Here is a 71,348-nt window from a genome sequence, read left to right on the forward strand (position 1 = left end):
AAACACAACAAATTTAAGAAAGTCAGGACATTGTCCATGATTTTTTTCTGCTTTTTAAAAACCCCTAGTTTTCGATCCAAAAAAAGTTTTGATGGAAAATATTTGTCCAACCCTTTTAATGAGCTTTAATGCCTTTTAGCACTAGCTGGTGCTGAGAACCAATGATACCTTGTGAAGAAGTTTTCTCAAAACTGGTTTTGTGCCGAGATGCGGAAGGTTTATTTTTCCCAGGGCCACCCATGGCAGCGGGGAGCAAGTGGGGGCAATTTGCTCGGGGCCCCACAGGGGCCCCCATGAGACTATAGTATTGTGTAGTATTGCAATTTTTTTATGGAAGGGGCCCCCGAAATTGCTTTGCCCCAGGCCCCTTGAATCCTCTGGGCGGCCCTGCCTTAAACCTCCACTATAAACCCTTCTCTGTTTGCTAGACTCCCAAGCTTTGAGGTCACACCCACAAAAATAGACTTGCAATATGTTTCTTCCAAATTTACAGCTTTATTGAGTCCTCACTCTATGTGGAACCATGGCCCTGCCCACAGACACACAGTGGATTGCACTATGTACATTTCTAATTCAAATTACCCCTTCTTATCATTTCCATGTAACATAATCTAACACTTCTGGGATAACACGACCTTACCTCCCCAGCCTTTCCCTCACACCCAGTATGAACTATAAACATCTATCAAGGAGAAAAAGAGCGTGATAAAAGGAATAGCAGTTTATAGTCCATGTCTTGCGGAGGGATTAAACAGGGATTCCCAGTTCTGTGGATTTACTGTGCTTTCACATCTTCGTCTTCTGGTCAGTAAAGCTGCAGAGTAAAGAAACAGAAGGATTCAATTGACTTGTGAGAGCTGCCTAATCCTTAATGGGATGTGTCTCTGTCTTTGGCATGGTGAGTTGAGAACCCTGGGAGGGAGTGTGGCAAGGGCAGCACCAATTGGAGCACAGCTTCCCATTATGTGTGTGTGGCGAGATCAAGTTCTTTGATCTTCAGCAAGTATCTAGATCCCTCTTCAGATTCCCACGGCATGAAAAGATGCATAAATTGTACCCAGCATAATTTTGTTTTTGTTGTGTCCTTTTCCAGAACTGGTCTGGAATGAGGTGCCAATTCAAGCTGCTGCGCATGGCTCTTGCGTTGATCTGTAGTAAGTATTGTAATACATTTGTCGCACACATAATCCAGTTTTGTTTTACTTTTGCCATTAGTGGTTATGCTAACCCCAGGCGGTAATTTGGCTCTATCGCTGGGAACCAGTAGCTTGAATTCACGGCAGCAGAAACCTGGTCACTCTGGAATGCAGAATCTGGATCCAAATATTAAACGGGAGCATTTGAAAATGTACAGGTCATTGTTTAGCAGTGTCTGGAGTATGGACATCCATGAAGATCTGGGGGCTCGCTGCTTTTCTGTGAACACTCCAATAGGCAATGCTTTAATAATACCAATGCATTGCACTTTGACGGCACTCTCAGTCTAAGGATCTCCGAAGTATTTGGCAGGCACCAGTGAAGTAAGCTGCTCCAGACCCCTGTGGCAAGGAAGTATTATCCCTGCTTTCCAGAAGGGGAAGGTGATGCACACAGAGATAGAGACCAAGGACAAAATTGTCAAAAACCCTGATGTTGCATTTTCAAAAGTAATGTGAGTACTTCGGAGCCCAAGTCCTGTTGACTAGTGATGAAACTCATTTAGGGTTCAAAGGGCCAGATTTTCAAAGGTATTTAGGTCCCTAAAGATGCAGACAGGCGCCTAGTGGGATTTTTAAAAACACTTGAGCAGGCAGGAATTAGGTGCCCTCACCTGATTAGATGCTTTTGAAAATCCCACTAGGTGTCTTTCTGCATTGTTGGGCCCCCAGTTATTTGCCAAGGTCACACTGCAAGTCGGTGCCAGAGGTGGAAATAGAACACTGACCTACTGACTCTGAGGCTGCGGCTTTAAGCACTAGACAGCCTTTCTCATGCTAATTTGAGTGCTTGAATGGGTAAATTATCTAGCTGCTTGGTTAGCTAATTAGTGGGGACTAGCGATTATGAATAGCCTACTACAGACAATCTGTCAAACTAGTGATTATTATAATGTATGTATTATTATAAAGGTTTATTCAAAGCCTATCACCTGAGTGCCCATATAAAAGGCTATAGATTAATTCTGCCCTCAGTTACTCCTACTGATCAAAAGACACTCAGCTTCATAAAAAAAGTAAAAGGAGCTGGGAGGGGCGCCAAGAAAAGCTAAAACTGCTGGCAGCATCGGACACCGAGCTCTATGGGTAGCCAGGGCCAGGCTCTGGTAGAGCAACAAAGGAAACAAATTCTTCAGCTCCACCATGAACCACCTGCACCAGCCCCCTCAGGATCAGCCATGGGACCAACTCAGGAGTGCTTGAATGGGTAAGTTATCCAGCTGCTTAGTTAGCTAATCTGCTGGTCACAGCTGCCACAAAGGACACGGCAAGAGGTAATGTCAACTGAGAATGAAAGGCTGCATCTCTCTTCTTTTGTCATGCTACACAAAAACGAACTCCCAATGCTGGTGTGCAAGGGATGGGCTCATCTGGAGAAGACAAGAGGATAAAACGGATTTCCAACATGCTGTCCATGGCAAAATATTTTTCCATTGATGTGGGGCTTTTGTAATGTCCAAGTCATACCCTGTTTCTCTAGGTCATTGGTTCTCAACCAAGGTTACATGTACTCCTTGAGGTTCACAGAGGTCTTCTAGGGGGTACAGCAACACATCTAGAGATTTGCCTAGTTTTGTAACAGGCTAGAGAAGTCAGTACAAACTAAAGTTTCATACAGACAATGACTTGTTTATACTGCTCTATATATGATACACTGACATATATGTACAATATTTATATTCCAGTCTATTTATTTTATAATTATATGGTAATAATGAGAAAAAGGTAGCAATTTCAGTACTAGTGTGCTGTGACACATTTGTATTTTTGTGTCTGATTTTGTAAGCAAGTAATTTTTAAGAGACCTGAAACCTGGGGTATACAAGACAAATCAGAGTCCTTCAGGCAGTACAGCAGTCTGGAAAGTTTGAGAACCACTGATCTAGGTCTGTAGTGACTAAAACCAGCGATCAGTAATCTATGCGAGGTGAACTGATGGACCTTGTGTAGTTGCCAGAGGACAACGCTACTACAGTCAGTTTCCTTGCTGGTAATTTCATCAGAGAAGCCAGGAACTGAGGCAAGATAGAACAAATCTCTCACCGCTAGAAGTAGGGTGACCAGACAGCAAATGTGAAAAATCAGGACCAGAGGCAGGGGGTAATAGGAGCCTATATTAAAAAAAAAACAAAAAAAATCGGGACTGTATCTATAAAATTGGAATATCTGGTCACTCTACCTAAAAATGACCCTTCCAATGCTGTGTTCAGGCACATGGGTAGGGAGATGCAGAGAAGCTTGTGTTGCTACTGCCGACTATGCTGTGCTTATTCTGGGCATTCAGTTTTCAGAGCCAATTATCTCTGTAGTGCTACATTCACTTTTTTAAATTACAAAAATGGAAATGTAAAAATCTCAACCAGAATTCTAGAAATAAATTTGGAAGTCTAAGAATTCCTCTCGCACAACCCCCAGTTAAGATTTTTCTCTGCCACTTAGTCCTAATTCAAGGAGAAATTCAGACTTAACATGTATAATTTATTTGTGATTCCAGCCATCTGCACTGCCTTAGACACTGAGTGCAAATTGAAGGTCCTTGGGCCTATACAGGATGAAGCCCTTACATTGTAGGTTACTTTACCTGCAGTTCTACTGGTTATTTATAGAAGGCACAATAGCAATGATGTATAGCCTTAGTGATACAGGACTATTCTGTGTTAAGTTTAATAAAATTTCAGCCGGCCACTTAATCCATTCCAGTGCTTGTTCTCATTCACCACTGTGTCTACATCAAGTGAAACAGGAGTTGTAACCGTGCCTCTGTGGGTCACAATTGAGGATGCTAACTTCAGGACAAACTGCTGAGAAACAGGGCAAACACAACCCAAAACTGGTGGTTATTCTTCCATAAGATATACCAAACCAGCAACAAAAGTAAACTTCTGTTTCACCACACTGGCTAACAAGAAGACATAAAAGCAGTTTCCTTGGGCATTCCAGTTCTTATGTCACCACCAAAAACATGGGATTTAAAGGTGAGTGGTTCTTTACAACCAGTCTCATCAAATAAAAGGTTCATCTGATCCCAAAGAACCAATCACACACCCAGGTTAGCATATAACTTAGATCTTACCCATTAATCACACTGATGTCAATCCTTTATTATCTAAAATCTAAAGGTTTATTTATAGAAAGAAAGAAAGAAAATTGGTTAAAGGACTCAAATACATATAATAAATGCAAAGTTCTTGGTTCAGGCTTGTAGCAGTGATGGAATAAACTGCCGGCTTGATAAGTCTCTGGTTGCTTCCAAATTACTGGAAGGTCCTCAATTCCTTGGTTAGAATAAATTCATAGTTCAGAGGCTTGGTCAAGAAAGAGGCTGGAGCAGGATAGAGGCAAAAAGGTGGTGTTTCCAGGGCCTTGTATAGCTTCTGCCATGTGGAGGGAATCCCATTGTTCTTACTGTGGAAAATTACAGCAGCAAAATGGAGTTTGGAATCACATGGGCAAGTCACATGTCCATGTACTTAGCCTAGTCAAAGCAGGAAATTCCATTAAGTGTAGATGGGTGTCTCCCATGGTCCATTGTCAGTTAAATGTTCTTTTGATGGGCCACTCAATTTGAATAGTTGCTCCAAGATGTGCTGGCTGGCTATCTTGTGGATGTTACCCGAGGAGCAAACATTTGAAATCCAGGTATTGATCCAATACTTATGACTTCAAATACAAAAATGATACATGCAGATAGCATAATCATAACCTTTTCATAGATACCTTACTTGAGAACCTTTGTACCAGATTTCCTGCAAATATATAACAGTGGTTGCAACAGTGATCTATATGGTCACATTTTAATCAGATAATGTCACAGGAGTACAGAGGTGATCTGATGTGCCTAACTAGGGAGAGAAAAGATATGTGATGTGCTGGCTGGACCAAATGAAGAGGAGGAAACAGCCACCAAGAGGGAAATTTAAAGGAAGAAAAAATTCTATCGAAAGAATGTCTTTCTGTTTTTACAAAAAGCAACCAGAAGAATCTAGAGCTGAGAATTTCTGACCTAGATCATGTCTGATGTACAGTGAGCTGATTGGCCAAAACTGGCTTATAACTTCCCCTTTGCTTGTAGCAGAGTGCACTTTCTCTCTGTTCAGTAAAGCAACGAACTCTGCACTATCCATGAGATAGCAAGAGATGGTTCTGTCATCAAGTCGTTGACTTGAAGGAGCCCCAGGTAGAGGCAGAGAAGGATTGAGATGGACAAAGGCTTATCTTTTTTTTCTCTCTCTCTCTTTATTCCAGTGAGCTTTGAATTTGGAAGGGCTGTGTGGCTGCGGTTCCATCCATCTGCTTACCCCCCATGTCCACACCCAAGCTTCGTTGCCCACCTGGGTGGGGTATTGGTTGGAATCACACTGGGGGTGATTATCCTAAGGAACTATGAGCAGAGACTCCAAGACCAGTCCTTATGGTGGATCTTTATTTTTATTTATGTCGTCTTTGTATTGTTCGCCATCTTTTGGAATGTTTTTGCCTACAATCTGTTGGATCTGAAGCTACCTCCACCTCCTTGAGAGCCTGAGACAGAGAACTCTGGAGGGCAAAAGACTTTCCATCTGCCAGCTATGTTAAATGAATCGAAACCAAGGATTTATTTTTATATGACGATTAGGGGATAAGTAAATGATCTTCTGAAAATGCACAAGTTAAGGAATCGTGTGGCATCATTTCTGGTTAACTGTACTGTATGCTGATGAAGATGGTTTAAGCTAAAATCTAACAGTAGAACTGGTCTGACAGAAGTTTGGGCATGAGTTATACAGGTACTGTTAACACTCAGTCGGGATCCAATCCTGCAGCCTCTCCATTGTGGCTACTCCCCTGAGGAAGGGCTGCAGGATCAACCCTATGTTTGTAACTGGGAATTTTACCACTCGGTTTATTAGTTCACACATTGATGTTTAGTTTGGATCACTTAAATTTTCCAAGTTATGCTGGATCCGTGACTAGTTGGTTTATGAAAATCCTGTGTTTAACTGAACAGTAAAAGAAAACAAGCTTCACTTTTACTAATTAGAGCGTAAGTGCTGGAACTAGGGGTTCTGCCACACACCCTGGCTTGACGTAGTAATGACAACCCAAATACATGGTTTCTGCCTTCAGCATCCCCACTGTAAAAACTGTTCCAGCACCACTGAACTAGTGACTCAAAGGACGCTGACAAGGCAACTTGAATTTGGTTTTAACGGTTGAGTTTGACTGGTCAGCCATGCCTAGGGTGACCAGATGTTCCTTTTTTAAACGGACAGTCCTGGTTTGGGGGACTTTTTCTTATCTAGGCACCTGTTACCCTCCCCCCCATCCCATTTTTTCACAGTTGCTATCTGGTCATCCTAGCCATGCCACTGCCATTGTCTTATTAATTGAATGATTACTTAAATATTTAGTCTATAGTTTAGATCGTCTTAAGCAACTTCCAAAGGGGCAAGCAAAACCCATCATGGTAGACATTGATCTTCAACTAAATGTCGAACAAGATTGCACTAGAAACCTTGGGGGTACCATAAAGTGGTTGTTTCAGACAGGACACTGTATCAGAGGTAGGTCTTACCATCAGGACATGTTTCACTTGATTTTTACAACCCATTGTGGTAAATAATGTGGCTGAGTTTTCTTTTCTGGGTGAGGGCAGTTTAGGATTTTGCTAATGGTCAGTTGTGTTTTACATTGGCTGACAATCAGGTTGTTTTATTCTGCCCTTTTTTTCTGACTATGTATAGTCTAACACCCTGTCTGCAAAAAGTTTGGAAAGAGTGTCAGAAAGTCTCCAGCAGGGTTTGCTTAAACTCAGCTCTTGCTAGAGGAGTGTGGACATGATTTCCCTCATGTAAAACCATGCTACAAACCATTCAATATGCTAGAGGCCAAGTTTATCCACCAAAGTTAGCTGAGTTACACCAGGGATTTATTTGCCACTAGTTCCCTACCCAAGTCTGTCATCCCTGGCTTGGCTGGTATGACTAATGCTTGTAAAATACTGGGAATAACTGTTGTGTGTGGACACAAAGTCTTGCCTAGGCAATGGACCTTTATGGGTTCCAAGCAACAATTAGTTGTGATGCCTTTTTGCCTAGTGTAGCTAGGCCATAGGTTTTATAGATCCCTAACTGGTTTATAGTACAATTTTTAAAGCAAAAAGGCCTAATAGCTTGACTCACCATGCCTATATAGACCAGGGAAACCATATAAAACCCTTTGTTGTATGGGCCATGCTTTAAGCACAAATCTCTAGTAAAGTGCTTATGTTATTTCACATTTCACTGTTGATAGCTACCTGCACAGCAGAAAAAAAACAGTCCAGGAAGGTGGAGGATTTACCCTCTTATAGGTTTCCCTTAATCCTCTGTCCCTTCTATATTGTCATAGATTTTAAGGCCAGAAAAGACCATCAGATTATCCAGTGTGACCTCCTTTATAACACAGACCATAGAATTTCATCATGATTAATGCATATCTTCTGTCTTAAGTGGATGCCCTTGATAACACAGAAAAGGTGTATGTGCAGAATGTGAAATTCACCCCTGTGCAGAGGGTCAGCAGGAGGCTTATGCATCAGTTAAAGGTCATGGGGTCAGGGTTTCACCCCATCTGTTTTTAGGGTATTAAATGAGCCTTATCTGCAAAGGAAATTTTTATTTCCCCTTCTTCGTGCGCCATATATGAAAGTTTTGAAGGCTATTGCAACAGCAACAAAATTATTCCCTTTAGTCTGAAGCATGGTTCATAGGACGCCACTTCAAGGAAGCCTTGTAATAGGAAAGCATAAGGTCTATCGTTTGAGAGCACTTGTGGGTTTCTTTGGTATGGGTCCATTTCCAAGTTCCATTTTATCCCTGCAATTCGGAGCCAGCTCTAAACAATCACATGTGCAAGAGTTTGGTTCCCTTGTTCCAGGTCAGAGATCATTCTGGGTGTTTCATAGTGAGAGATGCAGTGTAGTTATAGCTGTGTCAGTCGCAGGATATTAGGGAGACAAGGTGAGTGAGGTAAATAAAAGATTGCCTCACTCATCTTGTGTCATAATGATAGAGACAGCATCCTTGAGTGGGTAGGAGAGCAGGGAGAGAGGAATAACTAAAGATTAGATAATTAGTTGCTAAAAACATTGTTCAGATTGAAGGAGGAGGACATCTGTGTTTCAATCCTCTTCTCTGGATATTGCTAAATCATACCTTTTACAAATGCCTTTAAACTAGAGCTGGTCAGAAAAGTTTTCCACATGGAATATTGTGATAAAAATGAAAACAAAATTCATTGATGTTTTCAGCAAAAAAAAATGACTTTTCATCAACAAAACAAAAAACAATTTTTAGTCCAAACTTCCAAAAAAACAGAATTTTTTTGTCCAAAAACTGGAAAATGGTTTTGGTTTTCAAACAAAAAAACAAACATTTTTTAACTTTTTTTTAATTTCGAGGAAAGTAGACACTTAAAAATTTTTTTTTGTCAAAAACTCAATTTTCCATCAAAAAAATTCTATGAAACATTTTCAGTCTGCCCTACCTTAAACCCCATGAAGATTTCTTCTGAATATTTTTGTTTTTCGAATGCACCAAATGGGAAGGAATTTACATGCAAATTCTCAAGGAACCTCCCTTCAAGGGCACTCTCTCCCTCTTAAAAACCTCTGTCCAGCCTCTGTGTAAAGGTGCGTCAACTGCCCCTCTGAGTCACTGTTATGAAAAATGCAGGTTCGTTGTAGTAAAGTGCTGCTAGATGGGTCTTTGGTGATGGAGAGACTATTTTACATACTATTTCTGCCTCACCATGTGTTAATATTTGAATGAGAGAGGGGGAAAGAAATCAACGTATTATCCATACTAGATAATTGAAGGCTGTATCCTGCAGCTTCATGTTAGCAAAACTGTTGACCTCACTGAAAGAGGTATAGGAATAGACCTTGAGGGCCTGTTTCTGTAAATGCCTCTGTCCCTGCTCCAGCTGTTTAGTGGCTTTATAATGGACTTTAGACTCCAAGGCCATCAGTCTCCATGTCATCTGTCATCCTTTTCCTGGCACTGGCCAAGATAGCCGTTCATCAGTCCAGAAGGATGAAGATGGATGGGGGAAGTCTCTTTGACCGTGGGACTGTATTCCAATCCCTCCTCGATTAATTCAACTGGGCAGGGTTCCTTGGAGGATGTCCACCAGCTTCTTGGATCCCTCCTTTTGATCATGTGACCTGCCTCCCTATTGCTCTTCGTGCATTTTTGTTGTCTCAGTGATCGGTTGATTTTTCTGTTCTGATGCTCCCTCCCTTGTCTGAAGGAGCAGGCCTTTCATTGCTTGGGTGGACTCTGCCAACCAGTCCCAGGTCTCAGTTAGGCTGGCACCTGAAACCAGCACTGAATTCACATGTACGGATGAATAAATCAGACGTTTTATATTTCAATATTTTAAGGGTGAATTCATCCACCCACTTCACACAAAGGCAAGGCAATGCACTAAATCTATGCTTGATGTCACCAGCTCAGAGATCAAGGGTAATACAAGGCACTTGGGCTGAGATCTCAACTCCCTTTTTAAAAAACTGTTTGATATTAACCATTTGAAAATATCAAACTGCACAAGCTCTTTAAAATTATGTCAAAATCTATCAGTCTCAATTATGCTGTCTTTTAAATTCACCCCATTGTGCCAGCATGTTGCAGCACCAATGAGTGAACAGAGGATAGATTTTCTCTTTCACCTCCAGATGTCTTTGCTGTTGCTGGTTTGTGCCAGAGTCTTAACATTACTCTTCTCCAGTCATTTGTGGATGAATTGGAACTTACAGTGGCTCGTCTCATCTGGTTATGAAGAAGCAATTTACATAGTGAATTGATTTTTTTTTTTAATTCAGCTGCTAGCAGAATTTCACATTATGTAGTTCAACAAAATGTGACTCTATTGGACCTTACAGATACTTAATGTTAGAGAGCGAGAGAGAGAGGAATTGTTATGATCAACATGAAGACACTAGTGAGTGGTGTATATTTTATAACAAATTTTTCCTTGTGCTAATGTCCTTGGACAAGTTTTTCGTGGTGAAAAGAAGAGATGTGATGAACCTGTAAGAGCTATTCCCCTAGTTGATGTTGAATTGCAGCACAGCTACTATGTAGGATTATCTGGTATTGGGGACACTGGTAATACAACTCCTTGAGGGACACCTGCTGGTCAGTTCAGAGGTTGATGCTGGCAGCTGCTTTTACTTAGAACTCCATGTTGATAGCTCCTTCTCATGGGAACCAAAAAGAAAGAAATTAATAGTGGCCAAAAAAAGCACCACCCAGAATGAAAAGATGAGTGCACAGTCTGTGGGAGCTGCAAATTGCACCTCTTATTTTTAGATCCTTGGATCTAGAAACAATTTTTTTGCACACATCACTATTAAATAAAGGAAGAAGCCAGATAAGGAGAGATGGGATATGAGCTCACAAGAAATAACCTCTAAATGTAGGTTAAGGAAAAAGAAACTTGTAACTTTTGCTAAATCTTTAACTAAGCATTTCATGTCCTTTTTCCAGTCAGCCAATAATAATACTTAGCACTTACATAGCATATCACAAATATTTATGAATCTTCACTACTTGCTTAGGTAGAAATAAGTAAGTATTCTATTTAATTTTATAAATGAGGAAACTGAGGCTAGGGGAGTTACAACTTGTTCAAGGTGACAAAGTGAGCCTTTGTCAGAACTGGGACAAGAACTCAGGGATCCTGTCTCCTGGACTATGCTCTGTCCAATGGATCATACTGCCTCTGGATTTCAGATTGGAGAATTTGGGTTTTAATTTATATACGGCAGATGGAATTCTATGCTTGGTCTCAAAATAGTGTGGCCATCTCACAAAGTCAATAAACCTCCTAAGATGTCCATGATTTTGTGCCAACATTTTATTCTCGCAAGATTTTGGGCTGGATTTTCAAAAGCACTTTAAGTTAAGAGCACAAATCATATTGATTTTCTTGGGACTTGAGCTCCTAACTTACTGAGTTTTTGAATATCCCACTCTTTGGTTTTACCTGAATTGTAGCCAGATCTGACCCCACGTAGGCAGGTTCAGATCTAACAAGCCAAAGGCCAGTAGATTTGGGGTTCTGGTTTTGGTGTCCCTCTTATTATTGTAATTCTTTTTCTTTTAAAAAGTGACAGCCTTAGGGTACTGTGTCCTGCTGCTCAACAACTCCTACAGCTCAACACTTCACAGCACAGACACTGAGAAATGGTTGAAGATGAAGGCAATATATTCAGCTGTTCACTAAAAGAATAAATCACGTGTGAAACAAAAACAAACTGTTTTCAAGGTAAATGTATTATTAATGGCATCATTAATCTTTGGCTTTTAATGGGAAGAAGCTCCCTAATGAGGTTCTTTAAAATGCCAGGACATAGTACAGCAAATTTACATTGCTGAGTACTTTACAACACGTGAAAAATTCCACAGGCCTGATTTATGCAGCAAAAATACATTAATTTCCAATGAGTTTAGTAGACACATTTAGTCACCAAATGTATCCTGACTCCCCCACAGAGTATGTTTAGTTTGCAAATAAAGCTAGATTTATGCAGCTTGATTTTCTTTTGCTTTCATTATCAATCCTAATGCCTCCTCCAAGTGTTAATCACAGAGCACCAAACAATATAATTCTGCCTTAAAAATGCCAAACAATTGATGCTTCACCATCAAGGGCTAGGAGAACAAAACAGTATTTGCAAGGTTACACATGATATGTTTCTAAATATTTTTGTATTGTGTACATTCTGTATATTTTTGTTGTAACAAATATTATTTGAGCACAGCTTCCATTAAAGATTTGGGGGGCTTTTTTTTTTTTTTTTTTAAAGATTGAGCTTCTTAATGTAACATGCCAAAACCAACAACAAACACCAACTTGCAAAGAGGGATTGTGTTTTATAAGTACATCTACAATTAAAGAATTAACAAGAATATTTTGACACGAGTGATTTGATTTCAACTTTTCTATTTCATCAGTGACTATTGAGATCGATTACTTATTTTTGTATTTTGTTTAAAGTGTGTGGTAAAGGAAAAAAATAGGTTTCTGCCCCTTCTTCTTTCTGTGTAAGGTATGAAGAAAGCAGTATCGTCTGATTTATTTATTTATTTATTTTAAAACTTTAAAAATTCAGGTCTTGTCCACTTCCTGATAACTGGAACACTAGTGAAATTATGACATCACAAGAGACAGCAGCCTAAAGGCTGAGAAGGAGAAGGGGATTTTTAACCAGTCTGTTCTAACCAGGCTTTATTTTGATTTTTTTTTAAAAAAAAATATATTTTCCACCAATGTCTAACGAACATTTAGGAGAAAACATGTCTTTGTTATAGATTTGACACCCTTTGACACCCACTTGACTTAAGAAATGGAGTTAACAGTCCTCCAGCAAAACAAGGAAAGACTACAGCTGATATTCCTGAAATTGCTCAGATACAAAACAAAAACAAAATTAAAAAAATCAGCCTGCTTTATACATCATAAGGGAACAAAAAAGGGGCACAATCCCAATTTTAAAAAAATCCTCTGCAGGTTGACATTAAGAATAGTTGGGTTAAAATATCACCAAGAAATTAAACGTAACTCATGGCCACCCCTTTGAGCAGTTTTGACATCTCTTGTAACTAAAACATAACAAGCGACAGTTTACAGCTACTGCATGAGTATTAAACTCGCCTGTTATTTTTAGTGTTTTGCACATAGAGCATCTTTCATCAGAGACTCTTGTAGCTCTTTAAACAATTGATGAAGCCTAGCAACGTTTCTGAGAAGTAGGTAAGTAGTGTTTGTTTTAGATGGTCAGTCCCTTCATGCAGTGACCACGTTGTCTGTTTTTGTAGAACACTATTCATGCCTATGGGGTTCCAAATAATTGCAGATAGGCAAACTAATCCAGAGGTTTCAAGATCTCCCAGCATGCTTGTAGTAGAGGCAGAGATAGAACGCAGGAGTCCTGACTCCCAGTCCACTGTAAAACTGTTGCAAACCCAGTTGAGGTTTATCTCCAATTCCTTTAACTATTATAGTATGTTACAGCAGGGCTTGTCCTTTGTTTCATTTCACCATCTGCTTTGAATAGTATTTTATTGTTGAAAAAGTATTCAGTATTTTGCAATGAGCTTCTCAGGCTTAGCCAGGTTCTCCTGCATTATTTATTTAATTTAAATTCTTTTTAAGTGTATCAAGTATACAGCAACACAGAGGATTTTATTTTATTTTAAAATACCAATCACTTTGTTCCTTCAAAGTGCAGATCTTAGGAAAATTGGGACTAGAAGGAGCTGAAAGCAGGAACAGATAGATAATGAAGAGAAAATCTACCAGGCATGCAAAGTTTGACAGTTCCAGGATGTAACCCAGCACAAAGGCAACCACGTGATGGGACACAAACTTAATAAGACCGAAATTGAGATACGCAGCTGCTCAGGGAAGAAAGGCCTATGCAAGTGGAAGAAATCCAAGTCTCACAAGCAAAGGCTAAAAAAGTTGGGCTTTATAACTACGGTGTATGACATACTATATATACTAAATGTGGGGAAGTATGAACTTGCTAGGACCATATCATGAATAATTTTTTTCCAAAAAGAAGAATGTGCCAGGTGATTCTCACCAGTACAGGACTGTCTAACAGTGATCACCCCAATGACTGACCTGCATAGGTTGGCCTGGAAAACTCTCTTAATAACTTTACAAGGCTAGTACAAAACTATGAGGATGGCAGCAAATATGCAGATGACACTATCCTTTAAAGATGCCCTGAAGGTAACTCAGAAGCCAGAATACAGTTTGTCCTTGTATCACAAAGGAGAAAGTATATTACCCCCCCAATGGATGTAGTCTGCTGATATTCCAGTAACACCTCTATTCTAGAGCTTCAAAATGACCTGCCCATTACTAACCTGGGTTTCTGAGGCCAGCCTTGACTGAAAGCAATACGCATTACCACTTGGGGCCCTCAGCCAACCATTGCACCCAACGTGGGTGAGGAGCAGCCTCATTTTTCACATCACCACAGTCATCCTCTGGCAATTAGAAATTCTTGCCTTGCACATTGTAATGCTTAAGGTTAAGATTTTGTCATGGTTATTTTTAGTAAAAGTCACAGATAGGTCACTGGCAATAAACAAAAATTCATGGAAGCCCATGACCTGTGACTTTTACTAAAAATAATGGTGGGCAGGACTGACAGGGGGATGACTGAAGCCTGCGGCGGGGTGAGGTGAGAGCCCGAGCCCAGAGGATGGGAGTTTTTCTCCAGCACCCACCATCCGCAGCAGCTGAGAGATGCGGGGTCCCTACTGCAGTGGCTTGGAACTCCGGGGATCCCACCACCCACAGAGCCTGACAACTATGGGACCAGTGGCTTGGAGCTTCGGGGCCCTCACTGCCCATGGCAGATTGGAACTCATGTGTCCACACCGCCTGTGGTGGCTCGGAGCTTCAGGGCTCCTGTCAGCTAACAACTCCAGCCCCGTCACCCTGGGACTGAAGTAGAAAATGTCACGGAGGTCTCTGAAAGTCAGAGAATCTGACATCCATGACAAAATCTTATCCTCAGTAATGCTTGATATGAAGATATTAATCAGCCACCCTTTCTTCATGATGCTCATATATTTCTTAGCATGGAGAGATCCCTCGCACCTGAACCAGTTAGAACATTAAAGGAACCGTTTTCCAAAGTAGTAAAAAATGTATGGAAGTGATAGAAAGCAACATAGGTTATTGAGTGCTGCTAGTATTGGCTTACTGACTGATGAATCAAACATGCTGAAAGAAACTGTTTAGTGCTCAGTGATCCTGCATGCAGCCTATGAGGCGATGTGGTAACAGGTTTTATTTTGTTAGGCTACTTTTACTTTCCTCTCTGCCAGTGCATAGTCTTTCTCCCATCCATATGAGGGTGCTATACCTGTAACTCCTCCAGATACTGCTAGGAGAATAATATAAGCTATAGAGCCTAAACAGAGTAATTCAGTCATTGGAAATACTTGGAATTAAAAAGTAAACTATACCATCAAGATTGTTCATTTATTTTATTAGATATGATTATATCACAAGAAAGCCTTTTAACTATGATGTACACCACTCACAAAACACACAGCAGTCACACTACTGGTTCAGTAATATTATTACAACTATAATTAGTGATGGAGACCTCTTCATAATAGGATAGTTCATTAAGTGTCAAGTTATGACAAAACATACTATGTACAAAGGTTGCATTCCCTAGCTAAACAACTGAAATAAATGCGCGTTTTTGCCTACATAAGGACTATTCCTGCAGTCCTCCTCTCTGTAATCTTGATAAAGGTCCCCTTAGTTTTGGCTCCTACTGCATCCAAAGTGGTGTATATATTTTGCTGTCTAAATTACTTATGGTTTAGAAAATGTATTTCCCATGTGTGAGAGAGTTCATTGCTGGAGTACAATGATGCATTTTCAAAATGAAATATATGTATCTGAGACCTTAGCTTAATTCAGTGCAGACTTATGGCCAAGTTAAATTCATCTTTATACAAATTTTAGCCTGATTCTCCCCTGCTTTGTAACCATGTCAGTCCCAGGATAGCAGAGACACAACGTGGGTAAGGTAATATCTTTTATTAAACCAAGTTGGATAGAAGTTGGTCCAATAAAAGATATTACCTGTATCTCTTGCAAATTATACGCAATTTATCAAAATGTTTGCAGTTCTTTATATGACTTTTTTGTTTAAATAAATCTGATCTCAATGTTTAGTCATGATCCTCTCTACTAGTTCTTATGCATTAAACATTTTCTAAATACTTAAAAACTATCACTGCCATTTGGGTGAAAGTTTTTCTTATGACATAACCGTAAAAAACAAAATGGTGTGGTCCCCAAAAAAGGAGGATCAATTTCAGAATCTGGTAAGTGTTGAAAAAAGCATGTCTGGATTTGTATAAAACACTATATTCAAAAATTGAAGCAAATCTCATGCTGCTTTTTCTAAAAAAACTCAGATGTGAAATAAGTTTGAAATGACTGAATGCTTTTAAATATAATTTAAGTTTCTGTAATAGTGAATTCTGATCTGCAAAGAAGGAATTATTTATTTATACAATAGTACAAAGTGAGTACAAAAATTAAGATTTTTAGGCAACTGCTGTTTCTCTCATGAATTCCTCAAGGACAGTTATTACATTTTTGGCTTCTGGCATTTCTGCTTGCTCCACTTCAACAATCTTCAGAAGGACATCTCCACTGCCACAGTTCTTTAGAAACACAAAACACTTGAACAAGGCGTAATGGTTCATTTCTGCCTGACGAATAAACCTCTTCAGGTTGTTAGTGTCTTGTATGGCCTATAAACACAGTAACAGAAAATATTCCTCATCCTTTTATCTGTAGGGAAGGTATGCCAATACATGAATTTGGAGAAGTGGAAGAGTCTGCAGTAAGAATCTTATTACATTCATTAGTAGACAAATCAGTTAGCTAAAACTCTTCATGGGAGTTGCTATTGTAATTTTAAAGTTAGGTTGTTTTAAGAAAAAAATAAGTTGGTTTCTAAATCTGTCTGTGTCTCCTTTAGAGGATATTCTGTTCTTGTCCACTCTGAGTACAGCAAGAACTAGGCAAGCTCTCACAGTTATCACTATATCAAGGCAAAAGTGACTATTTGCATACTCAGTAACCCTTCCGTCTCCTGCAAGCATACGAATATACAAAGTTACCTTCAATTTAAAGTTCTCCACTATTTGCCGGAAGAGAAATGGATTTCCACCTTCAGCACCATTTAGAAAAGCCTGCATCCAGTCATCACAGAATTTGTTGCTTCCTGTCACACATTTAGGAACAAAGAAAAGGAGGTAAAGAAAAAGTGTATGTGTGCATACGTGCACATTAGAGCACTAAATAACCCACATGTATGTGACTGTGTACTTAATCTCAATCACACGATAATTGTAACACACCAGTAACGTTTGCCCTATGATATAAATATTCAAATCATAAAAATTCAAAAGATGGAGAGAATGTGTATGAGAAAATGAAAGAAAATGTAACTAATCCCCCTTTCTTGCTATTTTAACTAGTATGTCAGGAAAATAGATTTTGTTTTCAGTTTCTTTGAAACATCTTTCCCAAAGCTCTAGCTGCTTTTAAAACTACAAACAAAGTTAAAATCTACAGCAAACTGTCCAATCAAACAGAATTATACTTGCCAAAATAACTATAATTATCTAACCATCCACATCCCTCTATATACCACTCATCAAAAGCCTGACAGAAAAAGTGAACTCTGCAGATTGATCTGAAGCTTAACTAATCTGAGTTTCGGTAGATCATAGAGCTGATCAAGTTCCAGACTCTAGGACCTCCCACTTTTAAACCAGAGATCAAGTGCCTCTGTGGATCATATATGGTGTAATATCAAATGGGAAGAAAGGTGTTCTCAAGATAGCCAGGTCCCAAAACTTTCTGGGTATGATCTTGTAGGGTGCTGAGCCTTCTCTAAAGATGAGCTGGATACGTTGATGGAAGCATCCCCATCCATGATCTCACCTGCATTATGGAATTGAGGCTGTGGTCCACTACAGTCTATTACCACCGATTTGTGCTGTTCCTCAGTCATGGCTATACACAAGGAGGTCATTGTACCTTCCTGAATGACACCTTGGAGACTGGCAGCGCTCAGAAACCTGACATACAAAACTATTGTGAACTGCTAGTTTCCATCCAAACAGCAAAACCAGGGAAGTGATCATACAGTAAGCCAAGCAACGTATAGACTATATTGTCTCTGGTTAGATGTAATATTCTTTACCTGTGAATATCTTTCTTTATTCTTTCATCTGAATTTTTAACTTCAACAGGAGTGTAACTCAAAGCCTTTAAAAAAAACAAAAAAACCCACAAATTGATTGCTGTTGGCTGTATATATTTCACTTCTGTTACTATTTTCATTATTACTAACAAAGAGTAACTAGTGATCCTAGTTAAGTTCTTTTCCAAATAGTCTAGTAAGTACCAGAAGCTAGATAAGTGTTCCAGACTACAGCATTTTCATTACAACTATTTATACATTTGAAAAGTATACTAGTTTGTACTTCTATTAACCATTCTGCCCACATCCGTCTCATTTTCGTTGTCTAGCAGTTTATGACTCATCTTATTTTTTTGTTCTGAGCATCTTTCTACAATGAATCTTATAGACACTTAGCTGTCCTTGTCCTAGTCTGAGCAAAATGGAATTTTTATTGCCTATCTCATTCTAATTATAAGTTGAATGCTAAGCATTCAATTTTAAAATAAGTCAGCTATAAAATTATTAATTTTAAAACGCTAGTTCATTCCTGACTGGTGAATGAAATAGCTGGTACTGGCTTAGTAATATAGCTGAGAAAAATCACTTTGTATTGACTAAAGGGGGAGGTTTTCTTCATTCAGTTCAGGGACAATGGAAAAGCCAAATGCAAGCTACATTTACAATATAACAGGATCACTCGAATTGACTAGAAAATGTTCAGAAGGTGTTTTAGTTTGATGTATACTTACAGCATGTAACAAAAAGGCGAGTTTCTCCTGGAAGAGCTGCACTACCCTCTGGATAGGGCATACAGAGTCCTCAAACCAACTTCTTAGGTAGGGTTTAATATAAGTATCCAGGTTACTTTTCTGTAGCAAATTGAAACATTACAGCGTTGATTCTGGTATAAGAATAAGCATATTGCTAAGCTATTCCAACTATGCAATTTAGATGTCAATTCCTTCCTAATTTTGAACTACAATCGGCAAAAATCATTTGCTTGGCATCTTAAGTGTTACTGACATGAAACACTGGCTCTGAAAGCCTTTATATTAATCAGGAAGATGACATGTTATACTTGTAATCTATTCTGACATGTATCAGGCAAGCAGTGCAGTCCAGTAGATAGGGTACAGGACTGGGAGTCGGAACCTGGGTTCCATTCCCTGAACTTTCCCCCTACCCCCAAGTTTATTCACATAAAAAACAAATCAACCTGTCACCCCTGCTTAGAAAAGTGAGGGGACTGAATGCTCATTGCTAACCTTTCCATATGCTGTTATAATTTCTTAAAGGGATTTAGTCAATTCATTCACACTTCTGTCTGAATTTACCTATTAGTGTCACAAGTAACCCTTAAGATTACTGTGCTTGGGAAAGAAAGTCTGATGTTTCCATTTGTTTAACTTGTATGGCGGGCAGCACTAAGGTATCCACTTGTTTCACTGTATAGAATATAGACAGTTGCTCATTTCCTCCTGTTTATGTTGGTCTTTCGTGTACTGTACTAACTTTTTGTCAGAGTAATCAATCCTTATTTTGGACCCCATGGGGCTAGTCTGTCACCTTGCTATATTATATAATCTGATTTTCTTTATTAGTTTGATTCTATGATTTTGGTTTATATTTTAGTAGATATTATTTCATTATGTTTGGCTGTAATGCAAGGACCCTACGGGCCTGTATCCTGTATGATTAGCTAGAGAAAGTTAGCATAAGTGTTTATAACCTTTGGGATAGATAAATGGCCTACCGGTTACCCTTTTGACTTTGGGGAAGTGAATGGAGAACAGAATGTATTTACCAAAATTCTGGGATGTACTGGTAACCACAAGGTCACCACAAGAACATGGGTTGTGTCCTCAGTTCGAGTGCCCTTGTGGCACACCCTGACAGTCCGGACAAAATACCAAACTCTCTGCATTCTCTAATTCTGTAGCCTGATTTGACAAGAACCTAAGGATCTTCTGCTCAGATCATTGGCGAGCCGATAACAAATCAGCCCTATAAAATCAGGTTAACAATTCATAAAATGTCATCTTTACCATTTAAAAAAAATTCAGTCATAGAATTAGATCTTACCTCTGAGTCAAGGTTAGTCTTCAAGCCTTGAACATATATGTCCAACTCAAGTCTGAAAGTATCCTCTTAAGGAAATAAGATATGTAAATTGAGACTTGCGCTTTGCCCATTTAGAATATAGTAGGTAATCACATTTTCAGTTATACTCCGGAAGATGTGTACAAGTAGGCTAGTAGTCAATGAATTCAAGGAATTTGCAGCAGATCTGGAAAAGGTTTCAAAGTTAATGGGGTAAACATGCTACTTGTTATTTTCGTATGCACTTTCCCTACACCCAAATAAAGAGAGGTTAAGGAAAGGATATAGCTCGAGCCCTTTCTCTGAGCCTCCTAAGAAACAAGTTACATACTCTGGAGGGCTGATATTTGATTCCACTGTTGCTGTTTCTAGAAGCTTTTCTTGTTGGAGAAGACAGTAATAACAACCAACTCGAAATTCTGGTATGCTAGAGACAGAAAAAAAAAGTTGAATTAATCAGATGCAGATGTGCCAAATAAGGTAATGATCTAAATTAATCTCATTTTGTATCTCGCATTAGAATTTAACCAGCCACTGACCATGGGTGAAATTCTGACCCTCCTAAAGTCAGGGGAAGTCTTGCCATTGACTTCAGTTGGGTCAAGATTTCCTATCCTACATTTTATATAAATTTGTGAATGCTCAGATGATGATGAAGATTAGGATTTTGAATCACTATAGTTTTTCACCTTGATCAAAATAATTCTGTCCTGATCCCAAAATAATACTCTTGCTTTCAGAACAGTAATGTCATTCTGATTACCTTTGACTGAGGTACATCCCAGAAATAAACGCAAGTTTTAACTATCCTATTTATAACCTTTTTAAAAAACAAAACAAAACAATTGTTCATATTTTCCAACAAGGCTACAAAAGATAAACTGACTTTAGAAATAAAGGCCACGTGTAAAGTAGTGAGAGTCAACTACAATATGTATTCTCTTTCTCTCTCTAATCACGCACATTATATATAATTAATTATATACGTGTGTATGTGTGATTTATTTAAAAAACTGCTAACCCCCAATACAACCTGCACATAGCATCACATATACAACCTTCCTAGATCTTTTCCTCCTTGTTAACTGCATAGAAAGTGTGATCAGAACAACCTAATCAAAACTAATTTATCACAATTTAATATGTTTGCAGTTTTTCACTGCCACCTAAAGGAAATCTAAGGCAAATGCTATTAGCACATAACTAAACTGAGAGCCTTACATATGCTTTGACAGGCTGATTAGCTGCAATCAGGATTAAACTCATATGCCGCAGCAGATGATAAACTTAGTGAGACTGCCAGCATTTCTTATCACTTCCCATATTTGTCACAAATTAAAAACAATATATTTTACTCTTACCTCAACTCCACAGATGCAACATTACCCATTCCCTCGAAAAGAGCTCCTTTAATAAGACGCTTAGCAATAAAACTGCGTAATTCTGTCTCTGCTTCAGCTGGTAAGTTAGTATCCACCAAGGAGAGGCTTTGAAAACAAGATAAAATTCTTAGTGAGAAGAAGAGTAAACTATTTAAATTCTCTAGCTGGGCATATGCCCAACTCCAGCAGATGTCATGTGAGGAGAAGTGCTTCCTTATGGTTATAGCAGTGGCTGAGTCAGGACTCCTGGAATCTGTTCCTGGCACTGCCTCTAACACATTAGCTGACCTGTGGTAAGTCAGAAATGTATTCAGTGTCTTGTTCACTAAATTGGGATTCTTTAATTCTAGTATCAATTGACACAGATTTACTCAATAGCACATCGCTTAGGCCCAGACTCACAAAGGGACTTGGGCACTGTGACAACAAGCATCATGGCGCCTAACTTTTAGGTGCCTGCAAAATCACAGGAATAACACTGCAATTCAAAAATACCTGAGTTAGCTGAGGTTCCCTAATCAAAGAATGGGGCGAGATAGGCACCTTAGAATGTAATTCACAAAAGCCAGCATGTTAGGTGAGAAGTCACCTAAGCTAGCCCTGGGGGAAGCCAAGGAAGGGGTGTATCCTAAGCTATGTCCCTCTAAGGGAAATAAGTGCTTAAATCCAGGCTGCAAGGAGGCTTCTTAGGGAGACAGACACCTATCTCTTCTAGTGACTCATAACCGGGAACCCCTCTCCTTTAGTTTGCGCACCTAAGGTGTTTCTTGTGAGACTGGCATAGGTAGGTACCCAACTCCACACAAAATGGCTGGAGGAGGAGGTGGCTGTAGTGCCCACCTGAGAACTTTTATCCCAGTGGTTTGAGCGCTCACCTGGGACATAGGAGACCCAGGTTCAATTCCCCCTCTCGGGGACAGAAAGGATTTGAAGAGGGGTCTCCTAAACCTTCTAGGAAAGTGCTCTAACCATTGGGCTATGGGATATTCTGATGTGAGGCTCTTTCAATCTCTCCTGTTGAAGCTATTCCACTGCATTATAAATAACAAGACATTGGAGTAGGGCTCTGAGGGGAGACCCCCGGTCCTGTTCCCCTGCTCCAAAGAATCATTAATTATTTACACTCAAAGACCTAAAATTATGTAGATACACTAAGAATTATTAGTAGTATAAATGAAATGAGTGCGAACCCAAGGAGTATAATTTGCATTGGTCTATTATTCTGAGCCTCTACTCACCCAATCAGAAATTCCATTTGGTGTATATGTCCATTATCATCTTGGTGTTTAATAGAAAAAAAAAAAACCACCAGAAAAAAATGCCCAGGTGAATTTAATATGGCTTTCGGGCGATTTGTATTTCTAATGTGGAATGTATTCTCTAACTCTGTATTCCTTTCTGTATCTACCCAAATATGAAGATGTCAAAAGCTCTGAATTAGAAACTGAATGAGAAACCAGGGTGCTTAAGTAGTTCTGCCGTGTTTGTTTTACCTAAAGTCTTCAGCAGAGGGATTTTCTGGTGTTGCACTGCTCGGACTTCCATCATCACTGTCAGCAGCCTGCTCTGATGAACTGAAAATCAAGGCATTTTTATGACTGACATTAAATATGGACACATAACATGTATACAGGTCTATTATCACTAAACAAGGCTGAGGAGAAAGAAGCATTGTGTGGATGGTGCAGAGCGGAAGTAGCCGTTGAAAGTACTGTGGAGTGGAGGACAAAGGGGGTAATGTGGAGGGGAAGAAATTACTTGTTATTCTCTATCCCAGGGTAGACAAAAAATAGAGTAGAACAGCTAAGAACTCCTTCTCAGACCTAAGGATGGGTTCCCCACCTCTCAGTTTAGCTAGACCAATGTAGGAAAGCCTAGTACTGCCATTGCCTGTGCTCTGAAAACCTCCTGCTTCGGTGCTATCAATCATATACCTTTCAAGAACATTACCTGGAATCCCTTAGTTTCCTATCTAGATGCCCACTTTATGAGTAGTCTGCATTTGGAGCTGTCACCATAACACAATGTGTTCTGGTGCCAAAGCAAGGGTGAAAATAATCCACTCCTCACCAAAATCTAGTAGTGTCCCACTCATCTTTCCATTTTTCAACTCCTTACCCTGCACAAATAAGTCCTACTCAACCAGAGCTCAAACTCAGCTAGGCCTTGGTACAGCAGTGGAAACTCACACACTATCAGAAAATCATAGGACTGGAAGAGACCTCGAGAGGTCATATAGTCCAGTCCCCTGCACTCATGGCAGGACTAAGTATTATCTAGACCAGTGGTTCCCAAACTTGTGGGCCGAGGGACGTACTGGCTGCCGCTTCCAGCAGCTGCCATTGGCCTGGAGCAGCGAAGCGCGGCCACTGAGAGCCGCAATCAGCTGAACCTGCGGACATTGCAGGTAAACAAATTGTCCCGGCCTGCCAGGGGCTTTCCCTGAACATGCAGCGGAACAAGTTTGGGAATCAGTTATCTAGACCATTCCTGACAGGTGTTTGTCTAACGTGCTCTTAGAAATCGCCAATGGTGGAGATTCCACAATCTCCCTAGACAATTTATTTCAGTGCTTAACCACCCTGACAGGAAGTTTTTCCTAATGTCCAACTTAAACCTCTCTTGCTGCAATTTAACCCCATTGCTTCTTGTCCTATCCTCAGAGGTTAAGGAGAACAATTCTTCTCCCTCCTCCTTGTAACAACCTTTTATGTACTTGAAAGCTGTTATCATGTCCCTTCTCAGTCTTCTCTTTTCCAGACTAAACAAACTCAATTTTTTTCCATCTTCCCTCATAGGCCACATTTTCTAGATCTTTTAATCATTTTTCTTGTTCTGTTCTGGACGTTCTCCAATTTGTCCACATCTTTCCTGAAATGTGGCACCCAGAAGAGGACACAATACTCCAGTTGAGGCCTAATCAGAGCGGAGTAGAGCAGGAGAATTAATTCTGGTGTCTTGCTTACAACACTCCTGCTAATACAGCCCAGAATGGTGTTCGCTTTTTTTGCAACAGTGTTACATTGTTGACTCATATGTAGCTCCTGGTCCACTATAACCCCCAGATCCCTTTCTGCAGTACTTCTTCCTAGTCAGTCATTTCCCATTTTGTATGTGTGCAACTGATTGTTCCTTCCTAAGTGGAGAACTTTGCATTTGTTTTTATTGAATTTCATCCTATTTACTTCAGACCATTTCTTCATTTTTTCCAGATCATTTTGAATTTTAATCCTATCCTCCAAAGCACTTGTAACCCCTCTCAGTTTGGTATTGTCTGCAAACTTTATAAGTGTACTGTCTATGCCGTTATCTAAATAATTGAAGATATTGAACAGAACTGGACCCAGCACTGATCCCTGTGGGACCCCATTTGTTATGCCCTTCCGGCATGACTATGAACCACTCATAACTATTCTCTGGGAACGGTTTTACAACCAGTTTTGCACCTATCTTATAGTAGCTCCATCTAGGTTGCATTTCCCTAATTTGTTTATGAGAAGGTCATGCAAGACAATATCAAAAGCTTTACTAAAGTAAAGAAATACAACGTCTACCGCTTCCCCCTTTGTTGCCATGAAGACCACTAGGACCAGAATAGGAGCTGTAATTAACTAGATGGATTAAATCCCCGTTATTTGGAAACCACACTTCAAACCTTTACAAGTCTCAGCCACCCGCATTGCATCCTATTCCCTCCCTGAATTAAAGGCAACAGTGCCCTCGCTCTCTCCTGCCCTTGTTCCCCCTCCAGCTGCATCATCTGTTGACAGCAGGAAGCAGTGTTAGGGGGGGGAGATGGCAGGTTACTTTGGACTCTGCTGGGACGTCCCTAGAGAAGGGTGGGGAGCACAAGGCTGGGTATGGGGAGCGGGCTGGGGAGACGGAATCCATCCAGCTTCTCACCTGTAGCACCGGTAGCCGTACAGACAGTAGTAGCTATTACTGAACCGTTCCGGCCTCCGCTCCTCGGCCGGGCCGCCCCCTTCCTCGCTGCTCTCCAGCTCCCTCTCGTCCCCATCCACAGACTCCTGCAGAGACGGCAGCATCTTTCCCCAGCTCAGCAGCTCTTCGTGTGTAGCAACGAAATCCGCTCTCCAATCTCCTGCCGTACGGTGCTCGTCTTCCTGCTCCGCTCACGCCACAAACACTCAGGTTCCGGCTGCCCTTGTTTCCTCTCCTGCCTTTCACACTAACACCGGTTCGTAGAACTACTGCTCCAGCTCTATCAGCTCCTGGAAAGCAGGTGCATTGTAGGGCTGGTGTCGCAGCGTCTCCCTATTGGGATGGAAGATGTTACTGTGTGTTTTCCCATGCGATATTTACAATTTCGGTACAAATCTGAAAATCTCTCTCACTTAAAGAGTCCCAGTTTGGCAGCTCTGAATCTCTTTCTCCCCCACTTCCAGATTTGTCCTCATTCAGTTTGCAGGGACAATCTTTCATTTAGGATCTTTTGAAGTCTCCCTCTCTTTCTTAGGAGGAAGGATTTTACTGAATATGTTTACATGGTCGATTTTTAAATTAAAATTAATTCTGAAGCTGTTTAAATCCCCATGCTCCTATCAGTTTATCCTTTGTGGGAAAATCCCTAAATTTTACAGTACAGGGCAAAAGTCCTTTTGTATTCCTCAAATCTCTTCTATACTTTAATAAGCACATTTTTTTTTGCAAAGGAAAAAAACATCTTGTCAATTACCATTTCACATGTGAATTTTAAAGTACAATTTATGTCCATAGCTATGACATCCTCTGCTTATCCTTAGAATGACTATGGTATTGACCAACAGTGATGCATGCTTCTCCAAACAGCCCAGCCTATATGCCTCAAGGACAAATTTGGTGTGATCCCCTCCTTGGTGACTATGATGGTTCAGTCTCTATAGTTCAGTGGTCCCTAGCCTTTTCTGGGTGGCAGGGGCTGGACGATGAGCCACCGAGGACCGTGGCCAGCAGAAAACCATCCGCCAAAATGCTGCCGAGAAGCAGCAACATCAAGAGGAGTCGCCACTGAAATGCCTCTGAAAATCAGCGGCATTTTGGTGGCAACGCCTCTTGGTGATTCTGCTTTTTGGCAGCATTTCGGCGGATGCTTGTCCGCCAGTCAGTACTCAGGCACACATAGATGCCCCAGCGGACACCATGGCGCCCGTGGGCACCGTGTTGGGAACTACTGTTATAGTTCATTCATTGATCTCCATGCTGGCTGGGATGATCAAGTTGTCCACTTAGGCCTTGTTTTGAGGGGATGAGATTCCTGCCGTTTTGCCTTAGTGCCATGACACAGTGCATCAGCGCAGGAATTCTTCATGACATGGTGTTGATATCTTGAGGGAATGCAGTAGTGTTTTCCCTCGGTGCCACCACACGGTGCATCGGCCTGGGGAAGCCACGTGGTGATGCTGTGCTGATGTTTGAGAGGAAGGGATGATGTTTTTTTTTAGTTAACGGCCTGACCTGTTGGTGTTGGGACACCTGCTGAGGACTGTGATGATTCCTTCAGGGGAAAGGACTGTGTTTTGGTTGTGGCGGGCTGACACGTGAAGCCTGCAATGAGGCTGTGGTGATGTTTTGGAGCACTGTTCTGCCTCAGCAACTTGGGGTATGGAAGCAACCTGCTGATGTTGCCTAGTGGTGCACAGACGCCACATCACAATGGCACAGTCTATCCTGTCCAACCAGCCTCTGGGCACCCTAAATCCCTTCCCTTCTCACCCTTATCTGGTCCTTGTGGCCACCAGGGGGGTCGTGACAGAGGGTTCTACGCCCCTAGCCGGGACTGAAAAGGAGGTTGTAACAAAATGGCTGCCGCCGGCAATCGCGGTGTACGTTAAGAGACTCGGCAGAGGGAGCCTGGTGGACGTCACGTGACAGCTCCGTCACGGCTGCCGTGGTGCATACTGGGACGCCCAGGGCTTGGAGGAGGCGGCAGGAGGGAGCGGGGCGGCCATTTTGTCTTCCTCCGAGAGGCCGCTGGAAAGCCTGCGGCTGGTCCCTGCTTCTCGCCTTTCTCTCGTTCGGTAGCGCCACTGCGATGGGCCGGAAGAAGAAGAAGCAGCTGAAGCCCTGGTGTTGATATCCTTTGCCACAAAACGGGACGGCTTCCCGGACGGGACTGGGGGGTGGTAAAGGGGAGAGCGCGGCCTGGTCTCCTCACTGCCCGGAACGTGGCCTAGTCTCTGCTCCCGCCCATCCCCCATCTCCTGGCCGGGATGCGCCGCACTCGCGCTCTTTCTCCCCACTTTTTCATCTACCTCCGCACGCGGCTCGGGCCCTCCTTCCGCCCCCTCCTCCTGTCCTTCACAGGGAGTCGCCCCGCGCTCTCCTGCCCTTCCCTCACCAGGAGGCGGCCTGGGCTCGGGCTTTTCTCTCCCTTTTCCCCCTCTTCCTGCGCCGGCGGGACGCGGCTTGTTCCGCCTGCCTCCCGACCGCCTTGTTTGGAATTTCGTCCGGCTGGTGCTTGTTTCCTGGTATTCCCGCGCCACCGAGCTCCTAGCGAGCCCGGGGTATGGAGTGAGCGGAGGAGACTCCGTAGGAATAGATGCCAGTGTCAGTAGCAAACTGCTGGGACAGGGTGGAGATGGAGGGAGGAGAGGGAATCTTTTCCCTGGAGGGAGAGGCGGTAAAACGGTCTCAGAAACTTTAGAGACCGCCTCGCCCGCCTTGTGTGGCTAATATCCTGGGACTAACAGAGCTACAACTACACTTCATACAACAAGCACAGAAACCTTGGCATTTAATGAGACTTGGTGCTTCCCTCAGTCTCCTAAAGGTTTGACTGCTGCTCTGAAGGCAGCATTAAAGATCAGTTCAATTTGCTGCAGCCATAAATAATGTTTCCTAGCCACTGTTTTAAATCTATCTTTGGACAGAATTGTTTTACACTTGATCTAGCTGCCCAGGAGTTTTCCCCTTTGCCATTCCTTTAAGCTGCTTCATACAAAAATCTTAAAGCTTCAGAATGTCCTTAATAATCTTGAATAGGTATTGCAACAGGGATTTTGATGATGAAAAAATCCTTATACAGCATCAAAAAGCAAAGCACTTTAAATGCCATATATGTCATAAGAAACTGTATACAGGACCTGGTTTAGCTATACATTGTATGCAGGTAAGGCTTTTTTTAAATACATGCGTAACTTGCCTCATGTTCAGTTTGTCCCTAAAGTGATAGTGCATTAAAAACATTTTTAAGATTACTTGTTTATTACTGCTAGAATCTCAAAACTCTGCTGGAGTTGCCTTGTTTAGGAAACACTGATGTGTCTTTTCTCTATTTCTAATACAAGAACATACACCCCTTTTAATAAACTCACTCGTTTTAGTAATGCTGTCACAAATGTATATGGTAGTGTATAGATTAGACAGATCATCTTGGCCTTTCATTCACACTTGATGCTGGGGAGGATTTATTAGTTGGTTTTAATTCCAGAAAACAAGTTCCTAAAATGGTTTTAACATCCTTGTAGTTTATATGAAAAAGAGAAAATGCACTTTTTCGTCTGAACCTATTCGTGGATGTGTTTGAACTACAGAGACTATACCAGTATAGCTACATTGCATAATGCTGGCATGATTCCATAGTGTAGACACAGCCTGTGCTGACTGAAGGGTTTTTCCATCCATCTAGGAATACCAAATCTCAAAATGATGGTAGCCATCAACGTAGCTGGTCTACACTGGGGGTAAGTCGACATAGCTGTGTCAGTCAGGGATGTGCTTTTTTTCACATTCCTGACAGATGTAGCTACGTCAACCTAACTGTTAAGTGTAGGCTAAGCCTAAGACTAAAATTTTTCCTCATGAGGATGTAATTACATAGACAGTTTAGCTAGTATTAAAAAAAGGGATAAACCTTATCTATCTTATCTAAGCTAAACTGTGAATATAGTACAGTAGCATGTGCCCCTCTTTAGCAGCCTCCCTTAGTTTAAAAGACAGTTCTCTTCCTTGCGGAAATATGACCGGACACATCTTCCCTCCCCCAAAAAGTTAGGTTATTGAGCAATCTGATACAGAGTAAAAAGTGTTCAGTGTATTATATATTTAATGGAACAAATCGCTCAAAACACTTTCATGTAGGGACCAACACAAATTGCAGCTGTTTGGGAGAGACATTACCAATAGATGTTAGTTACAGATTTTAAAAAGAAAATAATTATTGAACTAAACATGTGCATTTGTTATGGGTTTGAGTTGAGGTGACAGAGGATAGCCTTAACAGAATAATCTATAAGATTTGACACTACCTACAGAAATAATGTTGTCAGTCACAAAAATCTTAGCTGATTGCAGTAAAGGAATCTAACTTTTTTGGTTTAGGTACATAAAGAAACAATAGATGCTGTTCCAAATGCTATTCCTGGAAGAACAGACATTGAACTGGAAATCTATGGTATGGAGGGCATTCCAGAAAAAGACATGGATGAAAGGAGAAGGTTACTTGAACAAAAAACTCAGGGTAAACTTGAATGTTTAGTTACTTATATTGTATTATCACCATAATATGTTAACTAGATCAGCGTACACCTCTACCCCAATATAATGCCACTCAGTATAACATGAATTCAGATATAACGCGGTAAAGCAGCGTTCCAGGGGGGTGAGGTGCACACTCCGGCAGATCAAATCAAGTTCAATATAACACAGTTTCACCTATAACACAGTAAGACTTTTTGGTTCCCGAGGACAGAGTTGTATCGAGGTAGAGGTGTATATGAAGAGGAGCATAGCTTTATCCCTATTTACTATGAGTTTATAAATTGCACTTCTGTCTGTAGTGGTGAAACAAATGTTACAGTGGCCGTGTTTTGATCCTGAAATGGAGTGTCTTATAGAGGTCTATTTAAACCATAAAACTATAATAGCTGGGATTTGTGCTCTGTGAAAGTAGCTACTTTAAATATAAAATTAAAGCTGGTACTGAGGAAATAGGTTAGCAACAGGATTTGTTTGAAGGTAAATCCTCAGTGACCTGGGTTTTATATTGCCATTCAGATTTGATTGGTAGAGCTGCCTTGCTATCTAGGTAGTGGAAGTAAGGAATATCATCAGTAATTTAGGTTCAGATAGAGCAGTTGGTACATTCTGTAACTGCTTTGATAGGCTTTTCTGGCTACTTGAGTGACTAGTGATATTTTCTTCTAGCCAAAGGTAACTGCTTTGGCAAGTACCTGTCTGGAAAAGGATTATCCTGTTACATAGCAAGAACTGTGACTTTAGGGTGGCTAGAAGAAAAACAGCATAAATAGTATAGAGGTTTGGACTTCTTGGATGCTAAGAATGCCTTTGTGAACTTCCTTGGTGTTTTATCCTACTCCCTGGAGCCCTACTGCATAGGTTAAGCTGTGGCATGTAGACCTAGGTGGCAATTCTTAAGAATGATCCTGGTAGGGTTTCTTGCCCCACTTTAGCAACTCATACATACAAATAACACAAGGGAGAAAGGGTTATGTAAAATGTGTCCTTCTTCCTAAAATACATAGTTGCAAATTACTAGCAAGGTGGTTTAAAGTTAGTTTCAAATTGGAACACCTAGGTAGTAGATGAAATCCTGTGCTCTTAAACTCTGTAGATTTGTGGTGTTCTTAATCTGACAGTGTTAATTAAATTTCTTTAGCAGAGAGCCAGAAGAAGAAACAACAAGATGATTCTGATGAGTATGATGATGATGAATCTACAGCTTCAACCTCATTTCAGCCACAACCAGTACAACCACAACAGGGATACATGCCCCCAATGGCACAACCGGGATTGCCTCCTGTGCCAGGTGCACCAGGAATACCCCCAGGTAACATAGGCTTTTAAAGCTAGACATGGAAAAAACAAATACTTTTATTGAGATGCTACTTTAACTCTAGGATGATGGTCTGACATCTTCACAACACACTTAGATATGACAGTATAACTTATGACTGATGCTTAAACACAGCTGTCCTGACATCATCTTTCTGGAAGAAAATATTAAGAAATGTCACAATAGTGATAGAAGGATTGCTGAAGTGAGGTACCAATCAAGGAAAAATTGTCATAGTGCCACCTTTCTGGTCTAGCTTCAGGCTAGCTGCTGCCTCGGTTTCCCTTCAGTTTCTGGGCCAATTACCTGCCCGTGATTCTCCCAGCCTTCCTAGGAGGGGCTCTCTGCCAGTCCCAGAGTCCTTCAGGCCCTTCTTCCAGGGCACTGTTTCATTAGTGCAAACACAGCTCACAAAGTAACACACTCACAATCAGTGCAAGCTGCTGGGACCCAGAAGCCTTTCATTCTGCTCCTCTCTCTCTCTGCTCCAGGGGAGTCACGGGAGCCAGACTTCTTTCTGTAGTTCCCCTTTCACTGAGCCCTCACAGCCTTTTGTAGAAAACACCTATCCCCTTCTCAGGTGGGTCTTATAAATTAAACTTGATTGGCTGCCTCCTAACCCGTTACAATCCATAAACATGAAAAGCTAAATGTCACTGATAGGTTCTTTTTATTTAATGACAGGGTAGTCTTTGTGTTATGAATAACTTATTCAAAAAAAATCCCTCCAAATAGTAGCAGCAAAGGGATTAATTTTGACTGTATTCACATAAAAGCCTAATTGAGGTTCCATTCTATATGACTAGATGTACTCTTCATATTTAAACATATTCCTAGTCCAGATTTTTAATGAGTCTATAATTTGTTCATCATTTTGCACTTCCATTCCTTAAACAGGGCTTTCTTGTCCATGTTGCCTATCCGTGTTACCCTTGATACTTTTCTGCTTTTATATATTATATAAATTGACTTTGTTTTGACACTAAAAGTGATGAACATGCCTACATCTGCTATGTCGGAAAAGCTTTCATTAACCAGTGTCCTGATGCCATTTAAGAATTTCACTGTGGTTGGAAACTGCTATTTAAGGAAGGAGTTGCTCTGTCAAGGAGAGAAAATGCCCTAGTGAGGGAGCCTAGTATGTAAGTGGTTAAACCACTAGCCTAAGACTTAGGAAACCTGGGTTCAATTCCCTGCTCTGCCACAGACTTCCTGAGTCACCTTGGGGGAAGTCCTTTAGCCTTGCTGTTCCCTACAGATGGGAAACTAATACTTCCCTACTTCACAGATGTGTTGTGAGGAGAATTAACCTTAAGATTATTGAGTGCTTTGGGATCTACTGATAAAAATGGCTATATAAGAGTAAGGTATTACTATCTCGAGGCTGGCTAAATTTCTGACAAAATGTTAGATTATGTGTACACTTATATCAAGGGGAAGAGAGTCTCTATCGCTTAATAATGGAAGATCAGTTTTCTGATCACATGTCCAAATGTAGTGATGATACGTGTCTTCATCTCTGAAAACTCATGCAAAATATATCTTCAAGCAGTGTTAAAAAGGATTTTTCTCTAAAGCTTGTATGCAGATAGTTGATCCAGTCTTGTTTGTCTGAAGCCTTTCCCTAATCAATCTATTACTCATCTAAAAATTATTTTCAATGTAAAGGTATACCACCCTTGATGGCAGGTGTTCCACCAATGATGCCAGGAATGCCTCCAGTTATGCCAGGAATGCCACCTGGGTGAGTAAAAACAGGCTTAATCAGTTGGCCTGTGTTCATGCAGTGGTTTTTGCACACTAGCAATTTGCTATCTAAATCTGTCATTAGCGACTTTGAACTGTTTTAGAAAAAATCAAAACCTCTGTAGAACTTTGGGGTGTTTATAAACTTTTGTTAATTTTAAAGTTAACATAGGGCCTGGAAGGCTATACCACGGCAGCAAAATGTCACTAAAATTTAGCAGGTCATACGCAAATGTGGTGATGGTGTTGCTCCTCCTCCCACCCCTCAGTTAATACAATTGGATGTAAAATCTTGACTTGCTGGTTTAAACCCTTCCATGAACCCATTGTCAAAATTTGGGTGCTGTGTATATACATTATTATATCAGAGTTTCTCTTGTTTTCATCAGTTGTGGATCCAACCAGGAACAAGCTTGTCAGTTAGTTTAAGATTTTGTTAAATGAGATTTACACGGGCTGGTTCTAGAATGTACAGATGAGTTTTTAAACTGTTAATGGGGTTGACACATAACACCCTATCACAATGTGTTTGGAAAATCATAGGTAGATTTTTTGATTTTTGTCATACATTTTCACAGATTACATCAACAGAGAAAGTACATGCAGTCATTTTGCGGTGAAAACATGTAAGCATCTAATTAATAATGTAATTTAGGTACATTCATTATGCCATTTTATGTCAAATGAAATCTGTCATATTGAACCCCTCTCATTCAGTATTTGTGTTATGTAACTAGGTTTTGTATAGTGCACAGTTTGAGGTTTTCATTGTTAAGAATAATAAGGGATCTCTATCTGGATCCATAAGACATAAAAAAAAGGGAGATAACATTGCAGTAGCTATCTTGTTTCCTACTTCACCTTTCATTTTGCAGCAGTCTGCAGCTTCATTTGATCACTTCCTGTGAGTAGTGGGAGCTTTTTGTTTTTTTGTTTTTAATTATTTCGGTGAGGATTCATTGATACATAGCTTAAGCGACTTGCTTAATGTAATATACAATTTTTGAATTCCAAAAAACCTATGGTGATAAGTCTGATTATTGCAGTTACATTCTACGTGGGTATTTTTCTGTTTGGCTTTGAAATCTGTATCTTGAAGGATTTCATTCTGCAATCAGGACATTGCCAGTTTTTGCTGGTTTTTAGTCTGAGTGGCACTTAAAGCTCTTTGTCAAACTTTAATATGGATGGATACTATGCCATATAATAAGGAACATAATTTTGCCAAAAAACTGCACTAGTCTATCAAACCAATTTCAGTCTTATAGATTGTAGTTATGACTCTACATTGTTACCAGTTTAAAGCCTAACTTAACCTAAAGCAGATTTCCACTCTTTTTTTTTCAAATAAGGGAACATCAGGATAAGTAAGACTAGCCTTGGCCTATGAAATAATATGTTCTGACTTATTGTACTTTAGCCCTGTTCTTTTCAGATTCTAAGAAACAAATGTCCATTTCATAACATAATATCCCTGCTGTTTCTTTTAAGTGCATCTTCATGGTGACAATGGGAGGGCCTCCCTCATCCAGAGTTGCTGAGAGAATCTCTTGATGAGCTGGGGTACCTTCACTACTTTCCCTAGCCTGGTTGCAGGTGTTTCTAGCTTAAGAATCCTCATTCTTCATATGGTATCTTGAGGACATCTTGCCTCCCATTTAATGAAATTCCTGTGGTAACTAAATTGCTTACCTTGAAAAGTAATATTAGGACAGTATTTAATGTCTTTTTAGCTTATTTTAATGGAGTTTAGCCTCTACAGATGGTAGAAGGGCCCAGTGGGACACCAGTGTTCAATCTTAGAAGAAACTTTAGGCATATCCTCTTAAGATGTCACCAGTAGGTGAGAGGAATTTATTCTTAGAACAGAGAAAAAGCCATGACCTTAGATGAGTGCAATCAACTTGGACAATGAATTCTGCTGTTCAAAGCATAGCCAAAAGTTACTGGAAATAGATTTTCTGATGTTTCCTTCTTCAGTGGATTTAATGGAACTTTATGTGGTCATCTTTACCTGTTTGGTTGTCTGTCAGACAACATTGAAAGCAGAAACATTTTTTAAAAATAGGAAGATGTGACTGTATATTCACAAAAATTGGCCTGAGACCTCAGACATACGTACTACCTGAAACTTCTGACTAATATTTTATATAACTAACTTGATTTCAAGTTGACTCTGTCTCTTTTACACATTGTTCAAGGTTAGACTCTCATTTATGTTATCCTGGAGTCTTTAAAAAATGAGAGCTAGTGTAACAGTGTAATTTAAACAAATTTCCTTGGGCATTTTGTTAGTGGGGTACTAATTAGCTTAGTAATACACTCGGTATACAATTTATTAGTAGGCCACTTACACTGAAACTGAGCCAATTAATTGAAAAGGACATGCTTTAGTACCTTTTTAATGGAGAGACTAGGCCTGGCAGTCTGATATGAAATCTGATTGATGTCACCTTAAGGAATTGAGTCCCACATGAAAACTGTTTCTCTTCCTGTAAACAGTGGAACCTCTTGTATTGGGGATTGGTTTGTCTACTGAGAGTCAAGATGACTTGAGTTCCTCTGTTGGTGGAAAACTAGGTTACTTGCAACACTTTTAGCTTGATATTAGTGTATCCCAATGGTCTCAGTAGGAGATCATTAGTGTTCATATTAGTCTTTATTTTATATTTTTAATAGGATGATGCCAATGGGTGGAATGATGCCTCCTGGGCCAGGAATACCACCTCTTATGCCTGGTATGCCACCAGGTAGGTCAGTGATGTCGAACTCATACTGTGGTGAGCTAAATTATATCTTTTATTTAACTTGGGGTTCTTGGGTTCATATGATTAAAAATCAGGCTGTATACTACCCATACTTCATACTAGATGTCTGTAGAATTCAGTGGTGGCTTTCCACAAAGATAAAGGGTAGAATTTGGTGGCAAACTAACATTTTTAATTAGTAAACATTTATTTATTGGAGAGGGAAAATGTGGAGAGTTGTTTTTCCTCTTTCATTATCCATTCTCTCCCCCTCCAATATCCTTCTTTTGGCTCTTTCCTTCTCGCTGCATTTTTTTCTCTCTTCTAGTCACAACTCTTCCTGTGTTGTGGTTTTTTTTTTTTGTTTGTTTGTTTTTTTTGGTCTCTCTGGCAGCCCTGGAAAAATTGTAGAAGGTTACTAATTAGCATTTTAGTCTTGCCTCTCTAGCCTAGCTATGTGTAAAGTACTTCATAAGGAAGTTTCTGCATCAAGTTTTTAAACACTGAGCTGTGAGAAACAGCTGACTGGGACTGCAGGATCCTAGAAAAAAGAGATTCTGCATCACTGTTTTGACTGCTGTTACTGACAACTGGCTGAAATTGGTGCAGTCTTAAATTCAGCTGAGTAGACTGGAAGATTGACACCCATTAGGTAGATTGTACAAAATAAGTTTATTCCTGTCCAGAATTGACTGTATTACACTTTGCTTGGGGGAGCCCTTTTGTCTTATTTCAGGAGGCTTTATATTTTACACAACAAATTTTCTCCAGACTTTTTGTTTAGGTGATTGAGTATTTTAATGTGTTTCTTTGTGTTGAAGCGTTGCTTTGCTTTAAAGCATAGCTATAAGATTATAAAAACTGCTGCATAGCCTTTCTCTTGTTTTGCTTGTAACCAGTATTGTGGGCATCTGTTAACTGTACTAAACATTTTAGGAGAACTTCCATGGCAATCACGTGTCCAAAAGTAGTCTGACTGAATCTTTTTTTACTACTAAATATTGCAAGCGAGTTAAGTTGCTTAATTTAAAGGTCTTTAATGTATAATATGTCTGTCAGGAATTGTGTTTCTGGTTGCTTTACTTGGTCTTTTAATAGTCTGCAATGTTGGCTGTCCAAGGGAGCCATTTCCATGTACTCTGTAGACCAGTCAGTCACAGCCTGATCTGAGTTTGCACTTTGCTACTAGCTGGATAAGTTGAGTCTCCACTAATGACAGTCAGTTTGTCCAGGCTTCCTAGCAACCTTATCACTCAATTGGCAGCTTTGGTTTAGTTTAATGTATCTTACACAGGTTCTCTGAGTTGCATGTGGAGTTAAGTGGAAAGAACTTGTACAACTGTGTTGTGGGGGTGGGGGGGTAGCTAATCTCCTATCTGTCCTTTCCCTGTCTCTCAAAATTGAATTTGTAATTGTAAGATGGAGGTGACAAAACTTGTCTGTCTTATAAGTGTGGTAATTTTTACTATACATGCATATGTTTTTAATTTGTGACTATCTAAAACAGCTGTCTCTACAAGCTGATAAAATGTACATTGATGTTACAGGCTTATCTATGTCAAGACTATACATATTGTTTTAAAAACATTCTGGAATAGTGAACTCAAAAGGAATATTTCTGTTCACCTGTGCTTAAGTTTTTATTACGGATTCTTTCCTATTTTCATAGGTATGCCACCTCCTGTTGGTCCTCGCCCTGGTATGCCTCCCATGACACAAGCACAGCCTGTGACAGCACCAGGCATTCTTAATAGACCTCCAGCTCCTGCTGTAGCAGCACCCTCCCCACAGCCTCCAGTTACGAAACCACTTTTCCCCAGTGCAGGACAGGTAAGGTGACCTTCAGAGACACTGGAATCTTAACGATCTAGTCTTGTCCATTACAATGGACTATAAAATTAAATCATTATGACTAGTAGTACTTTTCATTGAAGATACTACAAAAGTAATTGGTAAAACTTGTCACCTGTTTTGACTCTTTATTGTAATGCAGATTAACACTAGGCTGCTGGGGTTTTTTTTTTTAAAAAGGATTTTTATTCACTTTTTATTTCCCTTGTCTTCAGTGTCTTATAGCAGCCCAGGAACTAGGTATAACTTCTGTCAGCAAATGTGGGGCGCTGAGGGATGGACAAAGCACTCTGACATTACTTCCCTTATGAAGGGGAGTGGTCGGCTGAACTTTTTTGTCTGTCAGCAGATGGAGATTTGACTTCTCAAAATTTTCACTAAAGTTCACAATTCACAAGTCTTGCCATGGTTTGTTTTAAGCAGGATTTCAACTTGTGGTCTCTTGATAGTTTTTTTTTTTGAGGTTCATGACCATTACCATATGTTGTAAATGCATACGTCTTTAATTCTTTACTTGCTTTCAAGTATGTTGCAGAAACTTTCATAGTGTCCTTTGTGCATTTTGGACTTCTGCATGGAAGATAATCATTTACAAAAATTCAGTCCCTTGGATAAGAGATCCTTCCATATGGATATTTTTCACCCATTTGTTTGGAGACTGTTCACTGTTTCCTTTCTTTTATGCTACAGATGGGGACACCTGTCACAAGTTCAAGTACAGCTTCATCCAATTCAGAAAATCTGTCAGCATCTTCTAAAGCTCTGTTTCCTAGCACAGCACAAGTACGCAGGAAGTTGCAGTTTTTTTTTAAAAAAAAAATTGCTTTGCAACTTAACCCTTTGAACTGTTACGTAAATCTGAAATTGTCTGCCTAAACATCTTCAGATAATTGCAGTTATATTCCTGATTATGTTTAGCTGGTAAAACTACAAAATCCTTAATTGTATATTACATCTTGTAGGAGTACACATTTTGAAGTGTTCAATTCCTCTTGCATAATGGGAAGAAATGAGAAATACTACATCCTGGTTCTGAAGGGTTAAAAAAGCATGAAAGCAGCTAAATGCATTTTAGTGGGCAGTGGTTAGCTTGATGCATGGTGAAACCTTTTTAGTTTGTGCTGTTTAATCTTAATATAGGGAAACTCTAATTTGCATTATGTTCTAAAATTGAAACATTTGGCTTTGGTTAGAAGGTGGAATGGAGAATTGAAAATGTATGCTGGCTACTGCCAAAGCATTCTCTCAAGTGAAACTCATTTTTGTAGTAGTTTACTTTTAAAGCAAAGTTGTCTTGTCTCTAATTTAATTTAAGCACAGACAGTATTGACTCCAGCCTCTTGTGTTTCACAGTGGACCTCAAATTTGTTTTCACTTAGTTCTTCAATCGTTAATGAGACTAAAATTTCAGGAAGAGCTGTAGACAGATATTTAAGAGACCTTTGCAAGGCTATTGCAGTGTTTTTGTTATGGAGAGACTGCTTCAAAATTAATTTTAATTTTTGAAGTCTGACATGTTAGACCTCTTATACTGAAAGGCTTAGTTAAAGCCAAGATTTTCAAAATATTTAATTTCATTAATGAATGCTAACACTTGGAGTTGTATTCACTAATGATTGCTAAAATACACTAATTGTAATAACAGAAATAGAAATTCACTTCAGCGTAGCTTGTCTTTACTAAAGCAGAGTGGTCCATGAAGGATTTATGTATTAAATTGAATATTTTGGGTGTAATTATGCAAGGAAGTCAGCAGAATGTAGATGCATTTTTTATTTTGTACCTTTGTTTTAGCTATTGCTTTTGACCTGCAACATCTAGACTCTTACAGTGTGTGCACTAGATTTTATTTTGTCTTTGTTTTCAGTTGCTTTAGTATTATGTGATGAGGCTGTTTGGACTAGCTTATTTTAATTGTCTCTTACTGGAAAGTTTCAGATGTCAAAACAGGTAAATGAGTCTTATTTTAAAAAGTAAGTGTTTCTACTGATTGATTTTTTTTTTTATTTCACAGGCTCAGGCAGCTGTTCCAGGACCAGTGGGTACTGATTTCAAACCTTTGAATAATACACCTGCAACAACCACAGAGCCGCCCAAACCTACATTCCCTGCTTATACACAGTCTACAGCTTCAACCACTAGCACAACAAACAGTACTGCAGCTAAACCAGCTACATCTATAACAAGTAAGCCTGCTACCCTTACAACAACCAGTGCAACCAGTAAGTTGATCCATCCAGATGAGGATATATCACTGGTAAGTTAAAACAGTTTTTCTTAAGTTGATAAATGCAACTCACGTTTCCATTGCAATTGTCATGTGGCTAACATGATACTTTTCTCTATCCCAGGATGACTTTGATGCTGGCAGGAGTATAAAATATGTTGAGTTAATTTATCAGAAATTCATGTGAGGGGATATATCTTCAGTTTCAAGGCGATGAATAGTGTAATAGAGTTAACATTGCATAACCATACCTTTTTATAAATGGTGGAACTGTTGCATTGACTCTAAGAATCACCCCTCCTGAGCGTGGCTCTGCCTTGATTGGCTCTCACTTCTCCAGGCTGATGTATAACTGTTAGAACTGTGCCAGATACAAACACATAGCTAGCTAGCTAGCTGGCACAAGTGAGACTGAGCAGTTGTGAAGTGCTCTTGACAAATATGAAAAACAATTATACGGATGCTATTCTCCAAGTTCAGAACTGAAAAATCTCAAAACAAAGTGCATCTCGCTTTCCTAAGCGAGGTTAGAATTCAGGTTACACTTAGTTTTGTCCTTTAGATTCCCAGTTCATTTCAGATTTTTTTTACATATAATTTTAGTATTAATAGGAGATTCGCTCCTTATGTGCAAAATATTAGAGTTGACAGTATTAGTATAGCAATTTGAAATAGCTGAACTTGCATTATGTGGTGGTTTTCCTGGGAAAGAGAGATAATATTGGTAATATACTTGAGACTTTTATAATAGCAAATTTAGTTCTATTATTGAAGCTACCTTTAACAATTTCAGTTTTATAAATTCTGGCTTATTTACCGAGACATTTTGCACCAATATTTAAATTAATATTTCAGCTCCCTTGCTCTTTCTCTGGTGTGTTAAAACGTCTGTGTATGCTGTTATTTTTTAGGAAGAGAGAAGGGCACAGTTGCCCAAATATCAACGTAATCTCCCTCGACAAGGACAAGTATCAATGGGCAATCCATCAGTTGGATCACTTGGAGGTATGATGCCACCACAACCTGGAATTCCTCCACAGCAGCAGGGAATGAGACCTCCTATGCCTCCTCATGGTAATCACACTTTTTCCTAATACATTTGAGTTCACTGAAAACTTTTTTTAAATCTAGAAGCAGCAGTTAATTTGAAATGGACAGGTTTTTACAAAAATATAACTTCAGTCTTTTTTACGTTTAACTTTGTGTCTCCAGCCTTTTGAATCTACTGAAATAGCGTTATTTTAAAATAACATTTTTAAAAAAGAAAACTAGTAGATATGTTTACTTTCATCTTAAAAATGTTTTGTTCATAGGTCAGTATGGTGCTCATCACCAAGGCATGCCAGGATATCTTCCTGGAGGGATGCCTCCATATGGTCAGGGACCTCCAATGGTGCCCCCTTACCAAGGTGGACCTCCTCGACCTCCAATGGGAATGAGACCTCCTGTAATGTCGCAAGGTGGCCGCTACTGATGCTACTACACACAGTCTAATAGGTTTGGAGATTAAACCTTTTCTCATCTTGTGCTGTTAATATAGCCAAGCTTCCGTCAGTTAAGGCTTCATTGTGACTTTAAAAAAAGTATCTTCCCACATGCAAGGAACTATTGGACATTCTTATTTTACATGGGAAAAATTTATTTGGAATAATAAAACAGGAACTTTTCCTGATGTTGCAATTTATACTGTATGGCTTCTTTTTCATGTTTCATCTAGGTTTTTAGAAGTGAAGTATAGTAAATATGGTTCGTTAAATTGTGAAGGCGCTGGAATTACATGAACATACCATCTTAAAGGCAAGTTCTGTAACATTATGTTGCTATTTGTAAAGTGATGCCTTCACAGCACTTCAGGTGCTGTTGGACTTCACGTCCCCAACTTAGCTTGGTGAGGGCTGTAACTATTCCCAACTACCTGTACATTTAGAAGTCTGAACATGTAACAATATTTAATGTATTTAGCTTTCCTCCTGTTGCAGGGTTTAAGTAAACTGACCCAATAAGGTCGTGTGACTTTTCTGTACTGTTATAAACTTCATTGTAATAAAACAAGACAAAAATTTATATGCCTTTTTATTCATGACCAGCTGTGGACAACTGCCTGCAAGGTTTGTACAGATGCATGCCACAGTAGTTATTGGTGTAATAAACGCATATTTACTGCTGCTGTTTTGATATACTCTAATTCTTGTTTGAACTTTGTCACTTAGCTGCATGTTGTAGTCTCCTAGGCAAGTAGACATAGACCTGTACACTTATTAACTAACTTTAAAAAAAAAAAAAAAAAGATTAATAGGAATGAGGTTACAGGGTACATCTCACCTATCATTTATAATTTGTTTAAAATGGTGCAGGTTTCTTTAATACACCTTTCTTCTTGTCTGCAATAAATCTTAGATGACTTGTAACATTGGCACTTTCACATGTTAGCAAGATGTAATTGTGACCCCTGGCTGATGTAAATCCTAGTGCCAGATGCATCCTGTTAGTTCTTTCTTCAGATAACTTTCTTGGATGTGTGACTGCATCAATGCATGAACCTCAGGAGCCATTCAGGAGAAAACTTCTAGAAGCTTAGGTGCATGACACACAGTGAGTGACTTTATTGCTACTGTATTGAAAGTGACCTGCAAAAAGGAAAAATAGGCCTTTGCTCTTGTTTTGCCTCTATGATGTGCAAAGGCAGCTCACAAGTATTGGATTTTGTTTTCTGCTTTTACCATAAATATCAGGAATTTCAAATCTGATTGTCTCGTGGTGGTGGTGGTTGGACATAAGATGACTCGTGGCTTTAAGTGCCTGGGGTGTTGAACCTTTGAGACTCTTCTCCCAGCTGTCTTAATTACTTAGTTAACAAATCAGAATTTTGAATCTAAATTAGTCTTACCCTCTTACTCGGGTTAATTTCCTTGGTATGACATATATCTTGCTGCTTTAGTTGACTAGTCTTCCAGTGTTGGGGAGCTAAATTTCTAAAGGAAAAATACAAACATGGGGAGAACACTTTTTGTGAAGAGAGGGCTTCCAGGTGTGTTAAACATCAAGAAGCAGAAAATGGCAAATGTTGCTTTCCTTTGCAGATCAACTTTAAATCCAAGTTCCAGCCATAAATTATATTTTATCTGTGCCACTTGTTTTGTGGTGATACTCTTTTCCCTTTTTTTTTCCATCGCAGAGCGTGGCAAGCTTTACCACTAATTTGGTCATCACTGTAGTAGGTTTTCCTGTTTTTTTTTTGTTTGTTTGTTTGTTTTTCTGACACGAAGTATTGTGGCTTAGTCTTATTTTTAAAAGAGAGATCTTTGTTTTTTTACAGTTGTGGTTTGTACCAGGAACTTCACATTGCTTTACTTTCATGTTCCATCTTTTCAGTCTGCAAATGTTTAAATTAAAGCTATCCAGGATATTATGCTGTCTTCCAGTAGAGTGTGTGGCCACATGGAACTCATTATATAGTGTCTCGGGTTCTTTGACATCTTAATTTCTAGTTATATGACCTTAGTTTAACAACTTAGAAATTTATCTGGCAAATCTCCAGAAACTTGTATTAATCTTAAGCAAGATCCATAGCTCTCCAGATGTCATAAAGCAGCATTTTCCTAGGCACTAGACACCATTTACCTGCTGTCCACCTGTCAGCTAACATGTAGAATAAATGAGCAGACTCATTCAGTAATTTGCTTGGAAATGTATTATGAATGGGCCTTGAGTTTTCAGGGTCCCGCTCCAGTTCTTCGCACTTTTCCATTTTTCTGCGATCGTAATTTAATATGTCCATTGTTGTACTCCAAATGGAAGCTGGTTGTCTTCTGTATTCCTTTCTTCTGATCCCAAGGATAATTCAAAAAATAAACATTAAAGCTAGCCTAACGCATTTGACTTTTTTTATATCCCACCTAAAAACATTTATGTCGATAGATTGGTTTTGTATTCTGCCTGTAAAAACTGTGGAACTTCTGGCTTTTTCTCAAGCTCTTATGATGATCTAAGGATATCTCTCCTCATTCCCCCCACAACAAATCCCATTTTCTTACCTACTGTAGTTCTTTAATCCAACTTTTTAAAAACTTTATTTTCTGGTCTATACCACCCACCTCCTTTTTCAGGGATGAGTAGTCAAAAACAAACAAACAACCCAGAACCTTAGTGCATGCACTGCTCACTTGATCATGCTCTACAAATTGTCGTTATTTGTCTTTTAGTCCAAAATAATTCCCATTTCTTAAATAGTGACTGGTTGGTTAGGTGATAGCATCATTTTATAGCTCTCAAATATTATTTTGGTTATTTAGAGGTTGGAAACATTTAGATCTCTTTTTATTTTGTTTCTAACAGGACCTGAATTAATATTGATGAAATCTCTTACAAATATACTTGGCAAAGTTCAGTTATGTGCTCTTGGTATTTCTCAGGTAGACACTCCCTGTCTTGTTTCCTCTGCTAGGAGACCTGTATTGCAGCTACCTTGAGTTGCTGTCACTTCTATTTCAGTGGGAATGTTCTTACAGAATTTGCTGTCTCTTACTGGCCCTCCGTTTCATTTATGTCCAGAGAGTTGGACTTGCAGTAGCGTTTCCAGAGGAGACAAGCTGCTTTCAGATAAAGTAATCTTTATATGGATTAACCATTTAAACCCCTGCCCCTAAGATTGGCATGCCATATCTCATAGTGAAAATGAGAATTTATAATTATATAGGTTTGGTTGCCTGACTTGGAAACTACATAACCAAATGTTGATGTAGGCACTAAAGACATCTTAGTGAACAATTTTCAGGCAAATGTTTGGAAACGAATGAGGAAAGTCAATGCCTGTGCAAAAGATTAAGCATTTTTCATTACAGGATCTAAATCATTTTAAAAATAGCCTTATGGTACTCCTGTAAGGTAGACACATTCTATCCATTTTAGAGAGAGAAAATAAGTGGTTTGCCGAAGATCATACAGCAAATCCATGAAAGAGCCAGAATTATAAACCAGGAGTCTTTGACATCATCTCTTGCTTGAGTTGCTAAACTACCCTTCAGCACAGAGGTTACCTTTTAAATTAGATTATACAAAATTAACTAGTTTCCATCATCTCTAATTTGTGAGTGAACTAACTCTTTGCTTTGGTGAATGAATTTAGTAAGACTTTCCGGATGACTAGCTTTTACTCCTTTTGCAAATTATTGCTCCTCTATTTCAGATCAGAGATTCAAAATACTGGTAATAAGTTTGAGGATGGAATGCATATCTGATAATTAAAATGAATAATTAACCCTTGCTCTGTGCATGCACTGGAGGACACAAGCTTCTAGAAAGTATTCAGCTGCTTCTGTGGTTTGCATGGTGCATGCACTCATTTCGAGTGTATGGAGCTGCAGAGCAAATTACCAGTGTAGCACACTCAAGTCAATGGTAATTAATTTTTTCTGTGAACTAATGGATAAAGTACAGCATATAATCTGAAGTTATTTTGCAGGAACCAAAGAATGCTGAACACAAGACAAAAAGGGGAAAAAAAAAAAAAAGCAAGACTTCTTTAGTTTACACAGTGGAAGGGCAATATAATGAATTCTGATTACAGAAGTTGAAACTAACAAACTTGCCTATCAGCTGGTGTTGTAATTTCTAAAATGATTTTAAATTTTTTTTTCTGGTACTAAATATCTTAATAATTGTACTGGTCTAGCTACTACAGAAGACACTAAGGTGAGGGTAAACTTTTCAGTGGTGGCTGGGATTTTTACCTAACATTACTTTTTGTGAACTGGTACAGTAAATGCGATCAGTTATGGGAAAAATACCCATAGACAACAGAGTTGTGTTCCAGTCATCAAGCTACAAATGAAGTAATCTAACATCAGAACTTCATACAACTCAAAAATAGTCATAAAGTATAAAAAGTTTAGTTTGGAATTAACAGACAAATGCTAAGGCAGTAGCTTCTTTTGTTTGCTTGATCACTGGAATTTTGTTAATTTTGAATGCATGTCTTTCACTTAATTGGGTTATGTTTTTCTAAAATTTAAATTTTTCTTCTTCCTATAGCCCTGCCATAGGACAGGCTGAGGCAGAGTCTCAGTGTTGCCCTGTTCAGTCTGAGGCAAGTGGGATTTATTTTATTCATTCTGGGGGCTTTCACAGCTTTATGGCTGTTGGATATTTATGTCCCCAAACTTGCAGCAAGTTTGGTGAAGGCCCCTAAATTTAATTTAATTTAGGATTTTTATAATCTTTTGGTAGATGGGCTCTATATTAATATTCATACTTATTGGCTGTGGTGTTTTTGAAGAGGTTGGGGGGAAGGGATATTTAAGATGGATGTTAATGCAGCTTTTTTTCCCTTTATCCTTCAGCCATTTCCCTTTTTTCCCAAATTATATGCACTATTATTTTTTGAAGGTAATATTTAATGATGGAACTACATGTAGCTTACATGAACAGATCTGTTGAGTGATGCTGTTGCCTTTTCTGGGGAAATGTGTTGAAATGCAACTTACTTGAAATCCAGAAACTTCATCATAATGCTTTAAATCCATTTAGTTATTAGGCCTACAGTATTTATTAATTATAAGAAAATTAGTTAGTTAGAACTGGAGGCATAAAATTAGCTGTATTTCTAGAACCCTGAATAATAATTTTTCCATAAAAGGATGGCTATAGTGATATACTTAACATTTTTGTTTTCACATGTTATACCATGAAAGTTACACCAGAAGAGTAAATATTAATGTAGAGCCCTGCAAAGAGGAGATACAGATTTGAGTTGATAAATAGAAAAAAGGAATGAGAAATTGAAGTTGTAGATTTTGCAAAAATGTCAGTTTGAAAGATTTCCTTTTCATCAGTCTCTTTTTTTAAAAAGGGGTAATATTGTAAAGCTTGGTGTATTGCACCATATATTCTAAAATCATAGCATTCATTTTGGATTTTGAGGGATTTCGCAATGTAACTTGATATGGTAGTGGTAGTTAATAAACATGTTAACAATATTGAAGATACAACTTACACTTATTTAGAAAATGAGAACTTTCCTGTCCTTAAATAATTTTAAAATTACTGTTTGAGCAGACTGCCCGTTTGCCTTTTTCTTGCAAAAGCATGAGATACTTGGACAATTTCAGCCTGAGAATAGGTTTTGTCCCTGTGTAATCTGACTGCCTCTTGGCAGCATTTGACTCTTAAAATTTCCAAATTAAAAAAAAATGTTTGCTAGTTTGTTTGAAATTACTGCAGCAGATGAAGTTTTTAAAGACAGGTTTTGATGCACCATAGAAACTGTTTAATTTCTTAAATGTTTCCTTAAGTAATGGTTAACTTGTATGGCTTTCACAAGTCTGGTTGTGGCTCACATTGTCTTTAATACAATTGACTGTCACCTGCAAAAGTGGAACTTGTTCCTTCCCCCTTTGGAACTCCTGCCCAACTTCCCTACACTCACAATCTGAACCCCTTCTGGGTTTCTGATCCGTCCTGATGAGCTCCAGAAACTAGTTATATTCCTCACTAATGCCGAAATTTGTGAGACATAGGCACTGAATGTTAACTGTATTCAAGTAGTTGTTGAGCAGTGTGTGTTATTCCTAATTCTGTCAGTTTGATGTTACCCTTTATAACACTACAAGACAATACTACAGTAACTAGCATTTTTCTCCTAAATTTATTCAAGTTGTAAGAGCACTTGTTAGGTCACTTCACTGTCTTGTCTCCTCATTTACATAAACTGGTCACAGACAAGAGTTTTCTTGCAGAAGAGAATTGAATAAGTAGTATGTTGTTTGTGTTGCTACAGATATCTGAATCATTCTATTAAGACTCAATGAATGAAAAATAGCCAGAGATATTTAGTGTTTAATATTCATTATTGATTCACTCTGCGTATATCACCATTTAATAAACTGACACTAAATGGTTTCCATCCAAATATTTATATTTGGTTTGGTAAGTCTTCAGGTGTATTTTGTAATAGAAATGTTCAAATGTAGATTAATGTATGCTCTCTGCCTTGTCCATCCATAGTGTACATTTCTATAAAGAAGAGTATCCTTCTTCGATCCACACTTGGGTTATATCCAATAAACATATATTCCTTGTTGTAGTTAAATGTTCAGTGTCCTACTCAAACCATCCATTTATTTTCACCTTTGCATTGTTTGAAGATACTAGTTTAAGATGGTCCTGAGAAATCACTTATTTGCACTTCCTATTTCTGTTGTACTAATGCTCTTAATATGTTAAATGTTGCTTCACCATGTCAAACAACCCCCCCCCCCATGATTCTCTGTATTTCTTATATCTTGTCAATGAGACTAAGTACTGTAGTTCATTCCTCCCCTATCACTGTAGGAATATTTTCTTTTCTGCACTAAAAACAGGAATACTTGTGGCACCTTAGAGACTAACAAATTTATTAGAGCATAAGCTTTCGTGGGCTGTAGCCCACGTCATCGGATGGATATAGTGGAAAATAACAGTAGATACAGAGAACATGAGACAATGGGTGTTATTATACACACTATATAAGGAGAGTCATCAGTTAAGGTGACTGGGAGTGGATGGGCGATTACACAAAGTAAAACTTTCTCCATGCTTATCTCTCTCCTCGCCCCCCTTCCCCCAGTTCCTTGTATCTCCTTGTCAATTGCTGGAAATGGGCCATTTTTATTACTACTATAAACAGTTTTTTTTCTCTCCTGCTGATAATAGCTCACCTTAACTGATCACTCTCCATATAGTGTGTATGATAACACCCATTGTTTCATGTTCTGTGTGTGTGTGTATCTCTTCCTACTGTATTTTCCACTACATACATCCGATGAAGTGGGCTGCAGCCCACGAACGCTTATGCTCTCATAAATGTTAGTCTCTAAGGTGCCACAAGTACTCCTGTTCTTTTTGCAGATACAGACTAACATGACTGCCACTCTGAAACTTTTTCTGCACTAGTTATTCTCATGTAAATTTGAGAACATACTACTTGGAATCCTAGTAGAAACTTTCATCTGCAGGAAGACTAATCACTTTGCCATCCACTTCCGAAAGATGCACTCAGTGGAACTCCAGAATAATTCTGTAGGATGTTGTGTGGATTTGAGCTTCCTTTGCTATAATTTTCAATTCAATGCATTTTAAATGGTCTCGGAAATCTCTAGTTGTGTATTCAAACACAAGCTTTGCTTCTCCCTTTCTCCATGTTCCTGCCTCCTAAGGGAGTTTTGATTTTCAGAAGTTTCTCGTTTTGAGATTTCAGTAAAAATTTGAAGTTCATAGGTCTCAGTGACTTCAGCAGACATGCCAATATTATCTTAATTCAGTGACACAATTGATGTCCATGTATTAATTTGAAAGCTACAAGAGAGCAGTTTGCATTTGCTTTAAATATTCAGTGGTGATATGTGACCTATAAAAGATAGAGGCTTTGCTTTCCTTCTAACCACAACAGTGGCACAGTGCTTTACATTATTTTAATAGGAGTTTTTCCTCAGCTCCTGGATCAACTCTTTCAAAAAGATCTCTAAACACAAATCTAGTTTTAAAACAAAAATTATCTTGCTCCTAGTGTGAAACTTGTCTGACATCCTTGAGTGTGGATCTAAGGAGGGTATTGCCAGAAAAACTTCAATTGTAAACAAGAAATTCCCTAATTCAAAGTCATATGTGCTTACTAATACCCTGTGTGTCACAAAGTTGCTCCATTTCTGGCTTCCATGTCTTTTCCCAAAGGCTCTTAAGAATTGTTTAAAATATTACTCTTATTTTCCTACTTCTAATGGAAGCACTCAGTATAATTCCATTTAAAGCTACAAGGACCTATATATATTTTTTTTTCATGGACAAGAAATGCTATAATGTTAAACTGCTAAATCAAGTGAACTTTTGCATATCTCTCATTTACATGCAAGGTAAATAATAGGAGTGGCAAATAAAGTACATGCCATGCATTAAGTTCTCGGATGCTTTAGAATGCTGTGATGGTTGCCTTATACAGAAAACTTTGTATATCAGCATTAACTGCTGTCCCTTAAGTGCTGTGGAAAGTGCTTAATATCAGTCTGCGTATTTTCAAAATTATTTCACTAAAGCAGGGTTTCTCAAACTCCATTTTCATCATGACCCCCTTCTGACAACAAATTACCACACAACCCCAGGCAGCGGGACTGAAGCCTGAGCCAAACCCAACATTTGAGCCCTGCTATCCGGGGGCAGGGTGGGCAGAGGAGGAGGCAAAGCAGAAGCTTGAGGGCTTCAGCCCTGGGTGATGGGACTCTGTCTTCGGCTTCAGCCCTGGGCCCCAGCAAGTCTAATGCCAGCTGTGGTGACCCCCCCATAAAAACAGGGTCGTGACTCACTTTGGAGTCTCGATCCACAGTTTGTGAACCACTGCATTAAAGTAACAAGGATTTCCTATAGCCCAGTGGTTCTCAACCTATTTATCATTGTGGGCTGCATCCAATACTACCTGTATGGCCCTGAGGATGTCACATGGGCTGCAGCTCTGTGCTGATTGGGCCACAGGTTAAGAACCACTGCGATAGCCAATCTGGCGAAAAGTGGTTAGTGGGTTTAGTGGCCTCTTTCTGCCACAAATGTAGTGATGGTCCATTTTCGTATTTGCCATAAAAACTGGTCCAGCTATTAGTTTGGGAGTGGGAAAAGAATTGAGGATAGTTGCTTTGGAAATAGACCTTTGAGTTTTTTTGATTGTGCAAAACACATTTAATCATCTGACTGTTGTGATTCAGTAAAATACATTGCTCAGATGGCAGCTCTCTGCAAATCTCTACCCTGTCAGAATAGGAAGTAGATGATGATAATCACAGCTAGAATGAATACTGGTATCATGTTTCTGCTAGTGTATCTGCAGTTTAAATGCAACGTCATTGCTGGCCAAGTGACATATGTATACTGAGGATGTCTATGAAAGAGACACAGACTTTTAATCCACAATTTTTTGATCCCTTGGCCAACACAGACTTGAAATACAACAGACTCCTCTGGGTGGTTACAAGTTGTGCGCCTCACTTCTCAAACCAACCTTTTTTTTAAGAGGCGTGGAAGGATCCACAGTCAGGAGTCCTCACCAGTCCTTGATTGGGCAGATGGTGCCCACGTAAAGCCCAAGTGTAAAGGAGGAAAAGGTGAACTACCAGATGGATTTCCACTGCAACATCCACATTTCATTCAGGTCATCAGACACAGTGTAGTGTTGTTAAGATTGAGCCTTTTTATTCAGTCAAGTATTTAACTCAAATTATATCTAGTACAATGGTATATCTTGAATGTTGGGATACTCCATACTTCCCTGCAAGTCTATGCACCAGATCTTTTGATTTCACCAACCATCTGTGACCCTAGCAAAAAACTCTAGTTTTAGTAGTACCATTTTTAAATGGTACTGAACTCATCTCAAGGTTTGTCTTGGCTAGGAATTAAAAGGTAAGACCAACAGCTGATGACAGTGTAGCAGTCTCTTGTATAAGATCATGTTTGATGTAATGGATCATTTCGGGCTTCTTAGAACAATGGGTTAAGAAATCTGATTTTTGAGACCATGGGATTCTTTTTTCCCTCTCCCTTCCTTTACAGGGGGTGTAGAAAGAAGACACGTTGTGGGGGAGTTGATAGGTTAGATGAGGTACATCAGTTTCAGGTATGTTGCCTCAGGGTTTCCTTTTTGTTTTTGCTAAATCAATATAAATTTTAATCACATTTCAAGAGTAATTCTTTTTAAATTGAATTACACTTGTGCTGTTCCTACTAAAACTGTTAACTAGTCCCAACTTTAACCTTTTGGTATTGAATGTGGGAATTTTCATCATACCTAAGAACAGCCCACATATACTCAAAGAAATCCATTTCTCTATTCCGTTATTTATGAATCACACATCGAGACAAAAGTAAAACTAATTTCATAAACAACTTCAACTCTATTGCCTCAGTGAAGCAGATGAAATTTAAGAAAATAAGTGTACTCAATCTATTTTCACTGAGTGCTCTTTAACAGGGTCACTCTTGCAACTACAACTTGTAATCCCTTGACATTTAGGTTTGTCCAAGAGGTATTTATCATATTACACTTGTCTGATACATGAGTCAGAAAAGTTTGAATCAATTTAAGGGCAAATTAAACATAATTTTATAGCTGCCTTTAGTCCATCTTTTTTTTTTAAAAAGAAACATTGTACCAATTGAGGTTTGACATTTTTTTGAATGAGAACTAAATTATGGATAAACTCCTTGATTTAATACAACTTGTGTTTTTGTTAACTAGCAGCAGAATTTCAGCATTTGCTACTTACTGGTAGAGAAGAAAAATCCCACAGCACTGCCAGTACAGGTTAGTTTAATCTGTAAGTACCTGATGTTCCTGTTTGAAATACTGTGTTCAAATACCATTTAAGTACATGAGGAGAGAGCCTTTTGATCACCTAAATGTGAATACGTCTTTGTGTAGGATATATGTTGCTGTCTTCAACAGAGAGTAAATTTGTAGAATTTAACGGTTTTTAAAAAAATACAATGATTCTAACTACACCTAGGGGTACTATACTTTTACAAGCACCTGATTAACGGAAATGGGGATTAAAAGTTTTGAAAGCCATTTTGGCAGTATTGAGAAGCTTAATGGACACATGGACATGGATTCAACAGTCACTTCAGTAATTCACTTACTACCAAGAGAGGTCATTTTACCAGAGTGAATTGATGATACAAGATTTGATATTTGCTTATATTGGGGATTAGGTGTTCATGCCTCTAATACTGTAGCAGTAATTTAACCTTGACTTAAATTTTCTGGTTACAGATATATAATATCACCTGACTTAATACCCTCACTCTTATATATTTACTGTAGTAGGCCCTGTGCATGGGATTAGACTTTGAAATCCATTTTAGCCCCTTTTTACACTTCAAAGAGCTCCTACAAATGTTTTCCTCAGATTTTAGTTTACCCCATATTTATTGTTTTTCCCTCATATTACTTTCTCCTTCCACCCCTCCAGTATTGCTTAGTGTGCTTTATCTGCTTAAATTTGAAGCAGATGACGTAATTGTTTTGATTTTTTTGGTTGTGCAATGTCTTGAGCATCTTGAGTACTTTGAATGAAATTAACTTCAGAAGATAAAATTTTATATGTGTACACAAATGTACTGTGACCATTTTTAGGTGCTCTATAAAAATAAACTCAAACTACAGCGCATTAAAGATCAAGGAAATCCAACAGATGGCAGTAGTCAAATAGAAACTGAAACTATTGTCATCTCAATTTATCTAATTAGAGCAACAATCTGAATAACAATATGATAAACTGACATTTACAGCTCCACTAAGTTGGTTTCAGAACTGAACATCTTGCGTAGGTTTTAAGAATTCATTCTCAATTATAATATGTTCATTTTTTATGTTATAGAAGAAAACACGCTTACTGATTGATAACCTTTGTAGTTTTAGCAGGACGCATCTCCCAGGGGCTACTATTATATGATCAGGAATTCAGACTGTAAATGTTCACTTGCAGGCAAGTGGTGGTACACGCAGTTCAAATTTCTCGCTTGTGATGTGCCTGTTCAGATTTGTCTTTTGGGAACCTGGTGGGTCACTTTTATATAGAATTTAAAATTAATCTGTTGCCCTATAACTCCTAATTATAATTGGCAGTTATGTGCATGTGTAAAAACTACAGATTCCTTACTGTCAAATCAGTGACTATATGTAGTAAAGTTCACAAAGCTTTCCTTTTAATTGATTTTTTTAAAAATAGTTATGAATCCAGTTGCCGTTTTGTGGCACCAAATCTGTCAGCTTGTTAATAACAACTGGTTCTTTTGGACTGCAATATTCTGTGAGGTCAACCTCCAGGGGTTGCCAAAAAAGAAATAATTTAACCTTCTACTTCACGGTACCCCAATTTGATAATGAACACTCCCCTTTGCCACAGCCAGCCTCTAGTGCGGGGGTTGGCAACCTTCAGCACACAGCCCATCAGGGTAATCCTCTGGCAGGCCGCAAGACATTTTTGTTTATGTGGACTGTCCACAGGTATTCTCTCCTCCCCCCCCTCTCTCCCCCGAGCTTCCTGCGGCCACGGTTTGCTGTGCCTGGCCAATGGGAGCTGTGGGAAGCGGCAGGCTGCAGGGATGTGCTGGCCGTGGCTTCATTCTACTCCTATTGGCTGAGAATGGCGAACCGCGGCCCTGGGGACCCTGCGGACAGTCAATGTAAACAGTGTCTTGTGACCTGCCAGTGGATTACCCTGATAGGCCGCGTGCCGAAGGTTGCTGACCTCTGCTGTAGTGCTTCATATTACAAGAAAGTACAGTGCTTCCAGATTGCTTTAATATGAGCTATGGTGGAAATGCCACCTTTGAGATTTTTTTATGCCAGTTAAATAGCTCACAGCATAATATGAATATTGTTTCAATAATAAAGAACTAAATGCATTTTTCCTTTTGACACAGCAAAGATTTTTCTGAAGGATACTGGGAATCTTATACCTGTCATTACCACACAAGTGATTTTAAGTTGAGCTTTTGGTCCATTGTCATAGCTGTCCTGTAGCATACAATTTGATCTTTTACTTTACGGTGGCAATTACTTTGAGGCCACACTAAGAATTTATCTTTCTTCGATGAACCAACAGTCATTCGGGTATCGATATTAAAAAGTTTCCCAAATTCATGTTTTTTGAAGAAGTGAAGTGAATGGGACCAAGTTAACTGTTTTTAGAACATTAAAATATGCTCATCAATCTGTGAGCATGTGTGCAAAACTTGTAACAGATGGTAGAAGTATTGGTAAGAGGGAAGGGTAAATTGAAAGGTTGGTAAGTATGTGGGTAACTCTGTAAAATGCATGTTGACTGTAGAAAATGGTAACTGTCTGCAGTTTAATTTTCATAGCATTCAGTTGACAGAGAAGTGTTGAAGACCATATGGAACCAAGAACAATGAATCAAACTTGCATTCCTTGTGTGTTCTTATGGGGTTCATTTTTCTTCAGGAATGGGAAATTGGATATATGTACTTCCGTAATATGTATCTATTTAATTCTGACTTTCTCTAATGATTAAACTTAGTAATTTAATAAATGAAGTGCTGCCTGTGTATTTTCTCTGACAGAACAATTTAAAATTTGCAACACATTGTCTTGTAGTGCCTCACAACAATTTTAAGTATAAAAAGTACGTTCAACTAACTTTCTGCTTAAATAGCTTAATGAAATCAGGCAAGTGAATAAAGGTACAGTTTATCTGCAGAGATATTTGGTCACATATGCTGCAATAACATGCCAAACAATGTGTACTGCTCAGTTGTGTAAAACACATTTAAATTGGATGTGTTAATCAAGTAATAGTCTTTGAGGCTACAAACAACCCAAATCTGATCTTTGTGCTGAGCGTTGCTAATTTTGGGGGGGGTCGGGGTTGTAGCCTTTTTGTAAAAATTCTGGCTTCTTTTGTTTTCTGTAGGTCTCAGTAATGTAACAATGACAATTAAAAATAATAAAAGTTCCCAAAACTGCTTGAGTAACTACACGTGTGTTAAGACACAATCCTGGAGTAAACAATGCAGCTGTGCTTTTAGGTTAAGGCATATTTGACCAAATAAGGAGTGGGAAGATCACTTTAGCTGAAGTGGTGGTATGGGCACAGAATAATTAAACATGAACAACTGATGTGCGGTATCTAAAAGTAACACTCTTTTACATATTTGAAGACTTACCAGATTCAACCTCAGACATCTTTTCTCAAAACCAAACGTCCAGTTTTTTAACCTTTCCTTGTGAGTTATGTCTCTTAAACCTTTTGTCATTTTTATTGCTCTCCTTTGGACTCTCCAATTTGTTCACATCTTATGTACCAAACCTGGACATAGTACTTCAGCTGAGACTTCACCATTGTTAAGTAGAGCATGACAGTTACATATGACACTCGTGTTATCCAGAATCACATGTGCCTTTTTTGCCACAGCATCACACTGTTGACTCATTCAGTTTGTGATCCACTGAAACCTCCAGATCCTTTTTTGTAGCACTGCTGTCTAGCCAGTTATTGCTAATTTTGAATTTGTGCACTTCTCTTCCTTAGTACTTTGCACCTGTCTTTGATTTCAGACCAAATCTTCAATTTATCAAGATAATTCTGAATTCTAGTCTTGGCCTTCAGAGTGCTTGCAACCTCATCCAGCTTGATGTCATCTGCTAATTTTGTAAGCATACGCTCCACTACGTCATCCAAGTTAATGAAAACATTGACTAGTAGTACTGGACCTAAAATGGATCCTACTTGCATAAGACTGGCCATGCTGGATCAGACCAAAGGTCCATCTAGCCCAGTATCTTGCCTTCCGACAGTGGCCAATGCCACTTGATATCTCCTTCCAGTTTGACAGTGAACCATTGATAATTCTTTGAGTCTGGTCTTTCAACCAGTTGTACACCTCTTATAGTAATTTAATCTAAGCCATATTTCTGTAGTTTCCATATGAGAATGTCGTGGGAAGCAGAAGACTAGCCTGTAGAAGGAAATTAGATTGATTTAGTGTTACTTGTTCTTGATAAATGCATGTTGGCTCTTTCCACTTTATGCTTCATGTTTGAACTATTTGATTATTAAGTTGTTCCAGTATCTTTCCGGATATTGATATCCCTCAGACATTAGTAATGTGTCGTCTCAAATTTCTAGGCCATATGGCATCATGTACCTTTTTTACTCCTGTGCCCGTTTTGCATGAAGCAAGGCAGGTGCCTAACTCATTCTTGCTAGAAACAACTTAGGCATCTAAAGTGACTCCTGGAGACAGGTTCCCTGCTGTGAACTGCTAGTACAAATAGGTACTGTCCTGCAGCCCCAGCCTAGGAGCTGAACTCGGAGTGGGGCTTAGCACACAACCACTCATCAGCATTTCCCAGCTTAGGCAGCTCCCACTTTAGCATGCTAGCTTTTGTGGATCATGTTCTTAGGTGTCTCTCCCCTTACCCACCCCATTGTTCAAGGACCCTAGGTACCTAACTCAGGCTTTGTAGATCACGTTGGCGCTCCATTGATTTTTGTTTCTATGCACCCAAAGTTAGGCATTGGGATGTTGAGCGGATTTTGAGATCTGAACCTAACTGCTTAGCTTCTAGAAATTCTGCACTAATTCTTAGTCCAGCTGTCAACTGGCCAGCACAAGGTGATTTCTCCCTTAAAACTGTTTGAATAATCAATTTTTTGCCCTTCCATTTGTAGTTTAAAACAACCTTCCCACATATAGCTGAGAAGGCTCTGAATGAGTCATATATAAAAGCTTAATTAGTATCCTGGTTCACCCCATTGCTCTTCTGCTGTAAATACTGAAATGTGAGGTTAACCAATATCTTAAGCTTGTATCTGTCTTTTGGTGGAAGCCTCAGCCATCTGTGATTGAGACCCTTTTCAAGCTTTTATGAAGTCAATATACAAATACAAATTTCACAACGTTTCGCAGAGAGTGACAATTCTAAGTCAGGTTTTTAACTCTTTGAAGTGGACAGTTTAAAAAAAAAATTGTGCAGGAATACCATTTGCTGTTCCAATACCATCCATAACTCTGATATCAGATGCATCCAGGAAGGGTTGGGGAGTACATGTGTGTCAGATCCAGACTCATGGTTGAGGGTTTCATTAGGAGTGCCAGTTACATATTCTAGAATTGAGATGGATACATCTAGCTTGCAAAGAGTTTCTACCACTGACCAAAAATTCTTCCATTCAAATTCTCCTGGACAATCCACAGTGGCCTACTATATAAACAAACAGGGAAGTGCAAGGTCAGATCTCCCGTGTCAAGAAGCCATAGGTCTGTGGGAGTGATATATCCAGAATTGTATCAGTCTTGATGGCTCTCCACCTTCTGGAGGAGAACAATGGTTTAACAGACTCACTAAGCAAAAAAAGTGACTTTGTCACAAATGGGAGTTAAAAGATTAATTACTGGACCAAATCTTCCAAAGATGTTTTTTTCCCCAACTAGACCCATTCACTTTGAATCAGAGAAAGCAACTGAAGTTTTGTTCTTGAGCAAGGAAGAGTCCAGGATCCATACCGGACACTTCCATGATTGCTGGTTACACCATTTGATATGTGCTTACCCTCCTTTTCCTTTAATTCCAAGGCTTATTAAAGAACATATGATAAGAAAAAACTCTAGTTATACTGATAGTTCCTGGTTGGCCTCAACAGTCTGTTTTTCAGATCTGATATTGTCCAATCACTAATTTATCATGCTGCTCATTCAGAACGACATATTGCAGAACCACAGCTTAGTTTTTTACCCAAATCAGTGTGTCTGTATCTCGCTGCTTGGATGGTTTCTGGATGTCTTCATTAGATAGAGGGTGCTCTTCAGAAGTACAGAATATCTTACTTCAAAGCAGGAAATTATCTATAAGAATTAAGTATTCTGCAAAATGGAAGTGTTTATCATTATGGACAGTATTGAAGGGTCACGTTCTTTCTCGGTGTTCTATTCCAATAATTTGGATTATTTATTATATTTAAAACACTTGGTTCTTCCTTTTGCTTCAGTTAAGGTACATTTTGCAGCAAAATCAGCATTCCATCTGCCTACAGAAGGACCTTTTGGTTTCTCATTAATCAGTGAGCAGAATTCCGAGGGGCTTGGTTTGTTTTCCTCCTGGAAAGGGGCGGGGGTGGGGGGGAAGATTGCTCCAACATGGGATTTAAATCTAGTGCTTGCTTTTCTAATGGAACCCCCTTTTTGAATCTTATCAAGCTGTACAATACACTTCTTGTCAATGAAGGTGGCATTCTTGGTGGCAGTTACCTCAGCATATAGGATAAGTGAATTACAAGCATTCATGATTAACCCTCTCTCTACAGTTTTTCATATGAATAGAGTACCTATGACACCTCATCCATCCTTTGTTCCAAAGTATTGTCAGATTTTCATATTAGTCAGTTACAAGTTTTCCTTCCAAGAATTCATTTATCTCCAGCAGAAGCTAAATTACATAACTTAGATGTTAGAAAATTGTTTTACTATTGTTTTATTATTCTTTCCATAAGACTTCAAGATTTTCTTTATTGCTTAAGGTAGTAAAATCCAAAGGAATGGCGATCTGATTTGTACGAGGATGGCATATAGTATTTTGTAAGATAAAGACCATGTCAAACGTTCGGACTCATTCTAGTAGAGCGCAAGTGACATCTGTTGCATGTCTAAGTCAAGTGCTAATACTGGAGATTTCCAGAGCAGCTTCCTGAACTTCAGCTCATACATTAAAAAAAAAAAATTCATTAGTAAATGCTTCACCCTTTTAGGAAGGGTGGTTTTATGATCTATTTTTAAATAACTCCTGTCTCCCATCCCATTTAAGATTACTGCTAGCTAATCACCATGAATGGGATCCACACATACAGTACTCAAAGAAGAAAGAACTGTTACTTACCTTATAGTAAATCCGAGAGAGAGCTCATCAGTTTGAGCATTTTCTGCACAACACCACTTCCTGCAGGTATTAGGCATTCAGCATCAATCTTCTTTAAACAATGTAACAGTGTCTAGCATTATTTATACTTGATTGTGATGTAGACACATTTAAATCCTGAATTGTACTAATGAATTCAGGCTTGTCATCTCTCATATGTAAGATGGATATTATGTTAAATTTAAAAAGCTGATTTTAACAGCCCTCTTTCTAACAACCTCCTTTTTAATTTAAAAGTAACTTTCCTCTTCCCCAGACTTTGAACAGAGAAGTAGGGCTTAATCCTTGTGTATAGGAAAATAGTGGCTGATTATAGTTTCAAATGAACTGCAAAACTAAGTGGTTGCACCTAGAGCCATCAGATGTTGAGTGTTTTAGAAAAAATTACATCTGTTTGTCCTTTATCTTCTGTCTACATTGAAGAACTCAAACAAGTTGAGATTCTTGTAAAAGGTTGTTTAGTCAGACAATATGCAAATGATATTTTAGTTTCCAGTGAAGTTTGTGAGGTAGTAATAATACAATAATATTAAAAGAAGCAAAACACAAACTCCAAAAATAATGTATTGTTACTTTATTATACGTCATTAAAAACGAACTGGTGCAGTAAAAAGGCTTTGCCTTTTCAGCATTAGTAAATGATAATAGAAATAAAGGATTCATGTTCAAATAAGACTATGAAATCAGTAAATATATGTCATGTCCTAAACCACATAACATGAAGGTGATGTATCAGTCAGTGCCCTTTCTACAAAACATAACCTAGCAGTGCTCGTGTTTAGTGTCTTACCTTAGACAAACTGAAAAATTGTAATGATGCTTCGGGATTTTTTTACTTCAAACTATTAATATATTTTAAAAGAGAGCTGCCACGGTAGATTAGCCACTATTTCACCTACTTTACCTGTTTTTTAAAAAAATTGATTTGCAAAGTACAGCAATTATTTTTGTAAGCAAATGCTTACTTTTCCTGCCCACCACTTTTCTTGCACCCCTCCACAGAAAAATGGACAAGTGAGTTGATGCGCTGTTGAATTTGGTTATTCAATATGTAGTGCTATACAATGAAGTATGCAAAATAGTTAATATGCATATTTTGTTCATGTGTACAACATGAGTCACTTTAAAATTTTCTTTCCTTCATCTTGGAAAATACTAAAACCAAACTACAGAACACAATTACAAATGATATTCTATTTTACAATTTTTTTGATGCATCCAAGAAGCAAAATAAATTACCTAATGTAACAACTGTGGAATCCACTGTCTGGATTTTGGAGGAAAGGATAAAACTGACTAACACCTGCTTTGTCTTGTGGTGGATTTGGCCTCATAACTCCAAATGATCTTCGATGGTTTCTCATTCTCTTTTGCATTTTTTTTAGTTTTACCAGTAACTAATATACTAGTGAGTTGTGCACTCAAATTTTTTTCCACTGATAAAACAAACTTAAAAAGTGAATTGATCCATAATTATTCAGTCACTGTGATTCATAACAGGTTTTCTACAATAGAAGTTTCCAAACTTTGTAGATCTTGAAGCAGGCTTATTATGCTTCTTCCCACAATTCTTTGGGCTTGTTTCTTTTCCTGTGTGTCATACAGTTTGATTTCTTGTACAATGTTTTCTGAATGTAACAAGACTAGCACAGTTTTCTAACAGTACAGTGAGTACTCTCAATTTAATGCACCCATGTACCTTACTCTATGGAAGAGTTTTTTTTCTTTACTTATTGACTTGAATATCATGGGCAACAAGCCCATTAAATGAAAATCCTAAATAAAATGTTACATTTTCATTTCCTTGAGGCACGGAATCATAATGTAAAGCTACAATATGAATCTGTCCAACATGACCCTGTACAAACAGTTTTCCATTCTCTGTCCAACCTGAAACCCTTCTTAGAACATCACGTATTTTACCTACATTCCACACATCACCATGTTGCCACTTCATCCGTCGATCATTTAGGGAGCCATCAATTAATTTGTCAATCCTAGTCTTGTGCATAATCTTTATTAGACCGCTGCCCTTTCCCAGGAAAAAATGTGTGTAGATTTTTTTCTTTCTTGGAGCAATATTTTTCACCTTGATGTCATGCATGCGTTTCATAGTCTGAAGAGCTGATATGAGAATATCATCTTTATCTGGATTAGGTTCTTTGTCTAATGCATCATCAGGCCAGTACAGTAAGGTGAGCAAAAAATGGGCACTTGCTGGAAATGCTGTTCTTCTCTGTTTAAAGAATCTATTGCTGAGTTCTCTAAGTGTTTGAAAAGGAAGAAGTTTGGAAGATCCAAGAGATAAACATGCTAGTGTGATGTGACAAAAAATGTAATTGATGAGATCAATATCCTCTAGCCTATCTTTCTGTGGGTCATCTGGGTAAAAATTAATGATTTTTTCTAGCTTTTCAACTGACCTCTTCTCCTTTGAATCTGTCAAAAATGAAAGAATAGTAGTGACATTGCCACCACCATACTTATAAATGTTCATGCGTCTGACGAGTTGAGTTTCGGGTTCTGCATTGTTTTCTCCCATAGGATACCCTGAGGTAAAGAACTTAGCATATACCTCAGACTGCCTTTTCAACCACTTTCTGGGATTGTAAACTTGTTCTTCCTTCTCCTCCTTTGCGTCCTCATCTTCTTTCTCCTGGTTTTTATCTGTTTGGAAATAACTTAAATCTTCCGAAATCCAGTCCAGAGCATTATAAATGTTCTGACGTAAGCCTTTTAAACGACTGTGAAGCTTTCCCCAGGGTTTTTTAATTTCCTCAGGAATGTAGTCTGTTAGCAAATAACGCACAAGCTCAGGATGTTCCCCTTGTGTGTTTCTGGGAAATACCTCAAGTGTAGACAGAAGTTTTAGTAGACGACATCCCACTTCAACCTCTCCAAAATATCCAGCATTGTTCATACTATCTATCTCTGACTTTGCAGCCTGTTGTGCAGCCCTGAAGCATTTCATAGCTTTAAGGGCAATTTCTATCATCTGAATGATTCCACCAGGAGTAGCCTCATACATCTTTTTGTCCACAGTAAAACTAAACCATTTCCTGTACACTTGACCTTCTGTATCCAAAATAAAAGAATCATTTGGCAAATGAGATTTGGCTACCCCTGCCCAATATTCTGCATCCTCAAATTTTTCATGATTGTAATGCAGTCGAGCAAGTTGCTGGGCAAAGAAGGCATCTTTTCCCAGGCATTCATAGGCAGTTTTTAAAACTTCTATAGCTTTTTCACAGTCTTCAACTTTACAGACATGCTCAATGAATGGAGAGAAGAGGCTATCAGTATTGTCTCCCCTGCTCTTCTTGTCGCGTCGCGTGAACAAATCTCTGATGAACTTCGTGAACTCTTCTCTTCCAAATCTATGGTTTAAAAGCACTTTTTCCTGAAGAAGTTTCATTGCAATTTGACTCTGAGGCTGACTTCCTGAGAGCTGATGCAGAATTTCTTTTGCAACCAAGTAATGTATGATATGGACAGATGAAATACAGGTGGTATTTTCTCTTAATTCAATAAAAATAACTCTTGCCTGTTCACTTAAGTTATTTTTGAAATCATACTCTCTCATTCTCTTTTCTGTATATGCCCCCAGCCCTAGAAAAGCTTCACAGTGTGATAATGAAATGTATGAATTGTGTACATAGAAATTGAGCAGAGCAACATACTTCATTAAATTAGTAACAGGGGAAGAAAGGTCTATGCCTTGCAGGAGGTGCTCTACAAACTCCCTCACATATGTTTCATTAAACTCCTCGCTCATTAGGACAAACGTGAGAATAAATTCAGGCTTGAAATCTTTCTGCTTTTTAAGTTTTTCTATTTTGGTTTTAAACAAGTATTTCTCTTGATCTGTCAGTTTGTGAGTGACGGCAACTGTATCGAGGGGAGAAGCTTTGCATAGCTTTTCAGGGACATTAGATCGTTTACAGCCCAAGAGGATGAAACAAGGCTTGGAAAAATGACTTCTTCGAGCTGCCATTGCATCCATTAAATCATTTTTTAATTCATCTAGATAATCTTCATCATAGTCTTCAACAAGGAGGAGGACTGAGAGAGAATTCTTCATGTCATTTTCATCATATTCTCTAAAATTAACTGCATGCTTGGAGACAGTTGCAATTGGATATGAGGATCTGACCACAGCACATCTTAAATCCTTTCTTCTTTTCCATAGTACTTGCCTTGCAATGGTGCTTCCTCCACTTCCAGGTTGATGAAATATTTTTAGTTTAGCCACAGAATACCTGATTCTGTTCCCATGTAAAATATCATCTAAAATTTTATGAACCTCTTCACAGGCCTCCCGCTCAATGACTTCTCCACAGCTCCCTTTATCAGCAAGCCAGAAATTTTTCCAGCTGACTTTTCTACCTTGGTAAAATGTTCGTTCTATCTCTTGTATTTCTTTTGTGCTCAGAAGATCCAGTTTGATATCATCACATTGATCTGCACACAATATTTCAAGGGAAGACATTTTTTCTTCTTCCAGAGTTGGAAGCACACACAGACCTTTTGTGGAAACGGGTAAATGTCTGGGACATATTGCAGATGGCAGCATTTTTTGAATAGTGGCATCTACGTGACTTAGCTTCATGCCCACAATGCTTCTCTGTTCTAGTGTCTCAATGTTACAAGATGCCTGAGCCAGGTTAGCCCACTTCTCATAATTTTCTTTGGACTCTGCAATGCATATGATATAATCCATACCATTCATTTCTGTATAGAATTCCTGGAAAGTGTCTACAATTGGCTTCTCCACAGGTGATAAGAGGAGGAAAAGTACCACAAAAGATCCCTTAGGAAGGATTTCATCACAGATAAATGAAATGGCTTTCTTAAGATACTTCTTTTTAGTTCTAATCCAAGTGTCTTCATCACAAGGTTTTTCATTCCCAAGAAAGTCACTGCGTCCATTGCAAAATATCCAGCTGGTGTGATCAAATAGGCCCAAATGTTTTTGAAATTCAGTGGTGCTCATCTTGTTTTCATTGGCATAATTTTGCAAGAAATGTGACCTTGTTTCATGATGCTCTTTGTACTTGGCATATAAACCTGACACACTGGAATCCTCATCAAAATCAAACACACAGAAAATATTCATGCGCATTAAAAATTTGACAGATTTCAGATCTTCTTTTCCACACCTGTTTGTGACAAGAATGTACAATAGAGAATCATTCATATAGTTCTTGCCATCAGTGAATAGGACTGATAACTTCCGCCCTAAATTTTCAGAAATTTCCATAGGGTCCTCACTACTGGAGGACTCAGCCTTTTCCCTTCTGACATCCTTCTCTTGTAAACCCTGAATAAAAGCCACTAGTTCTTCATTCTTTACAGGCTCAGACTTTGTTCCCACTCTTTGATAGAGAACTGACATTTTGTCCAAGTTCACCTTATTACTCTGTTCGTTAAATCTAGGTAAGCGTACTTGAAAGATCTTCCCCTTCACTGTACTGGATGATGGTTCAATGTCAACCTCTACCACAAAGTATTGTTCTTGAGAGTCTTTCTGAATCACTTCAGTAAAAATAGGAGGGTGAATGCAATTTCTTGCAGCTTCTTGTTGAGATGGTTCAAAACATTTTTCAATGTAATCTAATGCATCTACATAGATGTCTCTGTCTCTGACTGGTATGCCAGCTATCTGTCCGTGTTTCCAGCCCTTGTCTTCAACACTGTCCATTACACCAAAGTGTATTGTGCCATTTGTTCGAACATTCATGCAGGCTGAGGCATATCTAATCACTTCATAGGCAAACTTTGCTTGCAGTCGTTGCCTATCCAGCTTTGCAGCAGTTGTAAAAGATTTGTATTCATGGCAAGGGGTGATCAAATCTATGACTCCAGTTTCCGGAGCAAGAATTCTGTTTTTCACGTATTTAAAATTAATGTCTTCATTTTTAAATTGCCTGAATTTGCTCAGAGTTAATGATTCAACTGTATTTTCATGTAAGGAACGACTTTTTCTACTTCCTCTCCTGCAAAAAGTAGACATTGTTTTTTCTGTGTGCTCCTTACCAGTCTCTTCTACTGCCCCAGAGTTGTGTGTTTCTGCAGATCCCTTCTGGTAAGATGTTACATGAAAACTTTCGGGCTGTTTGATGCTGAGGGCCTTTAAATCACTGTCTGTCTTTTCAGTTGCTGCATTAGCCTTCATAAACAAAGCTGAATTCCTGTTTTTTACTCTCGTTTTATCATCATTGGTAGTAATATCAGAACCCAACACTTCTGAAGCCTTAATGCTGGGATTATTTGCTTGGGCTGAGTCTACCCCTGCATTTTTCTGCAAATGTTCCAAAAGTTCATTTCTTTTCCGTGTTATTATGTGGATTTGGCCTCCTTTCATACCCATGCTTTTGAGGAAAGGTTCATCTAATTCTTTGAGCACGGGGCCAGTCACTTCCTCTTCACAGAGCTTTTCTACATATTCTTTCTTAATTCCAATAGATTCTAGCCAGCATCTAACATGAGACTCACTCCATTCAGCCAACGGTAGCGTTTTGTAGTCTGAAAATGAAATTGGGTGTCAGTAGCACATACTCAGGCAGGGTTAGTTTTTTCTTTTCTTTTTTTTTTTTTAATTTCACCACACCATGCCATTTGAATTAGTGTTACGGTCCTTTTTAAAGCCTTGTCTAGACCCAGAGTTAAACGTGTGATGTTAGCTAACAACATGTTTGAAAACTCTCTAGTGAAGACAAGGCAGTTTAGATTTCAACCTATACTAATCACATTGAGTTAAAGGCCAGGCTTCACTCACCCATGCCCAGGTTTTAACTCCCCCATCTTAGAATGTGTTAAAGAGAGCCTGGCTTGTCTACACTAGACTTCTCAAGCATGTTAGATACAACTTCCTAACAATGCACCTTTTATTCTAGTCTAGACAAAACCTAAGAGGAGACTGTATGGAGTAGCTTCAGGGACTAGTAGACAGTATGAAGCTTCATTGTTTCCTACAGTTTAAGGGCAGAAACGACTATTACATCTTCTGGTCTGACAGCCTGCCTATCACAAGACATTAAATGTCATCTAGATCAGTGGTTTTCAGACTTTTTCTGGGGACCCAGTTTTAGAAAACTGCTGATGCCCAGGACCTAAGGGAGCTGGGGATGTGAGGGGTTTTGGGTGTGGGAGGGGCTCAGGGCTGGGGCAGAGGGTTGGGGTGCACGGGTGAGGGCTGCAGGGTGGGACTGGGAATGGAGGGGTTCAGGGTGTAGGAGGGGGCTCTGGGCTGGGGATGAGAGATTTGGGGTGCAGGAGGGGATCAGGGTTTGGGGGGGCTCAGGGCTGGGGGTGCAGGAGGGGATCAGGGTTGGGACATGGAGTTACTTCCAGTGGCTCCCTATCAGTAGCACAGCTGGGGTGCAGAGGCAGGTTTCCCTCCTATCCTAGCCCTGCGGACCTCCCTGCGCCTGAAGCAGGTCTGGCTCCTAGGCAGAGGCACGCAAGCAGCTCCACACGGCTCTTGCCCACAAGAATGGCCCCCCCAGCCGGCCAATGGGACTGCGGAGCTGGTGCTTGGGGTGGGGGCAGCGTGTGGAGCCCCGTGGCCACGGACCTGCTTCTGGCCACTTCTGGGGTGGAGCGCGGTGTCGGAACAGGTAGGCACTAGCCTGCCTTAGCTGGGTAGCACCACCAACTGAGGCTTTCAACTGCCTGGTCAGCACTGCTGACCAGAGCGACCCACTGCCTTACTGGGTCGCAACCCAGACTTTGCTGACCTAGATACCCCTCTGTTATTCAGAGATGTTAGCGAGACTAAAGCATGTCAGTCCTCAGGAGAATGCCTGGGGCACGTAATGTAGTCAACAGGAGAGGCCAAAGTGCCCTCGGTGCTCAAGTCTGCAAGGGCAGGGGCTTGATCAGATGAGATATGCCCCAATGATCCCAGCAGGCGAACCACACCTCATCGTGCAGACTCAGAGGAAGGCAAAAACTAGGGATCAAGTGTTGAGGTCTAGTTACAGTTGTGCCACTGATTTCCTCTGTTTTTGGGAAAATTGCTGAACTATTATGTCTGTTCCCTTCTGCTCAATGGAGATACCACCTCCTTACCATTTTCCCAGGGCTGCTGAAAAGATTCACTAGTTTGCCCCACATGTTAGATAAGTAAAATGTTATATATTCAAAAGGGAAGTATTGTTAAGGCAAATTCCATTACCCAAGAAGTGCAAACCTCTTAAAATAGAGACATACCCATTTTCTTGTAGAAGAAGTTTATCCTCTTGCTCGGAAACTGATCTAAAGAGGGGAAAAGCCATAACAAATAGCTTAATGATTTGTTTCTATATTGTTCACGCACTTCTTGGGGGGGGAGGGGAGTTGTTTTTGCATGCATTAGAATAGATGATACAAAGGAGAACCAGGGCTCAACCAGTGTCATGCACCTGAATGGCCATGCTCCCTGTGGAAAGATGGAATGTGCCAACCATGCTAACTGGGCCATCACCTTAATGTTCAAAGAAGCACAAGAGCTCTATTTACTGAACCTAAACAGAATAGAAATAGATAATGAGCTTGGCATGTTCATGTCTTTTTTTTTATTATTATTATTTCTTTTGCTTTTTGATTGCTTTTTTTTTTTAAGACTTGCTGTGAAAAGTGGTATTTGAATTTTTTTTAATATCACTTTTCACAGTAGCAGACTTGCTAAGCTAGCTGGGAAGCTGCGAAAAGTGATATTAACAAACATACAAATATCACTTTTCACAACAGACTTACTCAGCTCTGGCAAGTCGGGAAACAAATTAAGCCCTGGATGGGGAGGTGGGTAGGGAAGCAGTAAGAGCTAGATGCAATGGGGGGGAGGGGGATGGGCCAGAGGAGACAGTGGGGGCCTGTCATAAGCATAATTCCTAATTCTGAACCTTAGAGCCCAAAATGTGGGTGCCTGCATGAAACCTCCAAGCTTAATTANGGGGGGGTGAGGGAACCATTTATGTGTTTAAGCTATTTACTGAATTTAAACAAACCTGGGTTTGCCATCTAGCTCTGCCTTTCAGTCCCCAGTATGAAAGGGGTGGAAAAATAAACCTAATAATGTGAGACACTCTTATTCATAAACCAGGGCCAGTAGCCATTCCCTCCTGTGCCCCGTTCCATCCTACTTTTTAATTGTGAAGGTGGTAAAAGGTGCCAGGTTGAGGGCTCTGTTCCTCCATGGGGCAGTGGCTGTCCAAGCTTCACACTGGAGGGATCAACTGCAGGGATGAACAGATAGCTTAGGCTTTTGGCCATTGAGTCCTGGGTATGTTTGCTGAGATGGCCCTCAAGGGGCCATTTGTGATAGTATTTCTCTTGAATGCTGGATTGAAACTGTTCTGACAACTAGATTTCAGATAGATCACAGAGCAGCCAACATAAGGCTGGCAGAATTATAGTTAAAATTTTAACTATTGCATTAAACCTGTTACAGTGTGGTCTGAATTCCACCTCTTCACCTTTACGAAGGTCTGTTTACTCTGTGTGCTCCCCAATAATGCACTTCTCTGGACAGTATCTTACCTAGTGCCACATTAAGAGAGGGCTCTTAAGAGCCTGCTTAATGCTGCTTTGCTTAGTGAGTAAAAATAATTACTTGTCCTGCTCCTGCAGTCAGTTGGCAAAGTTTGTAAGTCAGTGGGACTCTGGTTATATCATGTAAATCTAGAAACCACATTCTAGAGCCTTGTCTACATAAGTTGTACTGCTTTATACCATTACACTTTAAAGTGGTACAGTCCTGTCCCCTCCTCAGTATAGACACACTTAGTTTGGCATAAAGGTGCCTTAAACTGGTATAGTTTATTCCTGTATTACAAACAACTCATCCAAAAGTGCAGTGTGCAAAATAATGCGCAATAATACAATTATACAAGAGAATGAGAAAATATAAATTTAACAATGCCTGCAAATAAAGATTTATAAAAGGTCCCTCAAGCAAACAGAGACAATAGAACAGACATTTAAAGAATAACAACAGGTGCCTCAGAATATGTCAAGGAAAATTTGTAAGTACAGGTAATAGTCACAGATTTCTATACCACACTATGAAAGGTAAATTCTGCTCTCTCATGCCAGGTCAGTGGAGGCGGGTTTCTACACAACTGAGATCCAGTTCCATAGTGGTAATTCCTGGCTCCTACCTGCTTCAGGGATGTGCTGTAAGTTCAGATTTAAAGGCAGAAGAATCCTTAGAGCGGATCAAGAGAGCAGCCTGCGGCAAGAAGGCAAGTTAAGCAGGGGTGAGCATAGGATTGGAGAAAGATGGTCCAATTCCTGTGAAGGGTAGGGCAAAGAAGGGGCAGCATGCTAGTGGGGGGGTGCAAGCAGGGCCAGCTCCAGGCATCAGCCGAGCAAGCTTGTGCTTGGGGCGGCAGATTCTAAGGGGCGGCATTCCCTCTAATCCTTTTTTTTTTTTTTGCTTCACCGTTTTGGCCACCCCACAGGTTTTTTTTCTTTTCTTTTTGGTTCGCCGCTCCAGCCACCCTGTAGGGGGCGGCGGCACAGAGGAGGGGAGCGCCCTGCTGTGAGCGGGCTGTGCGCTCTGTCTGCCCCAGCTGGTGCCAGGTCTGTAGCAAGCCCGGCAGGGCAGCCTGCATCCTTCCCTCCCCACTGACTGGAGGGGCGCAGAGACCTCCCGGCAGGCGCAAGGGGTCGCGTGGTGAGCGCCTCCCTGAAGGAAGCCCTGGCCGCCCGCCTTCTCTCTCCGCCTCTGCTCCCTCCCCCTCCTCCCCGCTTCCTGGGGCACATCTGTAGCACCGGGAGTCCCCCTGCACCCATGCTCCAGCCGCCCTGCATGGTATTTTTTGCTCTGCTGCTCCGGCCACCCCGCAGGTTTGGGGTTTTTTTGTTTTTTGCTTTGGCGCTCCGGCCGCCCTACAGGTTTGTTTTTGTTTGTTTGTTTGTTTGTTTGGGGTGGCAAAAAAGCCAGACCCGCCCCTGCGTGGGAGAGAGTGATGATAAGGGGTTAAAAAGGAACGGGGAACAAATTCACACATTTAAGTAAACAGCAAGACTATGTAACAGATACGAGAGACCGATGGGTATCTGCTACCTATGCAATCAACAGCCTCCTAAATTCTTTTGCAAAAGCAATTCTACGGCTGCACAAATACTTCTTCAATTTTTCTTTTTAGCTGATCTCTTAACAGCTCCTTGGTGTGGGGCCTGATTCAGTGAAATCCTTTCCCTTGGAGCAAAGTGGGAATGTTAATTCCTTGGGCGGGGATCACAGCCCACGCCCTGAAGTACACAAAATGGAACCTGAAAATTTTATCAGATTTTTTCAGGAAACGAAAGTTATTTTTGACTGTCCTGGCTAAAAAGCTCCTCAAGGAGGCACCAAAGTGTAGGAGCTGGATGCATGTCTAAGTAGTTACATTCCTGATCAGAACCAAGCCCACTGAGAGGATAAAAATGGCCATTATCTCAGCCCCTACTGAAGTTAGAGCAATCCCGTGGGCCGCCCTATGTTACAATCCACTGCCTATGAACCCAAGGGGTTGTTTTGGCAACCACAGAGTGTAGCACTGCAGCAATTCTGGCTCACAATCCTGTTTCACTACCACCACCACAGGGTGCTGTAGAGTGGTTATGCTGGTTCTATACCACAATGGGACCCACCCCCAGTCCACACTATGTGCACGGGGAGGGTGGGGGGAGAGGGTTGTCAGTGACTGACTGCAATTGTTTTGTAGCCCATAGGGCTAGCCTGCTTGCTTGCTTGTTTAATTCTTTTCCTGCATGTGAAAAGGGAATATAGAAAAACCATGAACCCTGGGGGCCTGGTTTTCTGGAGATCAACAAGTTTGCAAATCAGGCTCTTAGATCTGGAATTTCCCCATCCTGAGAGAAACCCAGATCCTCAACATCAGTGTTGGAAGTTAAGGAGGATCAATGTAGCTTCTGATCCTGCAGTTTACTATAGAGCTGCCCCACACTGTGCTCCATGGGGCTGGGATCCTCATGGGAGGAAGAAGGGGACAGGATGGGTGGCCCTGTATTTGTGTGGGGCAGTTCCAGGGTTGAGGGCATTCTCCAACCTCATAATGGGCATGGCAAAGATAACACCATGGAG

The 71,348-nt window shown here is 39.6% G+C and overlaps 4 protein-coding genes across 24 annotated transcripts in view; 2 read left to right on the forward strand and 2 right to left on the reverse strand.

Annotated features, from left to right (window-relative positions):
* The window catches only part of RHBDL3 (rhomboid like 3), a 120,253-nt gene extending 114,192 nt beyond the window's left edge, over positions 1-6,061 (forward strand). The window contains exons 7-8 of the mRNA XM_075071719.1: positions 1,094-1,154; positions 5,442-6,061. Coding sequence (XP_074927820.1) covers positions 1,094-1,154; positions 5,442-5,713 — 333 coding nt within the window. The 3' untranslated portion in view covers positions 5,714-6,061. The remainder of the gene's footprint in view (positions 1-1,093; positions 1,155-5,441) is intronic.
* Positions 6,062-15,221: 9,160 nt separating this feature from the next.
* On the reverse strand, positions 15,222-25,586 carry C13H17orf75 (chromosome 13 C17orf75 homolog). Its single transcript, XM_032805669.2, has 10 exons — positions 25,359-25,586; positions 22,949-23,029; positions 21,435-21,560; positions 20,360-20,500; positions 20,056-20,113; positions 18,723-18,842; positions 17,992-18,056; positions 17,730-17,866; positions 16,901-17,004; positions 15,222-16,528 (listed from the first exon to the last, which is right to left on the reverse strand). The coding sequence occupies exons 1-10, from the start codon at positions 25,499-25,501 to the stop codon at positions 16,319-16,321; spliced, it is 1,185 nt and encodes a 394-aa protein (XP_032661560.1). The 5' UTR covers positions 25,502-25,586; the 3' UTR covers positions 15,222-16,318.
* A 1,770-nt stretch (positions 25,587-27,356) lies between these two features.
* Positions 27,357-54,894, forward strand: ZNF207 (zinc finger protein 207). 17 transcript variants are annotated; one of them, XM_075071857.1, is made up of 14 exons: positions 27,357-28,563; positions 29,775-29,913; positions 31,072-31,242; positions 32,917-32,992; positions 33,573-33,620; positions 35,674-35,774; positions 37,411-37,571; positions 38,283-38,375; positions 39,607-39,849; positions 40,731-40,893; positions 41,133-41,616; positions 45,850-45,904; positions 52,073-52,142; positions 54,262-54,894. In XM_075071857.1, the coding sequence occupies exons 1-11, from the start codon at positions 28,414-28,416 to the stop codon at positions 41,291-41,293; spliced, it is 1,506 nt and encodes a 501-aa protein (XP_074927958.1). In that variant the 5' UTR covers positions 27,357-28,413; the 3' UTR covers positions 41,294-41,616; positions 45,850-45,904; positions 52,073-52,142; positions 54,262-54,894. The 17 variants fall into 17 exon arrangements, with proteins under 17 accessions (XP_074927958.1, XP_074927959.1, XP_074927960.1 ...); XM_075071858.1 differs by having other exon boundaries at positions 41,133-41,316; positions 41,537-41,616; positions 52,073-54,894; XM_075071859.1 differs by having other exon boundaries at positions 41,133-41,316; positions 41,537-41,616; positions 52,076-54,894.
* A 3,572-nt stretch (positions 54,895-58,466) lies between these two features.
* Positions 58,467-71,348, reverse strand: part of LOC116839562 (sterile alpha motif domain-containing protein 9-like) — a 15,277-nt gene continuing 2,395 nt past the window's right edge. For 2 of the 5 annotated variants that reach the window (XM_075071846.1, XM_032805620.2), the window contains exons 3-5: positions 69,415-69,485; positions 67,487-67,531; positions 58,468-65,797 (exon numbers count right to left, since the gene is read on the reverse strand). In XM_075071846.1, coding sequence (XP_074927947.1) covers positions 60,999-65,797; positions 67,487-67,490 — 4,803 coding nt within the window. In that variant the 5' untranslated portion in view covers positions 67,491-67,531; positions 69,415-69,485 and the 3' untranslated portion in view covers positions 58,468-60,998. Of the gene's footprint in view, positions 65,798-66,988; positions 67,532-69,414; positions 69,486-71,348 lie in introns of those variants that run through there. The other 3 variants (XM_075071847.1, XM_032805621.2, XR_012656938.1) reach the window with 3 other exon arrangements.

The sequence above is a fragment of the Chelonoidis abingdonii genome, chromosome 13 (genome assembly GCF_003597395.2).
Source record: "Chelonoidis abingdonii isolate Lonesome George chromosome 13, CheloAbing_2.0, whole genome shotgun sequence".
Lineage (NCBI taxonomy): Eukaryota > Metazoa > Chordata > Testudines > Testudinidae > Chelonoidis > Chelonoidis abingdonii.

Bases quoted from the DNA above. Each gene is read 5' to 3' on its own strand.
- C13H17orf75 (XM_032805669.2), bottom strand. From the start codon at position 25,501: ATGCTGCCGTCTCTGCAGGAGTCTGTGGATGGGGACGAGAGGGAGCTG. The intron at 17,867-17,991 runs GTAAAGAATATT...TTTGTATGTCAG, and splicing joins ATAAAGAAAGATATTCACAG to GTTTCTGAGCGCTGCCAGTC. The intron at 17,005-17,729 runs GTGAGATCATGG...AATGTGTGACAG, and splicing joins GCCTCAATTCCATAATGCAG to GAAGCAACAAATTCTGTGAT.
- ZNF207 (XM_075071854.1), top strand. From the start codon at position 28,414: ATGTCCTTAATAATCTTGAATAGGTATTGCAACAGGGATTTTGATGAT. The intron at 31,243-32,916 runs GTAACATAGGCT...TTCAATGTAAAG, and splicing joins TGCACCAGGAATACCCCCAG to GTATACCACCCTTGATGGCA. The intron at 35,775-37,410 runs GTGAGCTAAATT...CTATTTTCATAG, and splicing joins GATGTCGAACTCATACTGTG to GTATGCCACCTCCTGTTGGT.